The 72,089-nt window shown below is 40.7% G+C and overlaps 2 protein-coding genes and 1 long non-coding RNA gene across 4 annotated transcripts in view; 1 reads left to right on the forward strand and 2 right to left on the reverse strand.

The window, feature by feature from the left end:
- Positions 1-16,708: 16,708 nt before the first annotated feature.
- On the reverse strand, positions 16,709-25,870 carry LOC118584883. 2 transcript variants are annotated; one of them, XR_004945070.1, is made up of 3 exons: positions 25,810-25,870; positions 17,390-18,223; positions 16,709-16,735 (listed from the first exon to the last, which is right to left on the reverse strand). It is a non-coding gene; the product is annotated as an uncharacterized LOC118584883 (long non-coding RNA). The 2 variants fall into 2 exon arrangements; XR_004945069.1 differs by lacking the exon at positions 16,709-16,735 and having other exon boundaries at positions 17,223-17,487; positions 18,077-18,223.
- A 5,672-nt stretch (positions 25,871-31,542) lies between these two features.
- Positions 31,543-59,201, reverse strand: Epdr1 (ependymin related 1). The gene is made up of 3 exons (XM_036188350.1): positions 58,678-59,201; positions 34,293-34,501; positions 31,543-33,197 (listed from the first exon to the last, which is right to left on the reverse strand). Exons 1-3 carry the CDS (start codon positions 58,953-58,955, stop codon positions 33,001-33,003), a joined length of 684 nt encoding a protein of 227 aa, XP_036044243.1. The 5' UTR covers positions 58,956-59,201; the 3' UTR covers positions 31,543-33,000.
- Positions 59,202-62,766: 3,565 nt separating this feature from the next.
- The window catches only part of Sfrp4 (secreted frizzled related protein 4), a 10,092-nt gene continuing 769 nt past the window's right edge, over positions 62,767-72,089 (forward strand). Inside the window, exons 1-6 of the mRNA XM_036188349.1 lie at positions 62,767-63,458; positions 64,496-64,576; positions 64,661-64,726; positions 66,682-66,880; positions 69,590-69,653; positions 71,976-72,089. The exon at positions 71,976-72,089 is cut by the window's right edge and continues 769 nt beyond it. Of these exons, the coding sequence (XP_036044242.1) occupies positions 63,014-63,458; positions 64,496-64,576; positions 64,661-64,726; positions 66,682-66,880; positions 69,590-69,653; positions 71,976-72,089 (969 nt within the window). The 5' untranslated portion in view covers positions 62,767-63,013. The remainder of the gene's footprint in view (positions 63,459-64,495; positions 64,577-64,660; positions 64,727-66,681; positions 66,881-69,589; positions 69,654-71,975) is intronic.

Raw genomic sequence — 72,089 nt, forward strand, 5'->3', positions numbered from 1 at the left:
CTCTCCCTGCATCAAGGCTGTGCAAGGTGTCCCATCATAGGCAATGGGCTCCAAAAAGCCACTTCATGCACCAGGAATAGCTCCTATTCCCACTGTCAGGGGCCCCTCAAACAGACCAAGCTACATAACTGCCTTGCCCATGCAGAGGGCCCAGTCCAGTCCCATGCGGGCTCCACAGCTGTCGGCCCAAAGTTCATGACTTCCCAATAGCTTGGGTCAGCTGTATTTGTAAGTTTCCCCATCATGGTCTTGATGCCCCTTGCTCACAGAATCCCTCTTCCCTCTCTTCAACTGGACTTCCAGAGCTTGGCATGGTACTTGGCCATGGCTCTGTGCATCTGTTTCCATCAGTTACTGGATGAAGGCTCTATGATGACAGTTAGGGCATTCACCGATCTGATCACCAGGGTAGGCCAGCTCAGGCACCCCCTCCACCACTGCTAGTAGTCTAATCTGGGATCATCCCCTCACAACAGGCTTCCATCTATTTCCATGATGACTCACTCTATCAAGATATCTCCCTCATTGCTCTACCACTCTACCCTGTTCCAATCTGACCACCCCATTTCCCCATGCTCACATCCCCCCATCCCCTACCCTCCATTACCCCCCACTATTCCCAATTTACTCGGGACATATCATCTATTTCCCCTTCCCAGGGCGATCCCTCTTAGAGGGTCCTCCTTGTTGGCTAGCATCTCTGGACCTGTGTGGGTTGTACTCTGGTTGTCCTTTGCTTTACTTCTAGTATCCACTTATGAGTGAGTACATATCATGTTTGTCTTTCTGAGTCTATGTTACCTCATTCAGGATGATTTTTTTTCTAGTTTCATCCATTTGCCTGCAAATTTCATGATGTCATTGTTTTTTACTGCTCAGTAGTACTCCATTGTTTGTATGTACCACATTTTCTTAATCCATTCTTCAGTTGATGGACATATAGGTTGTTTTCAGGTTCTGGCTATTACAAATAATACTGCTATGAACATAGTTGAGCAAATTTTTTATGACATTATTGAGAATTCCTTGGGTATATGTCCAAGAATGGTATCATTGGGTCTTGAGTTAGATTGATTCCCAATTTTATGAGATGTTACTATACTGGTTTCCAAATTGGCTATTCAAGTTTGTATTCCCACCAACAGTGAAGGAGTGTTTTCTTCATTCCACATCCTCTCCAACATAAGCTGTTATCAATGTTTTTGGTCTTATCCATTCTGACAGGTGTAAGATGGTATCTCAGAGTCATTTTGATTTGCATTTCCCTGATGACTAAGGATGTTGAGCAATTCCTTAAATGTCTTTGGCCATTTGAGATTCTTCTTTTGAGAATTCTCTGTTTAGTTCTATAGCCCATTTTTAAATTGGATTGTTTGTTATTTTGATGTCTAGTTTTTTGAGCTCTTTGTATATTTTTTTAGATCAGCCCTCTGTGAGATGATTGGTTGGTAAAAGTCTTTTCCCATTCTGTAGGCTGTTGTTTTGTCTTATTTACCATGTCCTTTGTCATACAGAAGCTTCTCAGTTTCAGGAGGTCACATTTATTAATTGTTGCTCTCAGTGTCTGTGCTGCTAGTGTTATATTTAGGAAGTGGTCTCCTGTGCCAATGCATTCAAGCTACTTCCTGTTTTCTCTTCTATCAGGTTCACTATAACTCAATTTATATTGAGGTCTTTCATCCACTTGGACTTGACTTTTATGCATGTTGATCGATGTGGATCTATTTGTAGTCTTTTACATTTTGATGTCCAGTTATGCCAGCATCATTGTTGAAGATGCTTTCTTTTTTCCATTGTATGGTCTTGGCTTCTTTGTTAACAATCAGGTGTTTATAGGTATACTGATTAATGCCAGGATCTTCTATTTGATTCCATTGGTCCACATGTCTGTTTTTATGTCAATACCAAGCTATTTTTATTAATATAGTAGGTCAGGGATGGTAATGCCTCCAGAGCTTGCATTATTGTACAGGATTATTTTGGATATCCTGAGTTTTTTGTTTTTCCATGTGAAGTTGAATATTGTTCTTTTGAGATCCGTGAAGAATTGTGTTGGTATTTTGATGGGGATTGCATTGAATCTGTAGATTGCTTTTGTGAAGATTGTCATATTTATTATGTTGATTCTACCTATTCATGAGCATGGCAGATCTTTGCATTTTCTGATATCTTCTTCAATTTCTTTCTTTACAGACTTAAAGTTCTCGTCATACAAGTCTTTCACTTGCTTAGAGTTATGCTGTGGGATGTTCTGTATGGTAAATGTGTTGCTCTGATTGGTTAATAAATAAAATACTGATTGGCCAGTAGCCAGGCAGGAAGTATAGGCAGGACAAGGAGAGAAGAGAATTCTGGGAACAGGAAGACTGAGTCAGGAGACGCTACCAGCTGCCATGATGAGAAGCAGATGTTAAGATACTGGTAAGCCACGGACCATGTGGCAACTTATAGATTAATAGAAATGGGCTGATTTAAGATATAAGAACAGTTAGCAAGAAGCCTGCCATGGCCATACAGTTTATAAGAAATATAAGTCTCTGTGTGTTTACTTGGTTTGGTCTGAGCAGCTGCGGGATTGGTGGGTGAGAGAGATTTGTCCTGACTGTGGGTCAGGCAGGACCAGGAAAACTCTAGCTACAGAATTACCCCAAGGTACTTTATATTATTTGTGGCTATTTGTAAAGAGTAATGTTTCTCTGATTTCTTTCTCAGTCAGTTCATCATTTGTATATGAAGAAGTACTGATTTTTTTAAAGTTATTCTTGTATCATGCCACATTGCTGAAGGTGTTTATCAGCTGTAGGTAGAATTTTTGGGGTTTCTTATGTATACTATCATATCATCTGCAAATATGGAAAGTTTGACTTCTTCCTTTCCAATTTGTATTTGCTTGATCTCCTTTTGTTGTCTTATTGCTCTAGGTAGAACTTTAAGTACTATATTGAATAAATATGGGGAAATTGTTCCTGATTTCAGTGGAATCACTTTGAGTTTATTTCCATTTAATTTGATGTTAGCTGTTGGCTTGCTGTAAATTGCCTTTATTATGTTTAGGCATATTCCTTGTATTCTCTCTGAGACCTTTATCATGAAGGGGTGTTGGATTTTGTCAAAGGCTTTTTTAGCATCTAATGAGATGACCATTTTTTTTTCTTTCACTTTGTTTATAAGGTGTATTATATTGGTAGATTTTCACATTGATAGATTATCACATGTTGAACCATTGATGCATCTCTGGAATGAAGCCTACTTGATTATGATGGATGATTTTTTTAATGTGTTCTTGGATTCGGTTTGCCAGTATTTTATATTTGAGTATGTTTGCATCAATGTTCATGAGGGAGATTGGTTTGTAATTCTCTTTCTTTATTACATTTTTGTGTGGTTTGTGTCTCAGAATAACTGTAGCCTCATAAAAAAAAGTTTGGCAGTGTTCTGTTTCGATTATGCAGAAGAGTTTGAAGAGTATTGGTATTAGCTCTTCTTCGACATTCTGGTAGAATTCTGTGCTGAAACTATCTGGTCCTGGGCTTTTTTTTGTTGGATTTTTAATGACAGTTTCTATTTCCTTAGGGCTTATAAGTCTATGACATTTGTTTGTCTAGTCTTGATTTGATTTTGGTATGTGGTACCTATCCAGAAAATTGTCTATTTCTTTTAGATTTTTCAATTTTGTGGAGTACAGGGTTTTTGAAATATGACCTGATGATTCTCTGGATTTCCTTGTTATCTGTTGTTATGTCTCCCTTTTCATTTCTGATTTTGTTAATTTGGATGCTCTCTTTTTGTCTTTGGGTTAGTTTGGATAAGGGCTTGTCCATCTTCTTGATTTTCTCAAAGAACCAACTCTTTGTTTCATTGATTCTTTGTATTGTTCTTTTTGTTTATATTTTATTGATTTCAGCTCTCAATTTGATTATATCCTGGCATCTATTTCTCCTGAGTAAGTTTGCTTCTTTTTATTCTAGATCTTTAAGGCATGCTGTTAAATTGCTAGTGTGAGATTTCTCCAACTTCTTTATGTGGGCATTTAGTGCTTTTAAGTTTCCTCTTAGTGCTGCTTTCATAGTGCCTCATAAGTTTGGGCATGTGGTACATTCATTTTCAGTAATATTTAGGAAGTCTTTAATTTCTTTCTATTTCTTCCTTGACCCATTGGTGATTCAGTTGAGCATTATTCAGTTCCCATGAGATTGTAGGGTTTCCATAATTTTTGTTGTTGTTGAAATCTGAATTTAAGGAGGGTGGTCTGATAAAATATAGAATGTTATTCCATCTTTTTTTTGTATCTGATGAAATTTGCTTTGTGACAGAGAATATAGTTGATTTTAGAGGAAGTTCCATGGGGTGCTGAGAAGAAGGCATATTTTTTGTTAGGGTGGAATGTTCTGTAGATATTTATTAAGTCCATTTGAGTCATAACATTTGTTATATCCCCTATTTCTCTTAAGTTTCTGTCTGGCAGATCTGTCCATTGGTAAGAATGGAGTGTTGATGTGTGATTTGAACTTTAGTAATGTTTCTTTTACATGTGTGGGTGCCCTTGTATTTGGGGCATAAATGTTCAGAACTGAGATGTCATCTTGGTGGATTTTTCCTGTGATGAATATGTAATGTCCTTCCCGATCTCTTTTGATTGATTTTAGTTTGAATTCTATTTTGTTAGATATTAGGATAGGTACATTAGCTTGCGTTTTAAATCCATTTGATTGGAAATTCTTTTCCCAGCCTTTTCCTCTGAGATAGTGTCTGTCTTTGAAGTTGAGGTGTGTTTCTTGTATGCAGCAGAAGGATGGGTCCTGTTTTCATATCCATTCTGTTAGCCAGTGTCTTTTTATCGGCAAATTGAGTCCAATGATTATAAGGGATATTAGTAACCAGTGATGGTTAATTTTTATTATCTTTTGGTGGTAGTGTGTATGTTTCCCTTCTTTGGCATTTGCTGCTGTGGGGTTACCTAATGCCTGTGTTTTTGTGGATGCATCTAACTTCCTTATGTTGAAGTTTTCTTTCTAGTGCTTTCTGTAAGGCTGGATTTGTGCATAGGTATATTTAAATCTGGTTTTGTCTTGGAATGTATTGTTCACCCCATCTGTGGTAATTGAAAGTTTTTCTGGGTATAGTAGTCTGGGCTGGCACCTGTGGTCTCTTAGTGTTTCTATTATGTCTATACAGAACTTGTGGCTTTCAGAGTCTCCTTTGAGAAGTTTGGTGTTATTCTGATGAGTCTGCCTTTATAAGTCACTTGGCATTTTTCCTTTGCTGCTCTTAATATTCTGTCTTTATTCTGTATGTTTAGTCATTTAATTATTGTGTGGCAAGGGGACATTTTGTGGGGCATAGTCTATTTTATATTCTGTAAGCCTCTTGTATCTTCATAGGTATTTCCTTCTTTAAGTTGGGAAAGTTTTCTTCTATTATTTTGTTGAATATATTTTCTGTGCCTTTGAGTTGGTATTCTTCATCTTCTATCCCCATTATTCATAGGTTTGGTCTTTTCATGGTATCCCAGATTTCCTGGACATTTTGTGTTACAACAATTTTGGCTTTGGTGTTTTCTTTGACTGATGTATCTATTTCCTCTGTTGTATCCTCCATGCCAGAGATTCTCTTTTCTATCTCTTGTATTCTGTTGGTTATACTTGCATCTATGTTTCCTGTTCATTTACTCAGATTTTCTATTTCCAGCATTCCCTTGGTTTGTGTCTTCTTCATTGTTTCTATTTCAATTTTCAGGTCTTGGACTGTTTCCTTCACCTATTTAATTGCTTTTTTCTTATTTTTCTTGGCTGTCTTTAAGGGATTTATGGATTTCTTCCAATTTTTTTGTTTGTCTTTTCCTCAATTTCTTTAAGGGAATTTTTCATTTCCTCTTTAAAGGTCTCTATTATCTTCATAAAGTTATTTTTAAGGTCACTTTCTTCTGTTTCTTCTACATTGTCATGTTCAGGTCTTGCTGTTGTAGAACCACTGGGTTCTGGTGGTGCCATATTGCTCTTTATGTTGTTGTATGTATTTTTGCACTGGTATCTACCCATCTCTTCCTCCAATAGGTACAAGAGATGTCTGTGTCTGAGGGAGCTGCTCTTGTTCTTCTCTGTGACGGTTCTATCTGTGTCTCAGGGGCCACTCTTGGTCCAATCAGGGTTGGTGGATTCTGTGTCTCAGGGGGCCCCTCTCTTGGTCCTATCAGAGCTCTTGGTGCCCTTGTAATCAGATCTCTTCGTCCAATCAGAGCTGGTGGAGTCTGTCTCAGGGAGCCACTGAGGTCTCAGGGTGATGGGTGGGTTTGGGGCAGGAAGTGGGTCTTGTAGATTGCAGGGTCAAGTCCGATGTTGGGTGTTGGTGGGGATACCAGCTGGCAGGAGCTTTCCCTGTTGGCCTGCACCTGGGGCAGCTATGGGCAGGGGAAAGGGACAAGCATTTGGCACCCAGGGCCTGGATCCTAGAGACAGGACTCTTGGGCTAGGAGAGGAGACACTCATCTCTAGTCCATTCAGAGCAGGCAGATTCTGTGTCTCAGGGAGCCACTGAAGGCACAGCAGAATTGGTGGGTTTGGGGCAGGGAATGGGTCTTGTGATTGCAAGATCCAGTTCCATGGTGGGTGTTGGTGGGGGATATCTGCCTGCAAGAGTCTTGCTGGCCTGCATATGGGGCAGTGAGGGGTGTGGGAGGTAGGTCACAGGTTTTGCCCTTGGGGCCTGAGTCTTAGAGCAAGTTTTTTGTTTGTTTGTTTGTTTTTTTTACATTGACAACACTGCACCATATATACATGTATTCAGAAATTATTTATTGATTAAAAATTCTTCCAAACACATTTTAAAACAAGTTTTTGTAGGAAGTTAAACTCCATGAAAATGCAACATTTTATGTCTATGAGAATACATATTTATTACACAAATTTATATTGCTTATAGAAAGTTTAGGAAACAGCCATACACAAAATAAGAAAATGTGAATCAGCCAGGCTGTGTGGTAGTGCATACCTTTAATCCTAGCACTTGGGAGGCAGAGGCAGGTGGATCTCTGTGAGTTCAAGGCCACCCTGATTTACACAGTGGGTTCCAGGACAGACTACCCAGAGAAATCTTGTCTCAAAAAACAAACAAACAAACAAAGGCAAAAAAAATGTGAATTAAAAAAAAAAAAACCAACAAAGGCCAGCCACTGTAGATATTTTGGCTTATACAGCTCTAGATACTTTTTGTACACATTCAAATAAATGAATACATTTAAATATTATAGAGATCATCTTATTGTTAATATTTAATAGCCTAGCTTAATTCTCAAATTTTCATGAATATTTATAATTTTGTCATCTTTAGTGTGGAGTTAAAGGGGTAAAAATACTACTTAGTTAGGACATATTGGTGTGTAATTTGATTATAGATTGGTATGCTGATGTCTTATTTACTAATATCTATTTGCATTTTAATAAACATCACAGGTTTCTTTCATGGACTGTCAGATTTTTATCTCAGGAACCTGCTGATTTTACAGATAGGTTTTTTTGGCTGTTTTTCTCTGCTTCCCAACAGTGTTTTAGGTAATCTGTGGTGAGAGCTTTCACCTTACTTTTCAAACTTTCATGTATCACACCTTTTATTAGTATAATAATTAAGAATAAACTAGAAGGGCAAATGATTAAAGTAGAGGCTCGATTTTGTTATGCCTGGGTTCAACAGACATAAAGTTCTTCAAAGTTGACATAAACGTTCTGAAATGCTGATGCCTGGTTGTGTTTACTACAAATAGATTGCTCCACATTACATGGATCACACTTGAGCATCCCTGCATAACAGACAAAAGGGTTAATATTTTTGGTGAAACACATTCTTCAACAAATAAATGATACTGGAATAGAATGACAATATACTTACTTATAAGTTATGTTTATAATCAAATTATTTTTATAAATTTCCAGATGTTTGGTGTTTAAATGCTGTCCATCTCAATTTCATTCTTAACAAACAGCACAAAATATGCTTAAAGAAGTTTATTACCGGTAATATGTATGGATCCTTGTTTTCCAGTAATATTTGAAGGCTGAAAACTATTTGGGCCAATTTTCTCTCATCTTAGAAGATCATCCTTGGTTTTGACCCACATTATGACTGATGCAGCCTTGTCTTTGCACTCTGAACAGGAAAGTGACATTATACATGGGACACCTTCTTCAGGGTGTGGCTCCTGCTCAGGAAAGTCATCAGGGTGCTTCCCATTGGGGACCTGTCACTGATCATGAAATGAAGTAGCCTAGGGAGACTGCAGTGCATGGTGTCATGGAAAACACAGCAGTAAGCGGATAAGGTGCTACCAGATATTCCACAAAAACATGTACTATGTCACATGTGTGACTTGGATAACATGATGCACACCACTAAAGTGATAAGTCTTCCTTTTCTTAGGAAAAAAACAACAACAACATGTCCATAACAGTCTCATTTTTCCTTTATAGCCTATAGGTTTTTCTTTTAAACATCATAGCTTAAGGACCATGACTCTGATACAGTCTTCCCAGACAACAGCATGGCTCACCAAATATCAGTTTATTTTGTATTCAGAACTCTGGGTCCTATCATATAATAAGTACATAAGGTCACAAAGAGAAAGGAGATGATAAGTTTAGTAAACTCCCAAGTGATTCTTGATTCTGTTACTGGCTAGGGATCCTAATCAGGTTCCTTTCCCTTTCAATTAGAGTTACAAGGCAGAGAAAAATCTGAGACGCAGAAGGCAGCAACAAATAACAAATTCTATCACAAAGGAAGAAGCACACACACCAGAGAGACAGACAGACAGACAGACAGACAGACAGACAGACACACACACACACACACACACACACACACACACACAGAAAGAGACAGAGACAGAGATAGAGACAGAAACAGAGATAGAGACAGAAACAGAGAGACAGAGAGAGAGAGATTGTGGACAAGGCACACAGAGACTCCCTTCAGAGCAGAAGGACTGAAATCTGTTTTATCCCCCTGGAGGGCTTCAGGGGATCTTCAGTATTTTTGGTGGTGCAGGATGGGTACCCTTCCCCTCATTTTAGATTGGTCAGCTTAAACAGAAGAAAAGGAGCTGATAGGCCATGGCTTCTAGTAAACATGTTTTTGGTGGTACGGGCAGGTATCCCTGCTTTAATTTTGGGTTAATCAACTTAGCCTAGTGGTTCTCAACCTGTGGGTCACAACCCCTTGGGGGGGGGTCACCTAAGACCATTGGAAAACATATATTTACATTATGATTCATAACAATAGCAAAATTAAAGTTATGAAGTAGCAATGAAAATAATTTTATGATTGGGGTCACATCAGCATGAGGAACTATATTAAAGTGTTGTAGCATTTAGAAGGTTGAGAAGCACTTAGACAAATAAGGAAGAGCTGAGTGAGAGGAATTTAGAAATAATGTTGGATATATATATGTCTTGTTAAATAAGAAATACAGAGCCAAGTGCAGAGTTAAAAGCCAAGAGGTCAGAGCAATAGCTGAGAGCTGAAAACCTTACCCTTCACTGCTGCTCTGTCTTTTCCTCTCCACAGGAGAGCTACTTCCTGTGTCCTGTCTTTTATATAGACTTTCTGTTCTGCCTTCTCATTGGTTGTAAACCCAGCCACATGACCTCCTCGTCACTGCCTGTCTGTACAGACCTCCAGGTCTTCTATGGTTGGTATTGAGATTAAAGGCATGTGTCGCCATGCTGGCTGTATCCTTGAACTCACAGAGATCTTGCCTAGCTCTGCTTCCCAAGTGCTGGGATTAAAGGCTTGCACCACCACCACCCAGCTTCTGTTATGGCTTGTTCTGACCCCAAGGCAACTTTATTAATATACAAATAAAATCACATTTCAATACAAATAAAATATCACCATATATATATATAATTATATTGTTGAATATATATATATAATTAGCTGTAGTCCTGTTCTTTCTCTAATTCCTGTCTTTTCTCTAGGTTGTCAAAGACTTGTTTTTCCATGCCCTATGATCCTTCAGGTGCATCTTTCTTTCGTGGACTTAGAAAAAATAATTTGTTTTTTTTATTTGGCAACTATGACTTTAGAAGGAACATAAAAGTCCAGTGCCATGTGTGGCATAACTCCCCTCAAGTTGTTGGTCAGGATGATCTCAGATATTATCAAAATAATACAGGCTATTGCTATTACTCTTGGTTGCCCTCCAGAACTTGACCCTATTGATAAATACACTCTGTATTTTGGTCATCAGTCTTGGAAAAATGAAGCTAGTACTGGTCTGGAAGCTTCCTCCCTGCTAACTAGCTTTCATAGTATTAGACAGTGTTTTACAAAATGCTTGGGAAGAAGAGTCATAGTCTTACTCAGATATCAATGCTATGAGCTACAATCAAGACTGGTCTGGAAAGATATGCTCATGGGTGGAACAGAGGAATGAGTGTTCGGGAGGTAACCAATCCCTTTCTGATTGGATTTCTGACCCTCTCCACAGAGCACGTGCCTGGCACTATAAATCTAGAGAAAACCCATGGCTGGAGAGCTCATGTGTCCTAGGGGTGAACCTTCTACTATTATTTCTCTAAATGGGCTTAGTAGCAAATTATCTTCTAAATATGGCTATTTCTAAACCCATAGTTTACTGCAATTCTCAGTCTGCATCAGAGAAGTGTCTTTGTGCATTGGATGATGGCTAATGCACAAATTCACAAACGGCCAAAGTTCAGAGAATAAGTATCTTTGGAGTGCTCATCCATAAAGGAGACATCTGTATCCACAGCCCCTAGCACTAAGGCTTAGGACAGCAGTGGGAGAGGAGGCAGAATAATTGTAAGAGCTGGAGGTTGAGGAGAACTTGAATGAAACAATGTCTTGGACATTGCAAGAATACAGATCTCATGAACTCACAGAAGCTGTTGGGTCCCTTCACAAGATCAAGCCAATCAACATTCAAGTGTGGAATGGGATGGGTTCATGAGTCCCCATCACTAATTGAGAAGCTATGGAAGGTTGATAACTTTTGAGGGACAGAAAGCCAGTTTGCTTTAAGGCTATTGTCCCTGGTAGTTTGACCACACACTTCAGTGGGTTGTTCCACATCCACATATACATGAATAAAGCTAACTGGACTCAATGAGCTACTTTAAGAAGAAATAAAGGATGTTAATTTGGGAAGTAAATGTGGATGAGGAATCTAGAAGATATGGGAGGCAAGGACATGTGTGAATATTACTGAAATGCATTATATGAATATATAAAATTCTCACATAATAAATTAAAAATTAAAGTTATTTGTTTTGTCTTCTATTACTGAGTGGCTTCATTCAGAATCATGGCCAAGTGTCTCTGAATCTCTCTTGTCATGATTTGACTGTGTACTGTCTCCACACTGGGTAGAAGCACATTGAAAATGGTAGCTTCCTTCTACTGGGTCCTTTCCTGTCAGGCTCTCCAAGCACAGGTCTGCAATGCCCTGTGGACAGGGAACCCTATAAGTGTTAGCTTGGACATGGTGGGCCAAAGAACAACAACAGCCAAACCATAAAGCTGAAATGTGCCTTCTTCCTGCACAACATCCTACACTCTTTCACTGCTTTGATTCACCTGAGTTGGGACTTGGGACTTTATTTTTCCTTGTACAACACTTCATTTGTTCTGAGCAACTATACAAGATTGATAAAATAGTTTTCTTCTATCAGGTTTAAAATTTTTTAATTTACTATCCAAGGAATATTCTTCTTCTTCCAGCTGAATTCTTAGTGTCATTTATTACTGTGCTTTTATTTTCCTCATCCAAGTTATAAATAACAGTTCTGGACAGAGTTTTGTATATGACATTTATCTTAACCTCCCTGGGACTAAACTTGTTTTCTCAACTGAATTGTGAAGTCCTCAAGACAGACATCATGTATCACTCATGCTCTTTTTATAATCCCTTAATCTCCCTTTGTTCATTAAATACTGGGAAAAGTACTGTCATCCCAGATAGTGGCAGCAGGAAGCTAGTTTGGAATCCACATGTCTAGGATCAAATTGCCACTCCCTACAGTGGGGTCAGTTGAGTTGAATTTTTTAATTCAAGCATATATAGAACATTTTCTCACAAAACAAAGTGTACTTCTACCATGAAATTAGTTACCTTTGCATTGCTACAACCAAAAATCATAAATGAGCAACATCAGTAAAGATTTATTTTGGCACACTGTTTCACAGGGTTGGTCCATGTTTGTTTGATCATATGTACCTGAGAAGAATGTCATAGCAGCAGGAGGATTGTGGCAAAGCTATTCCCTTCAAGACTGACCATGTAACAGAGTAGGCAACAGAAAGCAGCTAGGGACAACATGCCTGCTCCAAGTGATCTATCTCCTCTTTTTAGGCCAACCTCTACAAACCTTCAGCACTACCCAGAACGGAGCTACCAATTGAGGACAAACTATTCATTTCATGAGACAGGGGCATGCATGCACACACGCCCACATGCACACTCACACACACAAACACAGGTACACGCACTTGCATACATACACATGCTCTCACACACACATACTCGTGTGTCCCTGGTGTTTCAGATTCAAACTATTACAACCATAGAACTATCTTAAGAAAATGAAACAGATAGTATATATAGACTACTTAACAGAGTAACTATGTAATGCTTTTGAGGAATACTATATTACAAATACTATCTAAATGAAGGGAAGGGTGAAAGAAATATCAAAGTCATAAAATCTTCTGATATATCAATACTATATAGTTTTCTATGACTACTACAAGAAATACCAAAGTCTGGGTAGCTTAAATATTAGAAATTTACTTTCTCGCAATTCTCAAGGCCAAGTAAACATCCAAGTGTTTTGAGAGTTGGTTTCATTTCTGGCCCTTCTCCTTTGTCTATAATGACTACTTTCCCCCTGTGTCTCTTTTCTACTGTACCTATATCCTAACAGCTTTTTCCTATGAGGATACTAATATATTACATTAGTGCCCACCCTATTAAATTAATTTAAAGTTAGTAACCTCCCTGATACCCTGTTTTGAAATATGTCACCTTTATAGGCACTAGGAGGTATTATGTCAAACGTGAATTAGTATCTGGGGGAATGCAGTTTGGTCAATAAGAATCAGTAATAGGCATCACAGATATTATAAACAATATGTCATGGAAAACGGGAGAACCACCAAATCACTTTATGAGGTCTAGTTGAGATACACACTTTCTGTTGTCTGGTGTGTTTGTTAAATTGTTGGGTTCTAGTTTCCCTGATATGGTGTGCTGTTACAGTTTCAGTTCTCTCTGATAAACTTACAGGGTGGCTCCCTATCTACTCCCAGGAAGTGGTCAGTTATCTGTCTACTATGGGTGGTGCCTGGAAGATGGTGTATTTTCTGAGTCTGAAGAGAGGCTGCAACCTTTTGCCTCAAAACAGAGTCAGAAGCTCCTTGGAAAATGAGTCTTCTAGGGCAAGGCACAGCCTGAAAAATCACTGTTACATATGATGTGAAGAATAGGACATAGCTTGTTCTCAAAATCTGCCACAAGAGCAGTATGTTTAAAATATATATCTTGGAGGAATCTTTGAGTGTGAGAAGGCAGCTAAAACAGAAGTTGGCACAGAGAAAGAAGTGTGGCACAAAAATACATCTATTTTTACTAGTATATTTCAATAAAAAGGACATTTTCGCATTAAAAAAAACAAGGCTGCCATTTGCCATCCAGCATGGTGCCCAGAGTGCAGGTTGCTGGGGCAGAGCTGCCTGTCTCAGGAGCAGCTGCTGGTATGTAAATGTGAGCAAGTGATCCTCTTGTAACTCACTGGGATTTGACAATATTGTTTCATGCTGCACAGAAGACATTTGCTATAATGGTTTCCCAGCAGCAGATGCTTATGCAAACATAGTGTTTCCCCTTACAACAGGCAAAGGAACTCAGTATGCCAATGGACACTGTTAACATGTTCATTAGGATAAAAAACTTAATGCAATATTTTTACTGCCTTTACCATTTTGTCTACAAACATGCTGGCTTCCTGTATGATAGAAATTTATCCTGGATATAAAGGAGTGTTGTTTTTCGTATCCTTGTCTTTCTCCATGTAGAAAGAACTCCTACAGCCATTTGGAGAGGGTGACAATAAACACAGAAAACTAGAGCTGCCTGCCCTCACATGGCAAACAGGAAGTCTCCCAGCAACAGTTCTCCATTCACACCAGGATTGAGTTCACCAAAACATGCTAGATTAATAATTCAATTTAAAACCATTCTTCCCTACCCTGCTATCTCTCGGTTATTAAGTGGAATTGATAAATGAGTCAGGCTATTTATAGTAAGTCAAATTTGGGCTGTAGAAAGGAAGAAGGGTATGTAAAGCTGATCATGCAGCTGGAGCAAAGAGCCAGAAAGTAATCTGAGAACAGAACCTGTTGAAGAGGGTTATCGGACAAGGTAGATGAATGTGTGTAGATACCATTGTTAGCACCTTAGATGGAGAGTTTGACACTGCAGCCAGACCTCCAGATTAGGAGCCAAGAACAACTCACAACACAACAGGCAAAACCTTTCAATTTTATGAATCACAAGTTTATGTGTTCACAGTTGCGTAGTAGTTAGGAAAGCAGATGTTTTAAGCAGGCAGCTTTATGCTGCACTCTGTTCAACTTCAGAGCAACAATTACCCTGTGCCAGCCTTAGTTGCCTCTTCTGTCATCATCATCCTTACATTGAGATCATTGCAAGCAAGTATCTACAAAATTCTTGGTAAAATATCTGAGTCCAAAACAAAGCTAGAAGAAATGACTTTTAGTAAAAATGGCTACCAGCAGCTCTCAGAAATGAAAGCTTAGTCATATATCTCTATAGAGGGTTGACCACAAGCATCCTTAATCCTCTTCTGACATGGGAGACTTATTAAGTATGTGTCTACAACCAATCTCCAATGGATAGTGGCATCTCAGAGGCTGCTGCAGACTAAACAGAGGCCTTGCTACTGTGACTCAGTTTAGGTCTGTCACCAATAGGATGGAGGTCAAACGGCTCACAGGTAGTAGAGGTGACCAGAGCAGATGCAACTGTGGCACAAGGATGAAGGGAAATGTGCCTGGCGAATTCTCCTGATGTTTCTGGAAGAACAGCCCTCTAGGTGGATGTGAAGGTTTGGGGAGACCTTAAAAGAATCCAGGGGTGCAGCAGTGCGGCAGTACAAGCAGTGGCCAAGGTGGTTCCCTTTGGGAATGCTGTTTTCCTTTATTGAGCTACAACCTTACTCTTTTGGGTGTGTTTGGGAGCTGGAATCGTTCTTCCTTGAATTAACCCTGTGGTTAGATAGTAGTTCCTCTCTACTTATGTGTATTGGAAGGATTTTGAAGAAAGGAAAGAGTGGAGGAAATAAAAACTAAGAGGATAAAAACACAAGTTGATATTTTTCTCTTAAAAACAATTCCTAGTTAATTGCAGACGGAGCAGTGATTGATCTTTAAAACTGTGAGGCTGTGCTGTGAAGACACGGACAGTGCAATGTATTGGAAATGAAAAGTGCCAATATTTAATCATTTTTATTTTTTCACTACAATACATGAGCACAGTCTTGATGAACAGTGGGCATCAAGTTTTATATCTTTTGCTATAAGATATGTCCAGAAAAGGTGATGTTAACAAAATACATTAGATAAATACTGTCTTGACTATAGTGGTTATAATTGTTATGGACAAATTAAATTATCATGTTTGCATGACTGGAATATATGACTGCCTTAGTAACAACAAATGTTTCCATGTCCTGGTAAAATTATCGTATTAGATGACAACTTTTATGAATTAGAAAATGTCCAGACAATGAGCTTGGGTTAGCAGCTGAGTCACTAAGCACTGGCTAACAAGGACATGAACTAAAAGAAAACTGAACTGCCATCAGCAAGAACAAGATGAAAAGCACAAGAATTCGAGCACCAAGGACAGGAGAAGAATAAGGAGGCTGTGGAAGATGGTGGTTAAGCAGTAGGAGACAGAATCCAAGGACTCTTTGTTGCATGGTATTTGATCACACTGTGAATCCTGAGATTGCATTATTGACTAGAAAAACCCATTTCTAGTTGTGGTGTGGCTCAGCTCTAGGACACACCTTTAATCTAAGAGCTTTCTGCTTGAATATTGTAATCAGGATTAAATAAAGTTAACCATAGGTAAAGCAAGAGAGCAAGCAACCAGCTGATAGGAAGTAAGAGGGTCAGGCAGATGGATAGTGAGATGCACAAGAAGTAGAAGGGAGGGATATTCAGTTTGGCAATCCTTTTGGTTTGAGATGACGTAAGGAAAAGCTCTTTTTCTGGGACATCAGTGGAAAAGGAAAGTCAACGAGGTGCTTTCTCTGCCTATCTGAGCTAGCAGGCTTTCACCCTAGCATCTGGCACCTGAGTCTTTATTGGTAAAATAGAATGACTGAGATTTAGTTAAAAACAACAAGTCAACAACTGGACTCCTGGAGCTCCACCTGGGGCCTGGCTGAGGATCTCTGCGTCCACTTCCATCAGTTATTCGATGAGAATTCCAGCACGACTGTTAGGGTGTTTGGCCATCTGATCACCAGACTAGGTCAGATCAGGCTTTCTCTCGACCATTGCCGGCAGTCTACAGAGGATGTATCATTGTGTATTTCTGGGGACCTCTCGAGCACTCTGCCTATTCCTGTTCTCATGTGGTCTTCATTTATCATGGTGGAGCTCCAGGAGTCCAATTGTCAAGAAAGAGGAGGGACTGTAAGAACATGAATTGTTGAGACCAAGATTGGAGAGGCACAGGGACAAATAGCCAAATGAATGGAAGCACATGAATTATGAACTAAAGGCTGTGGAGCCCCCCACTGGAGCAGGCCCTCTGGATAAGTGAGACCACTGAATAGCTTGAACTGTTTGGCAGGCATCCAGGCTGTGGGACCGGGACCTGTCCTTAGTGCATGAGCTGGCTGTTTGGAACCTTGGGCTTACACAGGGACACTTTACTCAGCCTGGAAAGAAGGGACTGGACCTGCCTGTACTGAATCCATCAGGTTTAAATGAATCCCCAGGGGAGTCTTGGCCCTGGAGGAGATGGGAATGGAAGGGAGAGGATGGGGGGAGGTGGGGGTGGGGGTAGGAGGGGGAGGACAGGGGAACCCATGGCTGATGTGTAAAATTAAAACACAAATATAATAAAAAAAAAACTTAAACAACAACAACAACTCTTTAGAAGCTCTCCTGTGGCTCTTAGATGGCAGTCTGGGCTGTCTGTTAAGCCTTTCTGTCTTCTTAAAACTGTAGTAAGGACCTTGAATAATTTTGCTTTTTTTGACTGAGTGTAGAAATAATGCACTTGAGTCCATGTGTCAATCAGCCTCAGCTATGAACACTGGGAAGAACATTTTATACATACCAGGATATCATCAACAGTCTTTGAAAGTTGTGGCTGGAGATATCTGAGAATATAAGCCCCTTGTAGAATTCAGTGTTGAAGTTAATGCAGGCAAAATTCTGAGCATGGGAAGAAAAAGATATCAGAAATAGAAATATATACACACATTGGAACTGCAAGGCAGTTCTCACTTTGGAGAGAACTGTCTACCAATGGAAGTTTGAACAAAGTCTTCTGCCATCCCCAATAATGGAATGACTGAGTGAGTTGAACAGAAAGGAATTCACCCTACATACTACAGCTTAGTTGAATGAGAACATCCTCTAAAAAGTACAATAATGACTTTCCTCTGCACAGCAATCTGTAAAAATCTCCTTGACTTCAGAGAGGCGTGTATGAGGGACCCATCTAACGAGACAGGTGTGAGAACTTTGCTTTCAGGTAGAGTCATGAAACACGGTAGAATGTGAAAGTCCAGTAAGAAGGAGAGGGTACTCAGCGGGGAAAGGCAGGCAAAGAAAAGTCCAAATACAAAAGACTGTGAGCCAAGCCAGACCAAGAGGGAGAAGCTAGAGTAGAAGTCAGGGATACTGGTGAGACAAAGTAGAAAGCTGACACTGGAGCAGAGGGCATTGGCTTACTGGGCTGGTGGCACCCAGGCCGGCAGGTGCTCACTGCCAGCCAGGTGAGTGGGGTTCCTGGGCTAACCTGGTTTCTAATGCATAGGCCTGGTGTCTGAAGGAACAGTCCCAGAGATCAGCAGAGTCTCCTTCAGGATGGCAGAACCTGTATCACTCCAGATTCCCGTGAATTCACCACATCAATATCCAAGGTTTTCTGGAAGATTTGGAGGACCTAAAATAGAAAAGAAAAATTGAATTTGAACTTGTCTAAGAAATTACTGTTGTTCTTTTTTTTAGTTTCAGGAAGTCCTTTTGTGGTTTGTAGTCTATACAAACAGATAAAAATACCCATGCCATCAAGCTATGTGTGAGGGTGCCTTAGTTAGGGTTACTATTCCTGTGGTGAAATACTATGAACAAAGCAATTTGAGGAAAAAGGAGTTTATTTCAGCTTACACTTCCAGGTTACAGTCCATCTTCAAAGGAAGTCAAGACAGGAACTCAAACAGTTCAGAAACCTGGAGGCAGGAGCTGATGAAGAAGCCATGGAAGGGTGCCACTTGCTGGCTTGCTCACATGGCTTGCTCAGCCTGCTTTCCTGTAGAGCTCAGGACCACCAGTCCAGGGATGGCACCACCCACAATGGGCTGGGGCTGGGCCCTTCCCCATCAATCACTAATTAAGAAAATGCCCTACAGCCAGATCTTATGGAGGCATTTTCTCAACTGAGTTTCCTTCCTTTCAGATACTCTAGCTTGTGTCAAGTTAACAAAAAACTATCCAGCACAGAGGTAAAAATAAACTACATCTGTAAAGTGTAGCACTGTGGTCAGTATTTGCCACCACAGCCTTCAAAGAAGTCATATTTTCAGAGCTCAGGTTGACCTTACCATAGTGACCTCCAGATGCATTAAGTTTCTGGCTTCTTCCTACACTATCTCAAGAAGGGTGATGCCCCTTGCCCACAAGAACGTAAGCAGAGAGGATTGTAAGCCTGAGTCAGGGTTCCTTGGGGAAGATGAGTGGAAACCTCATAAAACAAACTCCAAGCATGTGTTTTACATAATAGTGGCAATCAGAAGGCAGATAGTCAGCTGTTTCCACAGATGGCTGGGTTCATTAGCCCACCATTGTTCAAGACCTTTTACAGATGACTCATTCTCCTTTCCCCTATAGAAAGTCTGTGTCAAACATAAAGATGATATGGATTTGCAACAACCTCTTCAAAACAGTCTGGGAGGTTCATGTAGCTATTCATCTGACAAAAGCATGCATAATTTATTTTACAAGCAAACAGAAAAAGGCAACCGTAGTGCAAGAAGGTATCTGTATAAGCTTGGTAACTGTAACCACACAGAATTATGAGTTTAAACAAGGCAGTAGACTGGAAATCTGGGAAGATCTCTTAGAGAGAGAGAATGGAAAGCAACAGGTAAGGAGAACGTGGCATTGAAAGGAAATGGGAAGAGGGGAAAGAAATAGTGTTTTTCACAAATCACCACCATGAACCTGAAGAATTCAGAGAGAGCAGGGGCTCTCAGGATGAGCTGACATCAATGTGGAGGAGATAGAGAAGTCTCCCATGGTTTCCATTTTCCCAACCCTAAGATCATATCTGTCACAGTGCCAAGTGGCTTGCAGCCAAGCCTCATCTCATTCTATTTTGTTGTTGTTCTCTGACATGCAACTCTGGCTTTCTTTATGTTCCTGTAACACCAGGCTACTTCTCCTACCACAAGACCTTTGTGCCTATGTCCCTCTGCATGGAATACTCTTTACCTTAAGTTCACTTTATTCACGTTTCTAATTGTAGGGTAAAGCACCATATCCAAGCCTCACCTCAGTGATCTAGACCAGATCAGCATCCTTGTGTGTAAGCTTCTTTACAATTTTATTCTGTCTTAATATTAATCTCAATTTGTTTTTTTTCTATTCAAGAATTTATTTTAATGGTAAATTATTTTTTTTTTATGATGGCAAAGCAATCTGATGTGCAATCTTCTACGCCAGAGCCTCCATCTACCTTTAAAACACTAAGGTGTCTTGCAGGTTTGCTGCTGCCACAGAAGATCGTGAAATTCAGAATGAAGGATGGATCTTCGTTTAAAGTTTGCACAGTGCACTCACTCAAGGGGACCCATGGCACCTTTGTTGAAAGGTTAACAATTTGGACTTTAAAAAGCCATCCAGATGATTCAAATTCCATTTAAAAATTTAGAGACTTTTTTTAGAGCAGTCAAAAGACAGATTTTGCCCCACCAAAATCAGTTTGTAATTATATATTCATTGTGTTATCTGGTAAGAATGTCTCAGTCACAGGAATGTAAAATTTATGAGAGTAGGATTCAAGTACTTTTTAGCACAGCTGTTTGGATTTCAACTTTAGTTTGTGACAAGTTGACCAAAAACTAGCCAGTACACAGACCATGAATGGTACTTTTCAGTTTAACGTTTTTGTTTGTTTTTTTGAGACAGCATCTCATGTAGATCAGGAAGGCCTTGAACTCCTAAACCTCTTGTTGCCAACACTCAAGTCTTGGGATTGCACACATGAACCACCACATTCAGTTTAACCTTCTGTGGAAATCCTATTCCTGTGTAGACAATACCCAAGTGATTTTGAAACTGTTCTGTTACATCTTATTCTTCCTACATTGCTTCACCTTTGCTGTTTAGTTATGAGAACACTGTATAGATTGGGCCAATGGGCAGGAAGGAGTGGAAAGCTTCTGTCATATAACTTATAGTTCAGGTAACCTAAGAATGGTAGTCTATCACGTTTGCTGCATCTTTCCCACCTGGGGTCTCTGAACCCTGGTAAGGGAATGAAGAAAGGACAGACACACAGACACACATACATTGAAAATGGACTCATGAGGCCTCTAACCTCTTAGGGCTCCACACAAACAAGGAACGTCAGCCTGTTTATTAGGCGGAGCACAGAGGGAGGTGTTAGCTCCTCTTGGCAGGAGATCTCTGCAGGTGAGCCTTCTCAGGATATAATATCCCTAAGAAGGAAGCTGCAGTGGCTAGGCTTTGCACACACACACACACACACACACTGATCATGTTCATAAACATGCATGCTGGAACCCCCAAGGAAAGCATTGCCATTCCTCTTGAGCCTAGCCCACGTGGCTAACAGCTTTGCCAATTTACCATGGGCCTGTTCTCAACAGGCCTTGCTTACGTCAAAATACATATCACTCAGGCTTTCACTGAATCAACAATTCCTCTGCTTTCTACAGATATTTGCAACAAATACAGATTCTTGCCATGAATGACAATCAATATAAGCAGTCTGTTCAAAAGTAATTTTGTTTAAAAAACTTAGGGGAAAAAGAACTTTTCCATTTGTCTCTAGAAGAATGTTCAATACAAGTTTACTTAGTAAAGACAGAAATGAATGGTATAGATTTAAATAGTTGACATTTTGAAATAATACAAAATTCTTTTATTGAAAGCATAAGAGCTGTATCTAATGAATGGATAATTTAGATCAGTAAACCATAGAATAAGAAGAGAAGATCTGAAAGTGCAGGGCTAACAACTTGGAATAGTATAAAGCAAGAATACCACTGGAGTGTGGTCTCCTGGAGACTCAGACAGATGGGGACTGATGCAGAAGGATCCTGAAGTGGCATCACTTTGCCTGAAGACAAGTTTTATCAGATGAAGACTGATTTACATAGGGTTTACTTAAAGAGTCTGAAACCCAGGATTTGACAGTGCTGATCTAACTGTATCCAGGAGAGAGAAATATGGAGTCTGGCAGCCATAGAGAGGACATTGGAGACAGATATGATTAAAGTCACATATTGTTATGTTGGTCACAATTCAAGGAATATCCAGACTCTACTTCATTCTTTCTGTCAAAGATACATAGAAGAATAAGTTTTATAAGGACAAGCCAAGCAACACATTTCCATTGCTTGCTAGAACTTTGGCTCCGGATAGTTCTGTAGAACACTGGGGCTAGACTGAGTAGAGGAGGGAAGGGCCAGAGCAGCCTGCCTGCCAGAGCAGGCTAAATCACCAAGTCTGTCCATTTCACCCCCCCAACTCAAGTGACTCATCTCAGAAATAGTCTACTCGTAACACTGAGTAGATCCACGGACAGCTGAGGAAAAAGAGATGGGGCAGTTGAGAAAGCTTTTGACTTGGTGCCTAATGCTGCATCTCCCAGATCCTGGCTAATTCAGAGCCATAGCCACCTGCAGGAAGAGGAACACCCCAAACAGAAAATATTTGGCTAGGACTATGGGTCAGATGGAATTCAGTAACCTCAGAATTATCTCTCTGGCCTGTGGACACCCTCCAAGGCAGGAATATCCATTGGCTCATTTCAATCTGCCAGCTGACCTGCTCCTGGGAATCTGAGTTCCTCAGCCTGTCCTCCATTGCTCCCATCTGTATCCATAAAAGTGTGTCCACCCTAATCACATATACGCATCATCACTCTCATGGGCCCTGCTACTTTTTTTTTTACAATACATATTAAAGACAGGAAAAATAAATTAGTTTCAGCTTCAATCTTGGCAGCCATCAATGAGCACTTGTTTGTGTGAATTTCTGTACTTTTGTTTTATGATAGTTATTTTATGTAATCTCAACAACTACCTATAAAACAGATACTATCATTATCATGCCCATCTTGTAGAAGACTGAAATATGCATCAAATGTTCTGATTTATAACACAATTGAAAGTTTTCAACTATGATTTTTTATTTACTAGGTATACATTATTAGTGTATAATTTAGAAATCACATATACTAGATGAAGAAAACACTGAATGAATACATCAAAACATAGTTATCTACAGCTGATTTTAAATGAGTTGAAAATAATACTGGGTTCTTCAATTTCACCTGTTTGATTGTCAGATGTGCCAGCAGATTTCTGTTACAGTAACATTTTCTTATATTTCTCAAACGTCACCATCAAATATCCATTAAATCACAGTGAAGTATAAAGCCATAAGGAAATAGTCCATAGGTCCATCATAAGTAGAGTTTTCTGCAGTATCCTTCAGCAATTTACCAACCTGTGTAAGAGTTATCTCTAGGTGGCATCATGGAGCCAAACTCAGCAAAGTCATAATCATTTCATTCCCAGGCTTTGCAAAGCAACAAGATAAGCAGGACAAAGGTAGAGAGATATTGCCTTTCCACTATTACCACTTCCATCAGAAGCCAGAGATTGTCTTCCTTACTGGGAGAGAGTTGCATTTAGGAGCAATGTGAAATCCTCCTGTTTCATCCCTCAATAGTACCTGTCTTTCTGAATCAACTCATGGTAAACAGTTTCTAGCAGCTGTCAAGAATGGAATAAAAGAGCTTCTGGGAAGTCTCCAAACAAGGATAGTTTTCAGGCCAAATAAGTATTCATTCACTAAGCATTACTGACCCCTCTGAGTTCAGTCATTATGTGTTTCTCTGAAAAATAGCAGAGGCTAACAATTACCGAAGCTCAGGAGCATGGTGCCTGCATTCTAATAAGGGTATTACTGGAATTTTGTGATGTGGCAGAGAAGCAGAAAGGAAACAGTCAAGTGCAGAAGAAGCCAAATGAATGAGAGGATACTGCTTTGCAACAATCTGTTCTAGCAAGAGTTGGTTCAGTCTCTGAAGTCAGCTTTAGCCATTTCCAAAGATGTTTCTCTATAACCTAGCTGCTTTCATGGGGTCTTACCTTTTAACTGTTCCATACCTCAATGCTGATGCATGGAGAAACAAACTTCCATCACAAGTGACCATTTGGTGGACACATTCAAACTGTATCTAAGCCATATATATTATTTCTAAGTTCAAGGCTGTCTTCTTGAAAGAGGGGATACAATCACAGAAGCGTTCCTGGTCTCACAAAGCCAGCGTTATGGTGAGGAAAGAAAGGAGATAATGCATATAGCCTTTAAAAAGCCAGAGTGGCAAAATCTACCTGGAGAATGAAAAGAAAGTAATGGAGTAGACCGAGCAATTAGACCTTTAGATAGGGTGGTCAAGAAAGGCCTCTCTGAAGAGAAGCCATTGAAATTGAGGCCAGGCAGAAGATCCAGCAAGCAACATTCAATGCAGAGGGAAAAGTCACAGCTAAAGCTTTGATTGCAATGAGTTCATCCTATTTGAGAAACTATATATGCCTAAATAGAAAAGCTTATAGTGACATCTTCAGTCTTTGGGTCCAGAAGGACAATGTGGCCAGGTCTCATAGCAGTAGAAGCAATGGGTATAGACTTCACTTTAAGGCCCACCTGAAGTAGAACGTGTTCTGCAGAAAACTCACAAAATCTGACTTACATTTTAGTAGTGTATTACATTTTGTATTTAGTAGTTCTATTACATTTAGAAATAGATGATAGGAGAGTAAGGAGAAAAGCAAGATAGGAAGAAGACTGTTACTGAGGCCCAGGGGGCCAATGGCCACTTGCACAGGTAGCCACAGTGGAGTGGGAGAAAAACATTAAATATGATTAAGTAGTCAGCAAGACATGTTGATGGACATGCTAGAGAAAGTAAAGGGGCAAAACAGTTCAAAGAAAGCCACCATAGGTTTAGTTACAATACATTTATCTCATATTCAAAGAACCAGATAACAATAAACGGATACAATCTTCTCTGTATATATCTATCAGATGTGTGTGTGTGTGTGTGTGTGTGTGTGTGTGTGTGTGTGTGTGTGTGTGTATGTGTGTATTTACTGCTACGGGTGCAAAATGAAGTTATGATACAGTGAATAACTTTCGCTACCATTTCAGTTAGTGTGTGAGAGGTCATTTGGTATCATTCTAATTCCTCAGCTAATCTAACAGTTATTTACTAGTTCTAATGCATGTCAGGTCATAGTCTCTAAGACAGACTTGATTTTCTTCAAGGATATATCCCCTTTCTTTAGTGTTTCTTCAATTTCTCGTTGCTATTTTTACAGGTGAGTAATGGATAAAGACTTGCTAGTTGAATGGAATGAGCAAAACCAGCATACTCTAAAAAAGAAAGAGCACAAGGAAATGCTGGGGGCTAATAAGGAGGGTTGAGTTTTGGACTAGTGTTTGGTCTGGTTGAGGAATGTCACCAAATCCCCACCCCCTCCGCCTCCTTCCTTGATTCCAGTTATAGCTGGGAATAAGCTGACTAAACTCGAATGTTGAAGATTTCTGTTACTGATGGCAAAGCTCATCTAATGTGTCTGGATGGACTCTGCCCCTGGGTGGTGGAAATAAGGGTGAGAAATCACAGGGTAAACATGGTATAATTTAGGTCATCTGGGTCCTCTGGGAGCTGTGAGGAAACCAGAGAGGGGTGAAAGCAAAAGTAAAGGAATTAGGTCTTATTGGAAAACACTTAAGAAAACCATTTCTCATGTATTTGCATCAGATGTTTCTCTTGGTGAATTTTTACAATGCACTGTTGATGTTAAGTGTTGACAATTCTTGTTCTGATGACTTTTAGAGCATTTTCTTAGTTAGTGGTATACAGCTATCTTGTCCCAGTGACTTGAAAAGTGTCCCATTTTTCTCTGAGGCAGTTGAGGCTTTACTCCTATTTCCAGTATAATAATAATGCTAGATAACTTGTATACAGCCCTTACTAATCACCAGGTGCAAGTATTCATTCAGTCCAAGAGTCTTATTAGGCATAGGGTGCCCATTCATAGTAAAGAACTATCAAGTGAGATGAAGTCTCCTGTTCAGTGTCACTGAGCCAGGAAGACAGCCATTCTCACAGTTCAGGCTATATTGACTCCTGAGAGACCCAAAGACTTTGGGTCTTACCTGGTGATGATGAAAGTTGAAACAAAGTGTGTAAGAAAGCTTGCTCACCCTTCTATGGTCTGGAAGAGTTCTGCTGGGGGTACCACTGCTCCACTGGTCACTGGGAACAATCCTAAGGAGAGGAAATGAGACAAAGGCATAACTTTGAGTACCGCACAGGCCTCCAGTAGGCCACTGTGTTCTGGTCACAGTGACAGCTCTGCTGTTTCCTGATCTTCTGTTCTGAGAGCACTGTGCTAAATGACTCATTTATTCTTCACAGTGGCCCTAATTATCTCTTCTTATAAGACCACTGAGACTCAGAAAGATTTACAGACTTGCTCAATTCCCACAGCCGGTAATACCTTCCACTGAACTCACTCTGTCTGCAAATCATTATTGGCTTCCTCTGCTCTCAAGAGGACACCAGTCCCTAACATGCAGGAGTCTGCTTTCTTCCTGCCTGTTAATAACTTATGCAGAATGGTGCTTATGGCTTCAGAGGGATTGCACTTTGTCACCTCAGAAATTTGCCATGGACTCTCTGCCCAAATCTCATTTCCTACTTCCCATTCAGAGTAGCCATTACTCAAAATTTGGTGTCTCCTGAGGAGCAGTGACTGTTACCCCATAATTTGTTCTTACAGTACAGAGTTCCCAAATTGTTTTACCATTTCATTTTACAGCCTTGTCCAGTGAAGCATTTGGTCTCACCCTCTACACTGGAAGCTCCATGCTGTTAACTTCTGACAGAGCATGAAACCTGGCTCCAGGTGGGTGATCAACAGTGTTGCAGGAGGAATGAAACATTAAATTTTTCTTTACATATTTTTTTCCCATTCTTGTCACTATTCCCATAGTTAAGCCTGAAAATTCTGAAGTTTCTGCTCATAACACCATCAGCCTGATTTAATTCTATTTGACTAACACAGTTTTTCTCTATCATTTCCTAGCAAGAAAGGACTTGCCTGTGTGTTGAAATCCTTGGTGACTACAAGATTCGATGCTGCCATGGAATGAAAGAAAAAGCAGAGAAGACAGAGATGTCTTTCTACGATCCTTCTTAATTTTATTCTACTGTTTTCTCAGAAGCACCTGAAACGTCTTTAAACATGGTCCCTCTTCAGTCCCTTGGCCTGGGAAGCTGCGCATCATGTGCTAGGGATCTGAAAGATCACACAAGCTCTGATCTCTTTCAAAAATTGAAAAGGCCTGCCATCAGAGTAAAATAAATGCAGGTCCTGCCCCCAGCACAGCTATGCTCTAGATGTGGGCATTTGTCCATGGCACTAAATCCTGTAGAGTCTAAAATGAGGATGCATCATTTATTGTATGGATTATTATTGTTTTTGAAGATTTAGTCAAGAAACAAATATTAAGTGAATAGCCAAGGGCCTGATTGGTGGAAGCAGTCACGGGTGCCAATCCTCTTCTTCCCTTTGCCTTTATCATGGGGAATTTTGAAAGAGGCAGGCTTCAGAGGATCCTTCAACTCCTGGAAATTACATCTAAGTTGGTTATATCCACGAGGGATCTCATTTTTAGAGAACGTATCTATATATATTTCATGGGATTGTCTTAACTAAGCACCAAGCATCTAACCATCAGTAACGGACTAACTTACATTTCAGGAGGTTGAGCCTCTAACATTAAGGTGTTGGCAGGGCTGGTTTCTTATATGTACTCAGATGGGAAATCTATTTTAAGCTTCTTTCATAGACTCTAGTAAAAGACTAGATGGGATTCTCCATGTGACTTTTCTGTACATGTCTACCTCTTCATCCAACTTTCCTCTTTATAGATCAATTCTACTGGATCAGGGTCCACCATGATGATTTCATCTGAATCACCTAAAAATACTTTATTTCTAAAGAAGTTCTCATTTACACAATTCTGGGATCAGAACTTTAACAGCACTTCTGTGGGTAAATAATTCAAGTCATAACATATCCATAGGTATTAGATTTTTTAAAAAAGGAATCTATAGTAGCTATAAATTTTCTTAATGGCTTATCTTACCTACAACCTAAGCCATCAAGTCTGAAGGTTTTGAGATATGCCAGGGTATGTCTTGACTGTCAAATTGTGGAGATGTCCCACAGTAATTCTGATGACTTTATTTACAGGTTGATTATATCTTACCCAATATGCTTGGTACAAAAATTTTATTAATTTTAGATTTTTGTTTCCTGGTTTTAGGATGTGTAAATACACATTATAACATATTTTAGAAATGTGACTCAAGTCAAAACATATATTTTATATACCTTTCATATATTGGTTAAAGATAATCATTTACATTGTTAGTACATTTATATCTTGGATATGACCTGCTACACGAGAGCAGTATGAAATTTTCTATTTGCATTGTGCTCAAAAATGTCAGATTTGGGGCACTTTAGATTTAGGGTTTTTATATTAGGAATGCTCAACTATATCAGAGAAGAAAGCACAGAAAGCCTTTTTCTACTCCATAGTCTACCCTGCTGGGGCATTTCCTTGAGAAATGATGGATGAGGTAGGGCCCAACCTAAGATGGGCAGTGCCACCCCTGTGAAAGTGGTCTTGGGAAGTAAAGAATGACAACTTCATGTGAGCCTGGAGAACAGGCCCCAAAGCAGCACTCCTCTTAGATCTCTGCCCGAGTTCCTGCCCTGACTTCCACCAGGATGAATGGTGGTGTGCAAGTGTGAGCAAAGTGAACCCTTTCCTCCCCAGGTTGTTTTTGACTATAGCGTTTATAGCAGCATCAGAAAGAAAAATAGGACACTTTGATTCCTACATATTGAAAACAACATAAAAACAACTTTAGTGGTTACAATAGATAATATAAAAGTCATTTTAAAATTAGTGGCCTGAAAGTGTGGGAGCATGATTCCAGGAACCTATGTGATTTTTCTTAAAGCTTTTTCCTTCTTCAATAAAAAACAACCTACACTGTGATATATGGTCCTTAGACATGAAAATGATTCTGAACTGCTAGCAAAAGAAGCATGTGGATCGTGGTTTAGGGAAGACCTTTCAGTTTGACTTTTCTATGGCACCATACCTTAAAAGAGGGGTACCTGAATTGAAATTTTCTAATGTGCTACTTTCCTAGGATCTGTGCTATCCTTATGTCTGTCCATCAATGTGCACAACTCCTCTGGACTGAGAATTTATGATGCCAAATAGAATGTGCCCTTCTTCATCTCCTTTAGATTTCTTTGCTGTTTTTGCTGTTTGGGACGTAGATAGTTTGGGTTGTAATCAAAGACTTAAGTTCACATCAGGACTTCTATACTCATACTGTTGGCTCTGTTGAGTTGAGCAAAGCCACTAATGCAACTGATATCAGAAGTGATGGGGTCCACCTGAATTCCTCTGCAGACCTATAGTTCATTTGTCATGTGGTATGAGTTTGTGGTAGGTATGTCCTAGCTGATTTTATGTCGACTTGGTATAAGCTAGAGTCATTTTGGAGTAGAGAACCTCAATTGGGCAAGACTGTGGTTTATTTTCGTGATTGATAGTTGATGTGGAAAGGCTCAGTCACTATAGGTAATGCCACTCCTGGGCTAGTGGCATTGGAGATGTAAGAAATGGGACTGAGCAAGCCATGAGAAGCAAGCCAATAAGCACTCCAGGTTCACACCTCGAGTTCCTGTCCTGAATTCTCTTAATGATGCACTGTGATGTGGAATTGTAAACTGAAGGAAACCCTTTCCTCCCCAAGTTGCTTTTGATCATGGTGTTTTATTACAGCAACAGAAACACTAACTAATGCATAGTAAGGGAATGGGGAGAAGACAGTAGAAACTGGTAACTGGATATTTTACCTGTAAGAAACTGAATAGAGCACATACCTATGTTGGGCTTGAGCTGGTTTTCTGATTGCTTCCACAATGTTAATGTGTATAGTCACTGACATTTCCAACAAGCATATAAATCAAAATACACACACACACACACACACACACACACACACACACACACACATACACGCACACACACACATACACACACACACACACACACACACACACACACACACACACACACAGATGCCTTGCACAGAACACAGGTGCATATACTCAGATGGCTTGAATGCTACAGTGTATTGCATTCACTGTAAATTATGCTTTAATTGATGGTACTAATTTACATCTTGCAACATTAAGTATGAAATAACTTGAAAGTCATGTGTCAATGTTTGCCCAAATAAAAACAATACATATTTAAAATTAAACCATTATAGAAATAAGCATTATTCTTCATGCATGTAACCCACAATGAGTTATTTGCCCTGTATTTTTCTGCACATGGTAGCTGAGTTCATAATTCCACCTTAAAGCAAATAAAAATACATTTCTACTATTACTACCCTAGCAATGTTTGTAAAAAAGATGGTTATTGATGCCAGGACGTCTATAAAATTCAATTTGATTTTAAAGTGGCATTTAAAAATTATTCACAAATCTTTGGCTGAAGGGACTCATTCTCTCATCCGACTGAAACTGTGGAATTATTTTGACTAGAAATGAATGACAGAGCCGGGCGTTGGTGGCACATGCCTTTAATCCCAGCACTCGGGAGGCAGAGGCAGGCAGATCTCTGTGAGTTAGAGGCCAGCCTGGTCTACAGAGTGAGTTCCAGGAAAGGCGCAAAGCTACACAGAGAAACCCTGTCTTGAAAAACAAAACAAAACAAAACAAAAGAATGACAGGTGCCTTGTTTCTTCAGTTGAGGTACTTCTGTGGTTGAAGGAAGGCTAGATCTATGCATCTGGAGAAGCTGAAAACAGCGTGGGTGGTATGGGCAATACAGACAGGCACAGGACCTGGAAGGAATCACAGGAGTGCTGAGAGTGGACGTGGTGGAAGAATCCGGCAAGAGCTGAACGGGAGCTTTTGAGTGACGTGAACTTAGTGGAGTAGGGAACTGTGGGTACCTCATGGAGCATTTCTACAAGGACACAACTTTTGGCCCTCTTTAAATATTTGAATAATTTTTAGGTGTGCTCAGGTTCCAGTTTTAAGAAGTCACATGCAGCAAAGTTTCCAATAAGGAAGTCATCTTCATAAGAGAATGAGTGAAACCAAAATGTCCAGGCAGATACCAGAATGTCCAGGCAGGTACCTTGATTCCCATACCCCAGTGCAGAAAGCAGGTGATGGCTCCATGTTAGGGCTTTTTTTTATTAGTTTCTGTGAAGGGGTTTAATTACTAGAATGGGTCAAATGAAAAAGGAAAACACATTCACTTTCTGTGTCCATTAATAAGATAGGTTTTACTTCCTACTTTGATTATAGCTATGGCCTGGGATATGCCCAGAGTCTTAGGGCTGAGCAGACTTTTGTGGTTTGGACTGGACAAAGGTTATTCTGTGGGTGGGGATATGGGAAGTGGGCAAACACTGCCACAAATTCTTTGTAAGCTGGAACTCTTGGAATGTGGCTGTGCCATTCTTCATGGTCATTGGCTGGCCTTCAATCTCCCTTGTGATGCCAGGAATCAGCACAACTACTGTAGAGGGCAGGTGCTTGGTATTGGTATATAATTATGAATACATTACAGATAATGAGAACAGGCTAGTAAACACTCCTCCCAAAACCAAGGATGTCAAGAACTCAGACTTAGTGGTAGCTGAGGAGATGGATACAAGTGGTAGGTGTAAGAAGTACACTCTGATGTTAGTTGGGGTCCTGATTAGTGATGAGGACTGAGGGAGAAAAACAGATCAAGACTGGCTTTGAAGCTTCCTTCTGACCCACACAACTGAAAACTGGACTTTACGGAAGATGAAACTTAGCAGGCTCTGAAGAGAGGATAACGAATCTGGTTTTTATTATGGGAAGTATTTTATTTACTTATTACAGAAGAGTGTTAACTTCCTTATAATTGAGTTCATCCATATTTATTACTGAAACAAACACATCAAAGAATTTATGAGATGTCATTAAATTTGTTTAAATGTATAGATAAATTATAATATAGATTTTTTTTCAGCCTAAAGCAAGCATCACACATTTCTCTTGATAAATAAAGATGATACATGGCCAAATGAAACACGGACATGGTGATAGAAGACTCTATAACAACAAGTTGTATTAATGGAAGTCTCCATAGCAATCAGAAAACCCAACCCTGCTTAATAGATGAGGAAACTGGACACCAACAGAGCTGGTGAGCTCCACTCTACAAATATTGAGGGCACTGATTACGCGCCAGGCACTTGCTTGGTGCTGGAGATACTACAGTAAACAGAACATGGTACCCGTACTAAAGGGACTCTTAGCCAGGACAGTGGAGGGCAGAAACCCTCACACAGCATAATGAGTCTTGTGAGCCAGGCATGCCAAGCTGCAAGGTGCAATGAATGCAGGTGTGGGAGCAGTTTGCAGAGGTCACATATGAGCTGACCTTAGAAGCGTGTGCAAAAGTCATATTGACACAGCTGTAGTGAAATAGAGTTCCAGGGAAGTCAAGGCAAAGGCTAGCCTAGTGCATTTAATACTTAAAGGAGTTAAGAGTAGAAGAGAATTCTAGTCCTGACTTAGGGGCCTCCCAATTCAGTGCTGTTTTAGAAGCTTGTCTGCCCGCTAGAAAATGCAGGAAGGGTCATCTCCCTAATCAATACTCTAGCACAGAAAGCAGCACACACAAGGCTCTCACTTCATCTCACACGTAAACACTAAGATGGTCTGAGCCTCCTACTTAAAACTTGCTTTTCCCTTCAGAGGAATCATTACTTCCTATTATAAACTTCCACTTCCTCGCAGAATATCCATTGGGCCATGCCACCAAATTCAGGTCTGGAAGGAATCTTAAAGGGTCATTTTGCAGTAGCTAAAGGCAGGAGTGGGGCCTGTGGGAACTGTTGCCACTCTGGTGCAGACAAGCAAGGAGAGAACTGAACTAAATCATTCTTCATTTTATTATCACCTTCAGTTCTTAATGGCAATAATAAAATGTCCTTCCCTGCAGGGGCACACTCCTTGTACCCACCCTCACCCCTTCCTACTCCACATGGACTACACACCTGCACACAGAAAGGACGGCCCCAAACAGGCATTAGAAGTGTGCAGAGTCCCTACCAGCCAGTTGAGGCTGACACGAGTTCTCCGTTGAAAACAGAGCTGAGCAGCCAGAGTCAGATGTACAAGAAAACCCACATCAGGGTTTATCCTCCTAAAATTATTTTTATTTCCACTGAAGAGCTGCATCGATTTCCAGACAGGGTCACTAAGGGCCAAGATGGTCGCTTCTTTCCTGGCAAGTTCACCAGGAGCAGTCTTCACTCATCTTCTCTGGCTGTGCTGTCTGGCATGTACTCGGTGGGGTGAACACAGAGGGGTCCTTAATGCCTAGCTGCACATCAAAAAACCGTGTGGACAGGACCATGGTGTAATTCCTGATGAAAGTCTCCTGGACTGGATAACAATCCTTGGCTGTATAAACACCGATCCAGGTTTCATCTAGAGAGGAAAAAAGTTGACCTTTTCAGAGAGAAGATAGGCAAAATTCCTGTACATTTTTTTTGTGTGTGTGGTAAAATATAACTGGCATGAAAGGTACCATTTAACTTTGTAAGGATGCATTTTGGAGGCATTCACATTGTTTTACAATTATCACCACTTTGCAACTTTCCCAAACTAAAAACTCTTACATGTTCAATGGTTTCCCATCTTCCTCTCCTCCAATGCCTTGCATCTAGCATGCTCTTGACTGTCTGATAGATAGATTTGGGTACTTCATACACATGATATTTATCATTTGTGACTGGATTATTTCCTTTAACATAATGGCCTCAAGATTTATTTGTTTTACTACCGATGCCAGAATTCAGACCCCTTCCTTTCAAAGGATGAAAATTACTCTACTGTAGTGATACATCACATTTTGTTTATCCACTTATCTGCTGATGGTATCTGGGTTATTTTCAACAGTTTGATGCCAGGAATGAAGCCACTATAAATAGAGGTGCACAAATAACTGAGTCTCTGTAAACATTCTTTTGAGTATGTATTCAGAGTTGTATGTCTGGACCATATGACAATTTCATGCTTAATGTTTTGGTTAAATTCAATACAGTTTCTCACAGACTAAATGTCTACTCTTCATGTTGTAAAACAAGCTCAGAATTAAAAGGAATAGTTTTATATCAAAGCAGACCTGTTTGCATTTAGAATAATAGAGCGGGTCTGGACACTGTCGTGTTAGAAAGTGATGGAGGAAGGAAATGTTGGCACCTAATTCAGGAGCATTCTTGGAAAGAATTCCTTTCAGGTCACAGTCCTCATGGAGATCATAAAAAGTCTACAGTAAAGGGTGAGTCCATAAGATCCAAAGTGACAGAGACATGCAAGTGACACTGGGAGATGGATGTGTTTCAAGACCCACTAAGATAGCAGTTATACATAGTTGCAAAATACACAAGGGTGCTTACATGGGCTTTAAGATTCATCTAAGCATGTAAGTTTCCCTAACAACTCCCTTCCCTAAGGGGCTTAAAGACAATATTCCCCAGCATACACCCTGAGATGCAACACATGAATCCTCTCCATCCTTACAGGATCTGGCTGTCTTTCTGTCGGACCACTCCTGGACAGTGATCTGCTCCTGAGGTCCCCCAATGGAGTACTGATCTTCAAAGGTAGAATTCTGGGGAATGTCGAGAGGGTCCCATGGTTCTGTCAAGGAGATCTTTGCACACTGTTTGGTAGCTTGTTCAATCTGAAACATTACTCCATCCTTATAGAGCAAAATGTATTCAAATAATCTGAAATGTGGATTAAAAGAAAATAGTTAAGAGCTTTTACGTTAAAATCATCATGTCTTTCATCAGCATAGAGCCCAAAGACCTTTGATAAAAGTTATCATGTAAATTACTTTAAAATTGTTGAAAATCATTTGTTCTTTACAGGAGACTTTATTCACACCAAACAACCCAACCATGGAAAAAATAAAATTTAGAATTAAACTTGACTGTTCATGAGGTGAATCCTTATCAGTGAACAACTAAATGCTAGACCCCAGGCTTAGGGTACTGACATGAGGAGGATATGTGGGTTTCACAGCTGGCTTAAGATAATTTGTTAAGAGGGACAAAGGTAGACTTCCCTTTGTTTGGGATCCTGTAGCATTAAATTAAGGAATTACAGAAGTATCCGTAAAGACAGAACTCACAGCAGACATGGAGACAGAGCACTTGCACCCTACTGCCTGGGTAACCTTCTTGAGCGATTTGCTCTGTTGACAGAAGGCACTCTGTGTGTAGCCTGAAGAGCCTAGGACAGCAAGGACAAAAGGCGAGGAACCTCCAGAGTAAATGACTCATAAAGCAAGCTTGCCAACATGGATTCGCAATCTCCTTTAATGACGTCATGCACTGGAGGTGCATGGTGAAATGAAGGTATCCTGAGTCTAACATCTATGTCCGAGCCAGAAGTCTCTTGGGATACTGTATTGAACTTCTTAAGGCTAAGCAAGCTTGGTACTTCATAAAGCCTCTGGACCACGATCAGTTCAAAACTCAGGCCACTGGTGCTACTGGGGCAGAATGGGAAGTGAAGCCACAACCTTAAAGAATGCTTTTCAAAAGTGAAAAGAGATTGCCAGCTATGGGCTGGGAGTAGAACTAAGTGGCAGCGTACATGCCTGACATGGGTTCAGTCCCAGCACCACAAGGAAAATGGGCAGCCAACCAATGATCTCTGCTGAATGAGCCCGAGGCTCTGCAAAACATGCTCATATAGGATGCATGCTCTCTATGCAAAGTCTGTATATAAAACTCTTTTCTACACAATAAAGCATTATCAATAATGACATCTATTTTTTCAAAACAGGGTCACTATTAGTATTACACTTTGAGTTTCTATGGAGTGGTATAGAAATAGCATCATGATTTCATTTTATATATTTACAAATATCCTGCTGATTCTGGGCCACATGTATCCCAGAAAAGCTATGAGCCAGCTTACAAAGGTAAAACAAACAATGAATGAAAAGATTACATGCATTTAAAGGTAGGAGTCAATGTGGGAAGAAAATATGCATTTATAAGATTCTGTTTATAAAGAGAGCCAATGCTGAGCTAGAGAGATGGTTCAGTGGTCAAAGTGTTTGTTATATAAGCATGAGGACTGGGTTTTGGACGTCCAGCATACAAATAAAGATGGGCACGATGATGGATTCCTGAAACTCCAGCACTGCGTGATGTAGACAAGAGAGGTGGCTCTCTGAAACTCATTGGCCAGCCAGCATAGCCAAGTCAACCAGGTTCAGGTTCAGGTCAGTGACAAGACCTGGTCTCAAAACTACGTGAAAAGTGGCTAAAGAAAGGCACCCAGGGTCTACCTCTGGCCTCTACATGTATGAACACACCCACCCACATGCACACATGCACATACTTACACTAACAAATACATACACCACATATTTACCTCATACCATACACATAAACATTGTTTTAAAATGGAGCTAATCTCTTATGATAACATAGAATGGTTAGCTTTTTGAAGTGTGGGGTTGAAATGCCAGTATTATTTCACAATCAGTTAAGTCTCCAACACAATAGAGCCTGAACATTCATTGAATAAATTTAGAAACATCAACAACAATTTTGAGAGCACAGTCCATGACTAAATCCAAGAACCTTTGCCCATAAGCAAATCCTAATCTATGGTGCTTTTAATGACAAGTTGGCCACCCAAGAAACACTCTGCTGTGCACCCTCAGAGATATACAACTGAATTATTTTTCCCAACTGTTAGCATCATTCCATGCTTTTCCCAGGTCTGTAGTGTTCATGCAGTGGCAACTTATATCCATTTTGGGAGGGATGCCTTCTTAAGACCTCTGCCAGCAACCCCCAAATCCACCGTAGCATCTATATTTCCCATGGAAACCTTGCCACCCTCGCCAGGCTTACTGGCCCACATGAGAACATGTATCTAGTGTGCCATATTCAGACTGCTCCGGAAGTGTAGAATGGGGACTGGATGCCTACTGGTCAGTGTCTCTGTGTAACTGATCTGTCATGTGAGGTGACTTCCACCATGTGAGACAAGAAAGATTGAAGAATAAAGCTTCCCCAAAGAGAGAGACCTTCTTCCTGTGTGACTTGTGTTTTATTCTTTCCTGTTCTGCCTTCTCATTGGCTCTAAGCCCAGCCACATGACTTCCTCATCACTGCCTGTCTATACAGACCTCCAGGTCTCTATGGGTGGTACTGAGATTAAAGGCTCGGGTCACCAGTCTTGGCTGTGTCCTTGAACACACAGAGACTCTGCCAGCCATGTGATCAGATTAAGGGTAAGGGCATGTGCTACCACCGCCAGACTTCTGGTTAATGGCTCACTTTTACCTCTGATCTCCAGGCAAATTTATTTATTAATATACAAATAAAATCACATTTCAGCACAAATAAAATATCACCATAAGCTAGGTAGTTAGTTAGTTAGTTAGTTAGTTAGTTAGTTAGTTTGTAAGTACAAGTCCAAGTTCCTACAGAAGTCAGCGGACAACTTGCTGGAATTGGTTCTCTCCTCCACCTTTTTAGGTTCAAGTGTGAAAAAGCCAAGTGATCAGGCCTGGTGGCAAATGCCTTTACCTGTTGTTATATCTGGGTAGCCTTCACCAGCAATTTTAAATAAAATCATTCCCCAAATCAACTATTTTTTTATGGGTTGGTATAAGACTAACAGCAGGATAAATGACACCTGCCTGTGTTGTCTAATCTGTGCAGGACAGCACTGCTCTCAAGGCTCCGTATACTAAGTGTACATGTACTGTCTCCTGCTTAGCTGATGAGATAAGAATTCCTTCCAGCCAGTGTCTGCTCACACTGACCCCATCCACCTTTGAATGCTTGATGACTTTCTGAGGTAGCAGGGATCCCAGGCTCACTGTGGGCTCTCCTGGTCAGACTTGCTGCGAAGCAATCTAAAAATCAGTGTGGGGCAATAAATGCCATTGCTGGGGTGGCCTTTCAGGTATTAGAGCTTCTTATATTTATAAAATCATAAATACATATTGCTCATTCCAGTTGAAATTTAAAATTGTAGATTTTCATTATTACTTTTACATTTATCTATATTTAAATAAAAAATCATGTTTCCAAAATTATTAAGAAAACCATTTTAAGAATAAAAATGTGGGATAAAGTTGAAATGTCAACACAGGAATTTTGTCCTTGGACTGGAGGTTTTAGGGGCTTGAAATCAATACTGTGCTAAAATGTGCACATAGAATAAGCCGACTCCCTGTGTGGTTACGCTTTCAGATTAATAATCATTAGTTTCCTTTGTCCTAAACTTAGGAACTCTACACTCTTCTCCTTTGGTTTCATTTTATTATTTAAACTTGATAAAATGTCATGTTTTGAAACTGAAAATGCTTTAGAGAAGCATACTGAGGGGAATCTCTCCGCTTCTCCGGTCTCTCCGCTTCTCATCCCTTACGGATAACACTTTTCATCAGCTTCCATCTTATTTTTCTGGTTCATTCCCATTCTTACATGGACAAATCACCACAACAAATAACTTCGTTTTCTGCTGTTTAGGTGATGCAACGTCATCTGAAAGAGAACATTCGGGTCAGCAGGAAAGACCATCTGTGGTTGTTTTAAACAGATTTCTCTCCCGTAGACTGCGCTGTTCTATACTTTCAGCAGTAACACATGAGTGCCTGCTTTCTTTACAGTCTTGCCAGCAGAGGATGCTGCCAGACTTGTATTTGTGCCCATCTGATAAGTCAGTTAGGGAATCAGAATCCCAAGGCTATGCTTTAAGAATTTTTGTTTGTTTGTTTGTTTAAGATTTATTATGTATACAGTGTTCTGTCTGCAGGCCAGAAGAAGGCACCAGATCTCATTACAGATGGCCGTGAGCCACCACGTAGTTGCTGGGAATTGAACTCAGGACCTCAGGAAGAGCAGCCAGTGCTCTTAACCGCTGAGCCATCTCTCCAACCCCCAAGGCTATGCCTTAGACCTTAAAAAAAAGTATAATGTCCTTACAAAAGATGACACAACCTTAAGTGTAATGCTTGAGAAAACTTACACAGTTCATGTTCTAGGAGCTCATACCCAGATCAAGGCCTCACACTACAGAAGGCAGGCTCCTCATCTTCCCAGGCTCTGCCCTTCTGATGAGTGGGTTGGTTTTAATTCGTGCAGAGCAGTTAAACAAATTTACACCTGCCAAAGCAACATCTCAATTTATTTTCTTGTGAAAAACAGCTATCTACTATCAAGTTTGGGGATGTTTTATCTCCAGTTTTCTGTTTGTCTGTTTATTTATTTGCCTTCTATGTCTAAGTTATAGATATTATTGCCTATAGTTTTACAATGGAAAGAATTTTTACAATTAAAATTAAATTTCTTTTATTGCTTCTGAATTTTTTCCATGCCTAAAAAACTATCCCTGACCTCATGTTTATAAAGGGATGACTCCATGCTGTTTTTACTTCAAACCAAATTGCAGTTTATTTTTATACATGATATAATATCTAAAAAACTAATTTTATTATATTATAGCTGCTCCAACAGCACTGTTGAACAGTCCATCTTTCCTTAGTGATGTGAGACTGACCAGCATGTACTCAGTCTGTACCTGGATCCATTCAGGACTCTTCTATACGGCTGGATTGCATGTCTGTTCACCAGAACCACATTGGTTTATTTAGAAAAACTCACAGTAGGTGTCAGCTACTGTTTTCTTCTTTGTCAGAGTTTTACTGGATATTTGGGATCTAACATTTTTTCCCAAATGAAGTCAAGAATTAAATGTTAGCTAATATCAACCAACCCTGAGCTTCTGGCATGTTTATCTTGCATGAGTTAAATGTATAGCTTATTGTTAAAAGAATAATATCCTTACCATGCAAAGTCACTCTATCCTTCCAAATATGTATTCCCACTTTTGAATTTTATGATTTAGTAATATTAAATTTTTTTTCCTAACAAGTTTCTCACATTTCTTTTAATTCCTTTTTATCTTCTGTTTCTAGAATAATAAATGGTATCTTCCCTTGCCTATTAGTTTATAGCAGATCATATATATATGAAGATTACAGGTGTTTTTGTTTGTTTTTTCAAGACAGGGTTTCTCTGTGTAACAGTTCTGGCTTCCTGAAACTCACTCTGTAGATCAGACTGGCCTTGAACTCACAGAGATTCACCTGCCTCTGCCTCCCGAGTGTGGGAGATTAAAGACATATGCAACCACTGCCCTACTAAGATTACAAGTTTTTATTGTTAAGTTTATACTCAGCCATCTTACTGAATTCTCTTATTGCTTGAATTCAGTTTTGATTTTTATTTTCAAAGCTGACTGCATCCATTTCCTTGAAAAATATGTTTCTTCATTTCTCTTTCCTAATGCTCATCCTCCAAGCATTTTCTCTGGTTATACTGGCTATAAAGCAACATCATTAAATAGAGTAGAAGTATCCTTCCTTGTCCTAGCTAAGTGGGAGAAAGATTACAGCCCCCCAAATACATGAGTTTTATTCATCATAGTAAGAAAGTGTCATTATTTCCTACAAAATATTTTCTATCAATCATGTTTATTGAACTTAATCAACTGCCTTTCCACCAGATTAATAATATTTTTATGTGCATCTTGCCTTAAATGTGTTGAGATTTCCAAAAAAGAAACTATTTTTGCATCTCTCTGATAAATGTCTCTTGATTATGCTTTATTTTTTATGTACTATTGGGCTCTATTTGCTAGTTAGGAATTTTTATCAACAGTAATACAATATTCATAATGAAAATCACAATACTTTTAACAGATTCCCATTTTTCTTGTGTATATGTGTCATGAGCTGGTTCTCAATTCACTGTCATTTGAATGATTGCCATAGTTCTGTTGATATCAATGTTGCTAGCTACACTTTGGAGGTTATTATTTGTTTTACCTTCTTGTATTAAATACCTCTAATGTAAATGTACAGGGATTGCTCGATCATAGAAACATCCCCTTTTATGGGATATTATTGCTTCCTCCAAATAGGTCTTAGAGTTTTGAACTGGATGTGGAGGCTTATAGATGTCTCTGCACCCAAGTGTGTGTTACAAGGTTACCCTATTATGAGGAGGGAGAAAACTCGCTAATGTTTTACTTTGGTGTAAAGCTTTTGAACAAAGACCCAGCATTTACTAGCCCTGGGTTGTCTGGTTACAATTTTAGTCTCTTCATTTCTAATATCTGAGCGTTCCAAAAATTTGAATTTCCAAGTGCTTTTATGAAGATATTGGAAACGATGGGTATTAAATGGTTGTACAATTGTGAGCCATCATTGCTCTGATGGGAAAATATCGTCAGATTTGTGTATACTGTCACCAGCTAATATCCAACAAGGAAATCATTATCTAACCTGTACAGGTAAAATAACTTATAATGTGGCAAAAAGGGGGTTTAATTGGCGTAGGTGAAATGGAGAGATGGAAAAACCACTCTTGACTGCTACAGCAAATAACTTCATAAGAACTACAATAAGCATTTCTCCTTCCCCTCATCTTCCTCTCAAACCAGAAGCCGAGGGAATCATATAACTTATTTGTAGATGCCTTTTGGGTTCTGGCCTTGCAGACACTAGGGAAAGTCTACAGAGAAAGGAATACTGGCTATTTCTCTCAGGAAAAAAAAAATAGGAGAGTGCTTTCCTATTCTACTTTATGTACATCTTATCTTTGTATGTAGTTGGATACAGACCTGGTGCTTGTAAATCAATGTGCCAGCTGGCAACTCTGAGACAACATTCTAGAAGGGGCATAGCAACAGACAGGAAAGCTTAGGGCTTTGAAGAACCTTTTGCATGAAACCTAGAAACATGTGTCACAAATACATCTCAGGCGTTCTGAACTGCAAATCTCTCTTGGTGTCAGCTTTCCTGAAACCTGCTTATCATCACTATTGGGGTAGTTAAAAACCCTGTATCACAAACACTGTATATGGACCCTTACAAAAGTTGTATGAGAGTCTTCCCTTGCAGAATAAGCAAGGCCCAAGGACTTAGATAATCTTAGAATCTAAAATATTGAAGTCCAGCCTGAGAGGGAGTTAATCTAACTAGCTACTGCTTGAATATATAAAAAGGAAATTATGTTCTGGCTTCATTTGGGGTATTCAGGAGAAATAGAAAAGGCCTCAAGTGGAGCCTACAGATTGGCAAGTTCAGCTGACTGACTGTCACTAGCATTTTTATCTTTAAAAACATATTAAAATATGTGTCTTTCAGTAGCTGCTCCCATCAGCTGCTGGAGAAAGCCTCTCTGACAATGATTGGGCTAGACCCTGATCTTATGAGTATGGCAGAATATCATTAAGAATGATTTCACTGACTTTTTTATTTTGTCAGTTGTGTTTGGTTCTTCCCTAGGTCTCCGAGCCATCCAGCTTCCAGATCCTGGCCATCTAGGCAGTATCAGGTATGGTCTCCTTCTTGTGGTACAGGCCTCAGGTGAGACCAGTTGAACACTTCCACAAACTCTGAGCCAGCAGTACATCTTGCAGGCAGGGTAGGTTGTGGGTCATAGATTTTGTTGCTGGGTTGGTGTTCCATTCCCATTACTGGAAGTCTAGCCTGGTTACAGAAGAAGGCTTGGTTCAGGCTCTTTATTCTCTATTACTAGAAGTCCTCACCAGGGCCAACCTCATAGGTTCCAAGATGTTTCCACTGCACTAGATTTCCTAAATGCCCACCTATTTAATTTGTTTCTCCCTGTACTATCTCCCTCCCTCCCCAACCTGATATCTCCTGTTCTTATTCCCTCTGTACCCAGTCTATCCACAAAATAATCTGTAGAAAATCTATTCTATTTCCCGTTCCTATGGAGATATATGCATCCAACCTAAATCTCTCCTCTTTCTAATTTCTCTGGCCCTACAGCCAAACATTAGGCAGCATTCAAGGAGCCCTACAAAAGTTGGAAAGGATGGATTGTAGAAGCAAGAGGTTTTGAGGACACCAGAAGATCATGGCCCACAGAATCAACTAAGCAGGGCTCACAGGGGCTCACAGAGACTAAAGTGGCAACCACAGAGCCTACATGGGTCTGCACTAGGTCCTGTTGTGGGATATTTGTACACTGTGTGAAGATATACTGCTGTGATTGGTTTAATAAAGAGCTGAAAGGTCAATAGCTAGGCAAGAGGTATAGGTGAGACCTCCAAGCATAGAAAGGAAATAGGAGGAGTTAACTGAGGTGCAGAGGAGATGCCAACAAGACATGAAGGGAGTTGGACATACAGAATGAAAGGTTAAAAAACTACAGGGTTTTCAGAAAGGGGTTAATTTAAATTAAAAGAGTTAGTTAGGAACAAGCTTAAGATATAGGCCAACCTTTCATAATTAACAATAAGTCTCTATGTCATTATTTGGGAGCTGGCTGGTGGGACAGAAAGACCCCTTTCAAGGTCCTCTGCATACATGCTGTGGTTTAGCTTGGGCATTTTTGTTGGACTCCTTCTAATGGGAGTGGGAATGTCTCTGACTCTTTTGCCTGCTTATGAAATTTTTTCCCTCCTACTGGCTTGCCTTATTGAGCCTTAATATGAGGGTCTGTGCCTAGTCTTATCGCATCTTATTATGCCAAGTTTGGCTGTCATCACTGGGGGCTCTGTTCATTTCTGAAGGGAAATTGGAGAGCCATGGATCTTGGGGAGAGGGGATGTCAAAGGGAACTCAGAGAAGGGGAGGCTGTGGTCAGGATGTATTGTATGAGAGAAGAATAAGTAAACAAACAAACAAACAAAATTTTTAAATGTGAGTTTTAGATTAAAACTTAGTAGCGGTAAAACAAAGATGACTAGACTGCTACTCACAACTCCAGGGAGGCTACCTAGAAAACAGAACCCTAAGAAAGACACAGGGATTGCCCAATGACAGAGAAATGGATGAGATTTACATGAACAACCTGGACGTGAGTGGGGGTAATGAAGGGCAAGAGAGCTTAGGGGAGCAAGAGATCCCAGCAGATCAAGAACAGAGAGGGAGAAGAAGGAATAACAGACCACAATAAATGAAGACCACATGAGAACAGGAAGAAGCAAAATGCTAGAGAGCTCCCCAGAAATCTACAGTGATACTTCCACTGTAGACTACTGGCAATGGTCGAGAGAAAGCCCAAACTGACCTACTCTGGTGATAGGATGGCCAAACACCCTAACTGTCATGCTAGAAATCTCATCCAATGACTGATGGGATCAGATACAGAGATCCTCGGCCAGGCCCCAGGTGGAGCTCCAGGAGTCCAATTGTCGAGAAAGAGAAGGGATTGTATGAGAGAGAATTGCTGAGACCAAGATTGGAAAAAGCACAGGGACAAATAGCCAAATGAATGGAAGCACATGAACTATGAACCAAAGGCTGTGGAGCCCCCAGCTGGACCAGGCCCTCTGGATAAGTGAGACAATTGAATAGCTTGAACTGTTTGGGAGGCATCCAGGCAGTGGGACCCGGACCTGTCCTTAGTGCATGAGCTGGCTGTTTAGAACCTTGGGCTTACACAGGGACACTTTGCTCAGCCTGGAAGGAGGGGACTGGACCTGCCTGTACTGAATCCACCAGGTTTAAATGAATCCCCAGGGGAGTCTTGGTCCTGGAGGAGATGGGAATGGAAGGAAGGGAATGGTGGGGAAGGCGGGGGCGGGAGGGGGGAGGACGGGAACCCATGGCTGATATGTAAAATTAAAACACAAATATCTGTATGAAAAATAAAATTTGAAATAAAATTAAAAAAAACAAAATAACAACAACAACAAAAACCAAAACCAACCAAACAAAAAAAAAATTAGTAGAGAATACCAAAATCAGGATTAGACTCAAAGTCTGCTCATCTTTCAGACTTACTCTCATCCTCTAATGCTATGCCCCACTCTAGCCTCCACAAGGGAAGCAGTGATTCCTCATCTACCCAGAAGGATGTGACCCTCTCAGACACACTACATTATAGACAGGGGAGTGCATTGATATTATATTTTAATTACAAAAGGACTTTGGCTTTTATGGAAGACATTGGTCAAATCTTGGATATGTTTAACTTGCAATACAATAGATTAGTAATCTGACTCTCAGGAGGAAAGTCTGAGCTACGGCCATTTGCATTCTGGCATACACGAAGTGTGAGTCACAGCCTACAGTAATTACGAGATACAAAAGAGAAAACACTTGCAAAATTCACTGTGGACTCTCGGCCAACCACGTATAAATATAACTAAAAGAAAATCAGATTACTTAAGAATGCAGTCTGAGGTAAAGTTAAATCAAAGTATAATTTATGTGTGTAATGTAAGAATCCATAGGTGACAGACCTTCAGTTCTTGGATGCTAGTTCAAAAGAGAAAAAAAAAATGCTCAAGAAATGGAAGCGATTTCTCTTCCAGAATTTTAGCTTGATGGATACTGGCAACACGTATGACTATTCTTTCATCTGGTGGGAGACAAGGCATTTTTTTCCTTGAGGCAATAGTTCAAGCTAGTTACAGACACTCAGAGGAATGGCCTCATTAGTACTGAGAAGCCTACACTGCCATGAGGCATGGTGTTTTCTATAGTTATGGCCTGAGGTGGAGTAGGAAAGAGTTTGAGGCTAGGCGTGCAGTCAGCCCTGCACTTTTAAGTCGGTAAGTGACCTTTCCCATCAGGCTGAAGTAGAAAATCACACACAAACTTTAATAGAACGTTTAATGAAACACTTTTTCAAAAAAAGTCAAGATAAAAATGCAGTGGTGTGAGTGTAAACCAATCCAGAGAAGAGGAAGAAGAAGCAAAAGATGATTATGATGATGATGATGATGATGAGGAGGAGGAGGAGGAGGAGAAGGAGGAGGAGGATAATGAGGACATTTAGAGAGTATTGTTTAGGTAACAGAAATTTAAAAATGAATAAATGGATGAAAACGTTGAAGACAAAATAATAAACTTTAAAATGCATGCAAGAGAATCAAAATATAAGTAGAGAGACTATTCAAGGAACAGGAGGGAAACAAGATTAGACCTCTAGAAATAGTAGATTGAGAGACAGGGAGGGTAGCTCACTGTCTCTCATACTCAAGTACTTGGGTTCAATCAAGAAAACTGCAAAAATTTTAATTTGAAAGAGAAATGAGATTTAAAATTTTTATAGTGGTAGATATAACCTAGACATCAAATTCAAGAATAAAGTGGTAGATATAACCTAGACATCAAATTCAAGAATAAAGTGGTAGATATAACCTAGACATCAAATTCAAGAATGAAGGGGAAAAAAACAAAATGTGGGAAGAGGAAAACATTAAACTAAACTCTGGGCTAGAGAGATGGCTCAGTTGGTGAAATGTTTGCTGGGCAAGAATGAGGACCAGGGTTTAATTCCCAGCCCCTGCCCTAAAAACCTGAGACCAACAGAGTGTTTGTAATCCCAATGCTGGGGAACATAGGGGGATCCCTAAAACTTTCCAGGCAGGCAACCTAGGTATAGTGGAGAGATCCAGGTACAATGGCAAATGGACACTGCCTCAAAAATAAGGAATAAGAAAGGAAGGAAGGAAGGAAGGGAGAGAGGGAGGGAGTAAGGCAGGCGAGAGATCAAGGAAAAATCCCAATGTTGACCTCTACCTAGCCTCTATGTGTGTCCATCCACAAGCATACACATACACACACACACACACACACACACACACACACACACACACACACACCACAAAACTGGACTAAAATTAATTTGGTATAAGACTTTGCTTCTAGAGCTGCATATGCCATAAAAATATTTTAGCAAAAATATCTATATGTAACAGCTTTCCTGAAAGTCAATTTAATAAATTGTTGAAAACTTTACAAATGTGCAAGTCCATTCCTATTGTTTTCATATACAGGAACTTCCCAATATAAAATTTAAAATAGTTAATATATATTGCATGAAAATGTAAGGTTACATATTTTACTGTCAATTATAATAGTTAAAAACAGAAGGTAAGGAAATGTGGTGGTTCCATGATAAGGAATTACCTAAGTAAATTATTTTCTGTCTTTAGCTAGTGGTTGATTATCATTTTGTAGCACTGGAAACATGAATAATGACTTTTTAAATTCAAAAATTGCACTGCATATTTTCATTTTACTTTTTTGTAACAGAGCTGGGGATTGAACATATGTAATATAGACTTTCTAAACTGAAGTAGACCTTACCCTACATTTTCACTTTTAAAATGTGAATACAAGAAAAGAAAAAACTGGGAAGCACATGTGTCAGGGTTGTGAATTCTGATTGAAGTATTATGAATGAATGAACCTCATTTTATTTGTTTTCACTGTTGTCTAGATTTTTTCTGTCATGAATACATATAATGCAATAATACAAAAGTCATAAAACGGTACATATCATGTATATATTATTATCACATTTGTACTTGGCACATATTTATTGAAACTTACTCTTTGTCCAGAACTTCTTAGTGCAAGGGACCCAATACTATATCAGACCAAACATGTACCCTCTCACTTCAGAGAAGACAGATATCACAAAGGCCAGGCACTTAACTGACAAGACAATTACAGAGCAGAACAGTAGCCTGAGGAAAGAAGCATGTGATGTGATGGAGAGGGTCTGGTGGGGAGGGTTGTGATGGGCGATTACAGAAGGCCTCGGTGAGCATATGACTGTCTGAATTCTGAAACAAGGAGGAGCGAGAACCTCCAAGATGACAGAATCGTACTAGCCGGCTTCAGTGAGCTTGTACATGTACTACAACTGAAAAGCAGCCAATGGTGACATATTATGCAATACAGGATGAATCCTGTGTGTGTTGTAAAAATCTCCTCAGATATTCAGGTGGCACAGTAGTAAATGTGCTACATGAGAAATATTGGACAATTTTCATTATTGTCTTTCTATTCATCTGTTTTAGATATCCTTCTATCATGAGCATATAGAGTTACTATCACCCATTTCCTCACTGACTGGTTCAAATGATTTTAGTCCGGTTCTACTTAAAACTCTAGAGACATAGCAGAATGATGCAGAAATCCAGGACCTTCAGCTGAGACAAGGCTGATGAGGTAACAACAAAAATAATAAACAGTATTTTAGGTAATGGCAAATACCTTGACTGTGTAAGGCACTGAGGTGGGTATATGAGGATGCTGAGAAAGGAGGCAAAACATTGGAGAGTGGAGTCATTCTGGAGGGAAAAGACTTTCTAGGTAAGTGTGAATGACCAATACAAGTTCCAAACAGATTAACCCACTGAGGCCATGGGCTGGCAATGAAAGCAAAGAGATAAGATGTGGAAGGTCAAGGAGTAGATCCCACATAGACACCTGTGAATAGGGGCATTGAATCTAAGGCAGATGGGGTTGCCCAACACAGCATTTATCTGAACACAATCACTTAGGTTACGATGCTTGAAAATAGACCAAAGAGGCCAGAGCAAAAGTATGGGTATAACATGATGGTATTACAAAAAACAGGTAAGAGACAGGAATGGTTGAGACTAGGATAATAGAGAAGGTGTGATCAGATTTTGGGTATCTTTTGAAATAATAATCAGTTGGATTTATAACATGTCCCTTTGGCAAGTAGGTGAGATTGAAGAAAAGGATGACTGTGTGGCTTTACGCTGACCAGCCAGAGCTGCTGTGCCTAAGACAGAGGGAGAACTTTAGTTTATATGTGTTTCTTTTGTTTAGATTTGGTTTTGGTTAGTTTGATTATATGCAGAGGAAACACTCATCTTAGAGATGCTGAGTTCAGAAAGACATAGATTTCAGAGGCAGACATCAACTAGGTAGCTGGATCCATGAGTAGAGAGATTGGGGGAGATCTCTGGACAGGAACTAAAAACTTGGGCAACCCTTATGAAGAGGTGACAATTAAAACCATGGCTTACATGGCATCCCCAAGACACTTCAGAAAAAAGGAAAGGGATGGAATGTCCACCCTTCCATCTCTAACAGTACAGACAGCAAGAAGAGCAGAGCAGACTAAGGAGGTGAAAAGGGGCAGAGGAGGAGGCAGAGTCTGGGGAGATGGCTGGGTAGGAAAAGTGTTCACCCTGCAAGCATGAGAACCTGGGTTTGGGTCTGAACACCCACATAAAATCTGGCCATGGTGTCATACTGGGCACACAATGTGTTGAAGAGGCACATCTAAGAGGCAGGTGGGTGCTAAGTAGGAGACTCAGGGCTGATGAAAGAAGAGGTGAAAGGGGTTTCCTGCCCAGCGCATTCTCCATGGAGCTGTGTGACAACAGTTTGATTGCAATGGTCTGAGAGAGCCTAGTAGGACAGAGATTGGACTTCGTATGAGATGTGCTCTAAAGAGAAGGGGGAGGGGAGGTTTTAACTGTTATTCTTCAAGAGACTTTTTTTTTACCTTGAAGATAAGTAAAATAAAAATTTGCAAAGGGAGGAAAGGGGGGCTTATAATGAATTCGGAAAACTTTTCCAGGAAAAATAAACTGCTAATTGATGGCATATTTTCAGATCTTTGGAAATGTGGCCCTTGACCACCTTCTTTGTGGTCAGAATTATGAAGGAACAGCTCACGGTTGTTGGAAAGATGTTTTCAGAACAGCATGGTGACCACCTCTGACTTCCATTCGTAAGTTAGTCCTGATTTAGAGTCTCCTTTGCCTGACTATTCCTTTTACTCACTGCATATTTCTATTTCTCCATCTTTGAACTCTAAGGTCTCTAGACCCTCTTGAAGCAAACTTCAGTTCTTTTAAGAAAGTATCTTTTTAAAAAAAAAAAACATCAACATTGGAAATCTACACGGTTTATACTGTGAGACTCAAGAAGCCACAAGCAGTCCTTTTTCCTGAGTCAACAAAACAAAACACCATCTGTAGCCATCAGAGATAAAGAGGTGGAGCACAGGCCAAGAGAGGTCATACCCAAGCCTTAAAGTCAAGTCAAGACTTCTTAAAATGCATGTTGAACAAGGTTCATGTCAGTCTACCTCCCTAAGACAGACACTCTCTGTGGGCCTGCAATTATCATGGCAGGTTGATAAATTTAAGAGAAAACAAATATCCAGGGAAAATGTAATTTGCCTTTCTTTTTCCTCTGCTTGGACAATACAGACTAATACCTTTGAAGAGGAGGTCCAAGAGTAGATTTCTGCAAGGATGTTGTGAGGGATTGGGCCTCAATTTGGAGAGGGAACACCCTAGCTGCACAATTAGTCTTCAATGCATCTGAGGATGAGGTCTTCTTCATTCACCATGTAGGAAGGGAGCCACAAACTGTGTTGAATTGGAAATGGAAAGGGCCCATTGATGTACCTTCATGGATAAGGACTGGAAATTTAGAGACAACGATTTAAATAAGAGCATATCTGCAGATGAGTGCATGAGAGTGTGACTGTGCATGTGTGTGTTTATGTGAGGTGTGTATGTATGTGTGAGTATGTTAAGACTCGTTTGTTTGTTTTTTTTTTCCACTGAGCAAGCCTGGTAGCCGTACTACCTGAGAGCAACGAGAACAACTAGATTACAGATTTGGACTTCTAAGTATTTTTCTCCAGGATCAGTAACCAGGACTTCTTGAGAACAGTTTATTCCAGGGAAAATACAGATGACTGTGGAATATCTTACTGTGCCTCAAAAGAATCAAAAATGTTCTAAAGAATATCAAAGCCAACTGGAAGAGGCTCCTCTGGCAAACTGGGAAAGCAAAACAAACAGGGAATACAATGAGGTCTTTGAGTCTTACTGAAAGAAATAGTAAGTTTAGAGTTTGATGAAGAATTATAATGAACAAGATGCAAAAGCATCTTCCCATAAAGTCACTCATCAATTATAAAGCAAAAAAGGTGTCACTTCATGATGATGCAATGTGACAGGCAACATTATGCAATTAGAGTGATCACACAGGTGCAGTATAAACAGTGTTAGTTTTGAGACACTGAGTAACTTGAATATAAATATGAGGCAACATAGGAACAGTGAACAAAACACCAGGACAGTCATCTTTAAACATACCAGCTTTGAGGAAGACCGTGGGGGATTGTTCTAGACGGAAAGGGATCAGAGACTCAGTCCCTCGATACTATGCTGAAACTTAAACTGTATTATTTTGCTGTAAATAGTACATAAAAGTTAACCAACAAAACCTGGAGATACCTGGGTTTCAGATGGTAAAATTGAGCTAGTGTTGACTTTCTGGTGGTTGTATTGAAGATACAGAGAAGGTACTTGCCTGTGGGAAACATACAGTGGAGTGTCTAAAGATTATGAGCATATTTGGTTGCCAATGAACTCCCCAATAGTTTAGGGATTAAAAGAAAAACCTTTCTGTACAATAAATATAAGTAGGAGATAATTTCAAAGTAAAGTGAGATGATGTGTTTGGGAAAAAATCAGTATCTTCATTCTCAAACACACAAGAATTGATCTTGAAGGAGCTTTCCTATAGGTGATACTGTTCAATTCTTATGACAATGGAGTAGCAGTGCAAAGAAGAGGCTTCTGAGCTCAGTGCCAAAGGACTGAATGCCCGCCTTTTCTTTTGTTCATGAGGACAAGCTTAAGTGAAAAGAAGGAGGAGAGAAAGAAGCTTAAATTTGCACAAAAGGACAGGGTGTAGAAAATCTTTAGAATCTATACAAGTTTTCCACAACATGGTAGAAGCAGTCAACTTGATGTAACAGAAACATCAATATGCTTTCATGATATTGGCAATCCTACATCTTCTAAACAAAAATACTTAGAAACTAGCCATTATTGAAATTAAATGATTCACACTTCATGGCTGTCTAACATCATTCCCCCATAGATTCTAATACATCCAGTTAGTGTCATTTTACAACAGAGACGATAAAGGCTATTCTGTTCTCCAGGAACAATTAAGACAGACAGACATAAATCAATCACAACTTGAATGAGAATCCATTTGCTACCCCATCTGTGACTTACTGACATACTTTTCATCACTTATAAATAAAAATTTCTGATGGAACATATTAGATCAATCCCTGAACAGTCTATTAAAATATGGTATCTATGCATGTTCATTCATTGCCTCTCTGCCCTCCATGTGTATGTAGCTTCATTAATCCCAACACTGAAGCCACTGTTGTAAGCAACAGTATTTTATTGATGCCCTGCAAGATTCATTCATGTCTACTTTGCTTCTTCTACCTAAAGATTGCCATATTGACTGAATTACAAAAATAGCCTGTTTTTCTTTCAGCCTTTCCACGATAATCCCCATGAGTTTAATCCACTAATCAGAAGAAAAAGTTGGAACCAGAAAACAAAATAGTATCAATTACTAATATTTCCCATTCTTGGTTCAGGCTTGTCTTATCTGAAGCTCATAAAGTATTTTAATCTTTTCCATCATCTCAAGGAACAGAGATCCTGGAAAATCCTAGTCATTCCCCGGTAACTATCACTGTGATTTTCCATAACTATCTGGATGGGGAAGAAGGCTCTTAAGAAGTTGATCCAATTCTAAATTTATGTCTCAACCTACTAGTAAATACAAGGAGACAACCATCCATATTTTCTTCAAATAACATCTGGTTGCTTGGCTATAATGTTGTTATTCAAAACCATTTTGAGTTTGTACCAACAAATCTACATTTAATGAATCTAAAATGTATTTATGCATTAAACATTCTTTTCTGCACCTGACTTAGCCCTTAGAGATATGACTGTGAGAGAGAACTCAGCCAAAAACTTGGGAAGAAATAGAATGCAACTGCCTCCTGCAAGCCATATTGTGAAACCACTGTGCATGGTGGTATAAAGACAGAGAAATGGGGATATATGATGAGGACCTGAAATCTAGGCCAGCAAGACTGGGCTGTGGCCTACAAGTACAGTGTACTTCTGAAATCCACTAACTAGTTATGAAGTTATGAAGGAAAGAGACTTCCTGACTCGGGCTTAAATGGTGTCAATCTGTGTTCTGTTCATGGTGGAAGGAGTCCAGACTGGCAGGAGGGGTAACAGAGAGAACCAAGGAGGCATCACAACTGTGAAAATAAATGCACTGTTTCCCTGTCAACCTCATCCGTATCTTAGTTGGAATTTGAGCTGCTAAGATAAAACACCATGACCAAATGCAAGATGAGGAGGCAAGGATTTATTCCAGCTTACTGCTTGTAGTCCATCATCCAGGGAAGTGAGGGCAGGAACTCAGGGCAGGAACATGGGAGCAAGAAGTGGAGCAGAGACCATGGAATGAATGCTGCTTAGAGGCTTGCACCCCTGTGGCTTGCTCAGTCTGCTGTCTTGTTCCACCCAGGACTGCCTGCCCAGGGGTAGGCTGAGTCCTCCTCTATCAATGATTAAATTGAGAGAATGTCCCACAGACTTCCCCACAGGCCAATTTGGGGGGGCATTTTATTAACTGGGTTTTCCTCTTCTCAAATGACTTTAGCTTGGGTCAAGTTGAGAAAACTACAACTGACCTTTGTTAACCTGACACACCAACACACCACTATTCAACTACAACCTTACTCATTTGTCCCCAAGATGTCAATAAGCTTAACATCATAATATAAAATATTCCATTCCAAATTTTAAAAGTCCCATAGGCTTCAAAAATGCATGCAATTAAGAAGGTTGGTCTCCTTAAAATATTTAAAAACTCAAAGTTCCAAGCCTTTCTAAAAATACCTTGCCTCTAAAATTCCAAACTCTCTTGACTATGGGCTCCTTTAAAAAAAAAAAAAAAAAAAAGGATGTGGGGGACTTATTTCAGAAAGGAGAAGCCAGGGCACAGTTACAGGAGATTAAAGCAAAACCAAAGTCCAATAGCATAAAAAGTTCCTTGTGAACATGATTTCCTGGGCTCTTCCAAGGGCTCCATATCTCCACCTCTGCCATTGTCAGCCTGCACAGCCTATCTCATAGATTCAGGCTACCTTCACTCAACAGCTGCTGCTGTTGCTGGAGGCCACCCCCATGGTACTTATATCTCTAAAATACTGCTGCAAGTGGGCTGCACCTTCACCAAGAGAACCTCTTCAAGGACTCTGACCTTGCCGCATGGTGACAAGCCTCAATTTTTCTCCGTGATCCCTCTAATCCTAGAGATTCTACTATAACTGGGGCTGAACCTTCAGCAGTGGCTTCTTCTGACCTTTCACAGTGCTGGGACTTAATGAACTGCTCTCCATGACCTCTTTATGCCTTCACAACTGGTAAAACCTGAGAAACTTTATACATTACCAAGTTAGGCGGCCAGCATGAGATAAAACCTTGGCCTCCCCCTGGACCACTGCTTCTGTGTGCAGAACTCAAGGAAACACTTTCCAGGAAAATTTACCTCAAAGATGCCAGTCTCTTCTTAATTATAGCTGATTCTTCAGCCTCAGCTGACCAGAATCAATTGTACCAGCAAAACAAAGGTTTCACTTCAGTTGTTACTAATTCAAAATACTCAACAGCCATAGAGTCTTTAAGGGACTCTCAAACTTTCCTCTAAAACATGCACAAGCCAGGCCTCCATTGTCTATACCCTTCTCCACATTATGTTCTCAGTTCCCACAGTAGCTCATTAAGCTCCAACCATCTGATAGTTCTTCTATCCCAAAGTTCAAATACCGCCATAACCCTCCCAAAAACAGATGGTCAGGTTTGTCCCAGCAATACCTACCTCCTAGTATACATTTCTATCTTAGTTAAGGTTTCTCTTGCTGCTATAAAACAGCATGACCAAAAGCAACTTGAGGAGGAAAGGACTGTTTGATCTTACATTTCCATCATCAAAGTCAGGGTAAGAACTCAAGGAAGAGACCTGAAAGCAGGAACTCACGCAGCAGACATGAAAGAGATTGATTATTGGCTTGCTCCCCACGGTTTTCTCAACCCAACTTATTACACCACCCAAGATCACCTGCCCAGGCATGGTACTGCCCCCAGGGAGTTTGGACACTCCCACATCAATCATCAGTCAAGGGAAGGATGCCTCACAGGTCAGTTGGGTGGGGGAATGTTCCCTGTTGAGTTTCCCTCTTCCCAAATGATATCAGCTTGTTTCAAGTGGACAAAAAACTAGCCCACATGACCTGATAATTGTTAAATATTATTCTGGGATGAAACATTTATTTGTGGTGAAAAACTCACTGTTGTGCATAAAAACTGAGCCTAGAACAATCACCAGGCTTTTGTTCATTTATTTGATCCAACTCTGCTCACCACTTCCTGATCATAATTCGGCTCCTCTCATGGTTCTGAATACAAGGAGAGAATGATCTAGTCTGTCTCTGTGGATTTGAAACGACTGGTCTTCGTGCCAGCTATAAAACTTATTGAAATACAGTTTAGCAATTGAGTCTGTGTACTGAGTCAGTTCCCAGAGGGAGGATGCTTGTTTGTGCTGCTAAATCAAATGTATAAGTTCAGAAGGGCTGGCAGTGAGTCTCTAGCATATGGAGAATTAAATTCACCAAGATGATGACAGCGGGTGGTGAGCAAACCAACTATGATCACTTACTACACACCTTCTCAGTGCTATGAAATGAGACAATGTACTATGTGTTTTATATATTTTAGCTCATTGAATAATCACAGCCCTCTAATAAATTAGTTGCCATAAGTGTCTCCATTTTGTAAAAGAATAAACTGAGTCCCATAAAGCTACAGTAATTTACAAAAGCTCACTTATGGAAACCAGATTCAGGCCTAGGGCTATCTGACTACATAGCCAAATTTCTTAAAGAGTGAAAAACACTCCTTGAGTAAGAATGAATGTGGTGGTATTGTGCACTCTAATACACTTATGTGGGGTCAGAGGCAGAACAGCCACAATATTAAACATAGACAATAGGCAGTGATAGCACACACCTTTAATCCTAGCATTCCAGAGGCAGAAATCCCTCTGGATCTCTGTGAATTCAAGGCCACACTGCAAACAGCCGGGTATGGTGACACACACCTTTAATCCGAAGAAGAGAGCCTTTAATCCCAGGGAGTGATGGTAGAAAGGAAAGATATATAAGGCGTGAAGACAAGAAACTAGAAGCATTTGGCTGGTTAAGCTTTTAGGCTTTGGAGCAGCAGTTCAGCTGAGATTCATTTGGATGAGGACACAGAGGCTTCCAGTCTGAAGAAACAGGGTCAGCTGAGGAACTGGCTTGTTCTGCTTCTTTGATCTTCCAGCATTCACCCCAATACCTGGCTCTGAGTTTGATTTTATTAATAAGACTCTTTAAGATTCCTGCTACAAATGAACCCTCATCTTCTCCTGGTCACACTGCTTAGCATCAGCAGTGAACTCTGCCCATTCCAGCCCATGTTCATCATGTCTACTCACCAACAGACAACCATTGCACAGTCTCCATAAATACACTTAAAGAGTAGCGTCCCACCCTCACTCTGTGTGGAGAGAGCAATCCCTGTTCCGTGCCGCCAGTACAGTTGGTTCCAGGTGCCAATAGTGGCAGCTTGCCTGACTCCTCCCTTTTCCTTCACACCCTGCAGTACCTCTTATGTCTTAGATATCACCCCCTCTTTAACACTTCCCTAATGCAGCCACTTGTCCAGTGTTCCCTATGTCTGAAGCCACTATGAAACTCTTGAGTTTTTGCTTCCACACTCACTCACTGTTACTCTAGTGTTTGTGAACCTCCTCAGGATGAATCTCTTTCACACATTCAGTGATCTTTATGCCACCTATGATGACATTCCGTTGTTCAAACTCCTTCAGCATGACCTCTCCCCACACCTCTTGCCTTCATCTCTCAGAGTGATTAGGCTGCTAGCCTCAAAATATACTTAGCCCTGCTTGTAAACTCTCAGAGAACAACATACATATTAAGCCCAGAGTATACATATATTTGTGGCCCCTGACAAAATAGTTTCTGTATGTCACCCTGGTGGATTTACTTACGTTTTGGGGGACCATTAAACTGGAATATCACTTTCTCCAGGAAGCCCTGGTTACATGCCATCATAGCTGTATTCATCAAACCTCTGCTAATCAGTCCTTCATCTTACCACACAAAGATAATTTATGAGACTCTACCCTCAGACTATTACCTCCTTTAAAATCAAGACCCATTCCATTGATAACTGACACAGTGTCTGCCATGAACAAAAGCTTACTGGATGAAGAGTGGATGAAGGAATATGAACCTAGTAAGTTGTAGATGTCAGAATCCATGCAGCTGTCTTAAGCCTGGATTGTGAGACAGAAGGAAAGTCTGTCAAGCTCCCTAGGTCTTAGTGTCTCTATGTGAAATGGAAATCATAAAATCTACCCTGTGATGTTGGGACGTCTAAACATATAAAACATGCCAAGTTTCAGCACTAGTACATGATATAACACACTCAAATGATGGATATCATTATGTCCCTCAAGACCCAATAAAAAACATTCATTGTTCTTGAAAGTCTTTGCACATGCTCTGAATCTTCCACAAAGACACTGATGTGTCAGGCCTTCCGGGCACTGATGTAAAGCTGAGGAGGACTGGATCTAGAGTCTCTGTGGATAGCAAAATCCATGGATGTTCCTGTCCTTGATTAAAAAAAAAAATGCATGCAGCTTACAAATACCCTTTCAGATATTCTTGGTTGTTTATAATAATGAATATAATACAAATGTTACACAAGTCAGTCTCAAATTGTTTAAAGAACAATGATAAGGAAAATAGTATGTATATGCTCAGTACACATAATAGGATTTCACATATATTTTGTCCACAATTGATTGAATCCTCAAAAGTAGAATCCAAGAGTAAGGTGGGTCTCCTTCCTGCATTTGGTAATATGTTCTTGTACTCTAAGTAGACAGTCTGGAAGGTTTTGCCTTTTCCATACTTTAGCCAAGAAGCCCAACACTTCAGTGGCAAATGCTTCTTGGTGAAATGGTTTTACCAACCTTTGTTTTGTGCTAGACACTAATGGTTCCCATTTACCACCAATGTTGCTGCCCACTGCAGCCTTACACCGTGACCATTCATCATACTTCCCTGTGGCACACATGCCATGAAGAGACGCCAGCATGACCACATGAAGCACACTGGGAGATGGCCGAGGCCAGGGGCAGGGAGACAGGTGGTGATCCTAAATTAGAAACCGGGTCTTAAAGGGTACCAGAAAGAAGGTGGCACCCCTGAAAAAGTGTATCCTCTGTCATCACAAAATGGAAAGCTACACTGACTACCATGTGTTTGTTTGTGTGCATGTGTACATGTGTGTATGTGAGCATGTGTATGAGCATGTGTGTGATAACATGCCCTCCCATTTTGCAAGTGGTGTGGTCATTAAAAATAGGGAACAACTAAAAAAACTGACAGGAGAAGAGGATAGGTAACAGGAGGATTCAGGTGACAATACTAACATGAGTTCCAAGGTGGCGGTACATGTACGTTAGTGGAAGCTTTAAGGTCACATTACACGTGCTCTAGTAGGAGTTTTAACCAGTTTTCCAAAAGAAAAAAATCTTCAAGGTTAAAAAAAACATGTTAATATTATAATGAAGTAATGAGTTTTTGTGTGACTTTTAAAAATCATTTCCACACTCCTTTTACAGTGTTGTCCTACGAGCCACATGGACAGGAAGCAGAGAACTGACTTGGTAAGTTGTCCTCTGGCCTCCACCACACACACACACACACACACACACACACACACTTACTTTTTTTTTTAAATTGTAAACAAAATTGTTGGAGAATATTTTGAGTCTCTCTTGTAGGTGACTTCTAGAAGAAAAACACGCCCTAGGCTGCAGGGGGCTCCAGGTGCCAGGAGCCTGACTCAGCAGTGACAACTTGGGGCTAACTTGGACTCAGGTTATTCTATCTTGCCCTTGGTGAGTCCTTTCTTTGCCTGCCTCTGCCTTGCTGGGCAGACCACGCCGCCCCCAAGAGCCCCTGTAAAGTTCTTAGGAGTGGGGGTGGGGGTGGGGGTGGGGAGGGGCCAGGAGCGGCTGGAGGTCTAGCTGGGGTGCCAAGCACCTTGGCCTGGCGTTCCCCTGGCCGCCTTCATGCCCTTCCGTGCCGCCTACCTCTTGCAGGGGATCAGCGCCTTCCTCTCGTCCAGCACCCGCACGCGCTGGTTGAGCCCATCATAGGACAGCAGGGCGCGGCTGTTGTGCCCGCTGCTCTGCTGGTACAGAACCTGGCGTCCCTCCCACTGCTGGGGCGCCTGGCATGGCTGCGGGGTCCCCGGTGAGCCCGCTGTCCCCAGGCCGCACAGGCCGCACAGAGCCCAAACCCAGAGGCCACCCAGCATCCAGGCGCCCCGAGGCCCCCTGACCACCCGGCGGGGAGCATGCGCGTGCATTGCGATACGCCGCCGGGGATCAGCCGAGCCCAAGAGGGTGCCGAGGCCGGGCGTGGGCGCGCAGCGCGTTCTCTCCACCCTGGGCCGAAGGTGAGCTCCCAAACCCCCCGAAGCTCCGACGCTTTGGCCACTCCCGCTTTTCCCTTCTAGGGGCTCGGGACGCGGGCCTGGGAGAGCCGGGTGAATCGCCCAGGAGCGCTTTCTGCCCTAGCGGCTGCTTACTAAAGCTTATTTTCACTGCTCTCTGCTGCCAACAGGAAACGCAGCGGCAGTGATGCCACTAGCATCCTGAAGGGCAGGGCATCTCGATTTAAAGAGTTTGGGGCGGAGAAGCAGGAATGTGCTGAGAAGTGACACATTTCTCCAAGATGTGCAGCATTCAACCCACAACCCCTCAGTAGGGCGGTTTTAAGGGGTCCAGCGGGGAAGCAAAGGTGCAATAGTTTCTCTGGCTGCTGTGACTTGTTTCTTGGCAAAATTGTGACCTTGTTTTTTTTATGTTTTGTTTTGTTTTCAAACAAATTTAAAGTGTCATAATGGGTCCTGAGGAAATGACACTAATTACTGTTGTGGACACTGGATAATTCCCAGTCTCAGGCCTTTACAAAGCCTCGAAGCCACAATTCAGTGAGACTTCTCTCTCTGCCCCTACATGGCAAAGCTTCAAGTCTAGAGGTTTGTGTATCTCGGGATTTACATCTGTGTGAACAAATTGGGGTTGTGTGTAAGTAATGATAGGATTAATATTATACAATCAAGACAAGATGGGGAAATTTTCTTTTAAAGACCCTTGCTATTAATATTATACAATCAAGACAAGATGGGGAAATTTTCTTTTAAAGACCCTTGCTTTAGAATTTGATTTACATTTGCACTTAATAGCAAAATATGAGGAAGAGTGGGGCAGTAGGAAGTGGTTGGAGGCGTTCCTAAGTGAGGGCAAGAGAACGGTGGGTCCAGTATTGGAGTTCAAGCATTAGAAGGGCATTCTGGAGCCAGGTCACTCAGGGCCTTAAAAGCTGGTAAGTGTTTTGTTATTAATATTGAGGACTGTGGGAGCCACCGGCCTGGCCCGTAAAAAGCCAGAGAGGAGCCTCATAAGGAATGTGCATTAAAAAGCTTGCTCCTCCCTCCCGTGGCACAGAGAGAATATGCAGGTCCAGACACGGTGTCAGGGTGTCAGGAAAGAAGCTGCTATGCATAATACAGGCCAGAGAACCTGGCTGAGTCAAGGAAATGGGGATGGATAGCGTGAAATGGAGCTTGGAAATAAAGAGCAAGATTTCTGTTTGAGGCAGAGGTTTCTGATTGGGGCAAATGGGCATTCAGTTGGAGAAAGGAAGGAAGCTAAATTCTAGCTAGCTTAGTTGGCTTTGAGATGACTGTGGGATATCCATGTAGAGATAACCAAAGACAGTTCTGTATAACATGAGAATGTGGTACCAATTTTAAATTTGGAAGCCCAGAGCATACAAGTAGTCACTGAACCCAGAAAGGAGGAGGGGGTTCATGGGATTTGAGGTGGCTGGGTAGATAGATGGTTCCTGCCTCTCTCTCTCTCCAGGGGACATTCACCAAGAAACTCTCCAGTCCTAAGTTTCAAAAGTGCCAAGGTTGAGGAACCTGGAGCAGAGTGGAGAGAGAGTTGGGAGTCAGGAGAGGTCTGAGGCCACAGTCCTGGAGAGCAGCAGGCAGTTAGGAGGAAAGAGAAGTAAGCACAGGGGGACCAAAAGGGAGTCACTCCAGAGAAGGACTCATCTAGAGGACAATGGCTTTAGAGCTAACGCTAGAGTCACAGCCTTTTTGAAGGGCAGGGAGAGGAAGAACATTGGACTGTCACCCGAGTCCCTCCACTGCTGTCTGTATAGCAGTCTATAGAACACCGGGGACAGACAGTAGGCCTGCTAGGGTTACAAACAGCGTGGAAGACAGCTGCCCCCAGGCTGAGGGTGAACTTGGGGTGCGCTCATCAATGAGCTCTAGCTCTACCCCTCTGCCCCCCCAATACTTTTTCCTTCTTTTCATGTTTTCTTTCAGTGTTGGGATGAACCTAGGGCCTCACCCATGCTAGGTAAGTGCTCTACCTCTGGACTACATTCCTAGCCCTCTCTTTCTTAAAGACTAGGCAATCAGAGAATATCAGGGAAGGCCCACGAAACTTTGAGATGAGGTGGTGAGGGGACTGACGGCATAGTTAAATATGAAACAAGTTTAAATTGGCTACCTAAGCATGAGCCCTTTCCAAGTGGCACACTTGGAAAGGGTGCCATTCCCTAACAGCTCAGAGGAACGTGGTGGGAAGTTCTGTTCGCTCCCATTAGAAAGTTAGTCTGAAAATCTTTGTTGCCCAGTGAGGGGCTTAGACTTGGGATTTCACTACTGGAAAAGGCTTGAGATGTCATTTGGACCACACCCTCTGCTTGATATTTTCCTAGCTTGGTTTGGCATTGGAACTTAGATCTATTCTGTAGGAAACCAGAATACCTATTTCAATTGGCCTGGAGGCACTCTGGGCAGCTTCCAAATAATATCAGAACTCATATGTGAATTAATGTCTTGAAAGTGCTTGTCCCCATACCTTACCCAATAAAGAGGACAAAAGCAGTTGTGTTTTATTTTGTTCTGTTCCATTTTTGTCCAGCTGTTTTAATCCTCAGCTGGATTCACAACTAAGCTAACTTGTGTGTCTCAGCTTTGGAGAGGCAAAAGAATTTCTTTAGTTCAACCATAACTTTTAAGATTAACATTCAGAGAACATGTTTTCTTATCGTTAATGATGACAGCAAATTTACAACAGAAGCCTTGCTATCTGACTGCCAGACATTTGATATGAACTTGCATCAATAACACCTTTTTTTTCTGGGAATAGTGAGGCCAGTGTTGATTTTGCTGCCTCTTTCTAATGCAAAGAAGAGGAACAGTAAGCATCTATCCTTGCCTTCCAAATCTACTGGATTCTTACTCAAGAAAAATAGTCTGTAATTTATCAAAGACCAGACTGTTGGATTGGGGGAAAAAAATCGTTCAGAATGTGGTGTCTCAAGTTGTCTTTGTTTTCCCCTGGCTTCCACTTACGTTGGGCTCAGGAATTAATGTTTAGAGAAAGGAAGCGATCAGAAAAACTCTAACCCAAAAATCTCTTGCACCCCTGAGCAGTTCTGAGTTCCTGGAGCAGGCACAAACCAAACGCCTGGTAAAACTGGAGCCAGAACTAAGCCCAGTGGCCACAAAACAACATCAGAAGCAACAACAGCAACAACAAACCCCACACAACCGGGGGCGGGTTGGGGGAGGCTTATATAAATTGTCCGTTGGTGCTGGTTCCAACACCTACTTTGCTGGGCTTTCTGGGCTCCACACTCCGCTCACTACTTGGCACCTCTCTCGCCCCCTACCGGAACGAAAAAGCAAATGTTTGTAAATTAGAGGGCGCAGTCGGGTCCTGTTGCTCCAACTCTGTACTTAAGGAAACTATAAGGCATACTGAGCAAAGAGTACTGTGTTCTCTCTCTTCAAACTCTTCCATGCACTGCCTTGTATCGAAGTCCCAAATGACTGAATGCAAGGTGTTCCTTTTGTTGATCTGAAGAAAAAAGGACTAGCAACCCTAAAAAGGGAGAGATCTTGGGGGAATGCAAGATTGCAGCCCTTGACTGCCCAACAGCAGAGATGATGTCACCGCTTCTGCACAAGAAGCTGGGGGTGGAGCAGCGGAGCGGGGAGCCGACTCTGCGCTTGCAGCTGCCAAGGCTGCTGAGCCCACGTCAGGGGACGAGTCTGGATAAATAGGGTCCCGCAATGGCCGTGTCCGGCTGCGCTCCGAGCTGCAGAGTCGGAGACTGGAGCTTCCTGCGCGGGTCGGTGCTCTGGAGGCTAAGTGCTGGCGCTGCTGGTGCTTCCAGCGCCCAGGGGCGATCTGCGCCCAGACCCCAGAACTCTCCATCAGTGCGGTCCGGCAGGAAAGTTCACCCGCTGCACCTAGGTGAAGAGATAGCGAGAGCAGGTGGGCTGGAAGAGAAGGGTCCTTCCTGCCAGCTGCAGCGGGGGAGGACAGTGCCATGCTCCTCTCCATCCTGGTGGCTTTGTGCCTGTGGCTGCGCCTGGCGCTGGGCGTGCGCGGCGCGCCCTGCGAGGCTGTGCGCATCCCCATGTGCCGGCACATGCCCTGGAACATCACCCGGATGCCCAACCACCTGCACCACAGCACGCAGGAGAACGCCATCCTGGCCATTGAGCAGTATGAGGAGCTGGTGGATGTGAACTGCAGCTCTGTGCTGCGCTTCTTCCTCTGTGCCATGTACGCACCCATCTGTACCCTGGAGTTCTTGCACGACCCCATCAAGCCCTGCAAGTCTGTGTGCCAGCGCGCACGCGACGACTGCGAGCCTCTCATGAAGATGTACAACCACAGCTGGCCAGAGAGTCTGGCCTGCGATGAGCTGCCCGTCTATGACCGTGGAGTATGCATCTCTCCCGAGGCCATAGTCACTGACCTTCCGGAAGGTAAGGCAAGGGAGGTATCTCGGGAGGCCAAGAGAGTCTAGGGGCTAACACAATCACTTGAGGTGGCCTCACGTACAGCTGACCAGCTCCTGTCCCATCACAGTTCACTGAGCCTTGAGGAAGGTGAAAGACAGGGAAGATTCTTCACAGGGATTTCTCAAGGTAGGGAGGGAATAAGGTTGCTTGAGGGTAAACCATTTAAGTGTTTTTATTTAAGGTAGATAGCAGAAACAATAGCCTTGGCAAACAGATATTACTGTGTGTGTGGGTCGGTGTCAAGCCTGCATCCTTCACCTTACCTAATGCTTCACTGAGCCCAGTACTGTGGCATGTTGACTAATCTGATCACTGTGTTACTTCTTGCTTTTCTCTTTCCTGCTATTTTACTGGTTTTGTTAGAAGGAGCACTCTGAATTCACTTCTTGAAATGAAACCTGAGAACAGTGTTGCATTATTTTACCGAGGTTTCTCCTAAGTCAGATCATCTGCTGTTTAAGAGACCGGGTCCAGGATGTGATTCAAAGGGGCTGCTGTGATTTATGAGTCTTGCTTTAAACTCCTCTCTTATTAAGAATATTAGAAAAAAAAAGTGTAAATTAGACAATTCTTTCTTTAAATCTCATAAATGCCTCGAAGTTATGCTTAGTTTTGGTAATGCAACTTCTCACTCTTTGTGCAGGGCAGTTAGAGGAGGCAATGTGGAAATAGTTTGGTTGTTCTGATCGGATAACTGTTAACTTGTTAACTTGCAGCAACAGTATCAAGATGGCTGGGGTGGGGGTGGGGATGAGATTGATCCAGATTGGTGTCAAGGGTGTTCCTTCAGGTCAAGTTCTGTTTGAGTAAGCAAATTCTTGGCTCACAGACTTCTTTCTGGGGCGTTGTGAGAAAAGTAGGTGACAATTGCCAGGCTATTTCTGCAGTGGTAATATTGTGTTGGATGTTTGTGTTGGCTTGTAGCCTCTGATGATTCCTTATTCAATCTGGATGAGGGACACAGTCATTGACTACACCCCGTGGTCCTGTTTGTGTTCCAGATGTAAAGTGGATAGACATCACACCAGATATGATGATGCAGGAAAGACCCTTTGATGCTGACTGTAAACGACTGAGCCCTGGTGAGTTCCGTCCTCAGACGCCCCTTGCTTTGTGCCAGAGTGATGTCTCTTGTGCGCTTCCCATGTATTTTGTGTCTTTTTTAGATCGGTGCAAGTGCAAAAAGGTGAAGCCAACTTTGGCAACATACCTGAGCAAAAACTACAGCTACGGTAAGTCTTCCAACAATGGCATTTGCTTTGGGGACTTGGCACAACAAGGCAGGGAAATCGCATCAGCCTGGATGTACCAGTCAAGGAAAGGGGATGATGGATTTTGTTGCTGTTGTTGTTGTTAATTATATGGTTTCTGGAACTCTCAACAACAACTATAAAGCTTCTTGCTTTTCTGGATAAATCAAAGAAAAAACAAAATAGTTCACACGTGTAGAAATGGACTCAGTAAAAACTGCTGTGCACGAAGTGGCAGGACCACTGTTCTCTTCCTCAGTTGTCTCACTACAGGAAGGGTGAGGGTTCAGATCAGGATTTGATTATCTGAAGACCAGAGGATGAAGACCTGACCATGTCTCTTTTTCCTCATCAACAGCTACAGATGCACATGCTTAACCTTCCTCTCTTTTACTTGAACAAACCATTTAGTATTTTCTCCAAAGGAAAAACAAACCAGTCATGGTATTTTAAAAGTTTTAAGTATTTTTATTTCTAATGTCATCATTTGGAATTAAATATAATTGTGTTCTTTTAAAGTATGTACTGAGATCTGAGGCAATTCAATTGCTTGCACCAGCATGTACATGTACCCACCCACATGTCACACACACACACACACACACACACACACACACACACCACATACACACACACTATGCACACATATTACATGAAAAAATAAAAACAAGTCAAGTGTCTATTTGGGCTATTTAATATTTTGTTGCATTTCTTAAATTATTTCTCCTAAAGTAACAAGGACAAAAAAGTAACAGGAAAAGTGTAGTTTTTTTTATCAGCTTGGTTTTCGTATTTTACCTGAAATTGTGTATTGGGAAGAAGCTTTAGATTATTTACCACATAAGAAAGTAGAGAGATACAGAACTCTGGAAAAATAGCCTGCAGTTTAGCTCTCAGGTTCGAGAGTCACAAATAACCAATGTGGGCACTTCAACAACAGAAAATTTCATTTTCTCCTGAGTAGCTTTTGTTTCTCTTCGAAACGTGTTCCATGCAGAAGTTGTCTTAATCTTGTCTGTTTTGTTCCTTGTCTGCCAAGATCCAGCCTGTGGGTCTAACCAGAGGCTATCTAATTCTACCATTATCTCTGGAGTGCCGTGATTTGGAGCCACCTTGGCAATTAACTGCTCAGTTGATATACATACTTTTGGCTCTTCCTCAAGCCAGCTTCCTAGGGTGGAATCCAAAACAGACCTGTGTTGGGCTGATCAGCAACTCCACCAGAAGTACTAAATAGCCAGGATCCAAGACTCTGAAACTTAAAACTTGACCAGAGGTGGGACTTGAACATCCCCCTGTAATAGCAATCTCATTTCCACTCACCCTGGGCCTTCTCTGTCAGTTTGTGAAATTGATGAACTGAGAACAGCAGCTTTCAGAGATTTCTTGCAGTTGGAAAATATTAATGTTAGGTCTCAGGCTGTCTAAATATTCAGAAATGAGTTCAGCTTGGACTGTAGGAGGATTTTTGGTGGTGAGATAAACGCCAGCATTCTGTGGGACCTGGCAGTTATGACTAATGATTTTTTCTGGAAAAAGAAATTCAAACTCAAGATGGGTGGCTGAAGGAATACAAGCTTTACCTTAACTTCCAAATCTGATCCTATGACCATCCTCCAACTCATAAGAGGGAAAGTAGAAACAGATAAAAATGTTTATGTGAAAGTTTGGGGGACCTGTAAAATGCTGGCCTTCTAATTCCCTTTTTCATTTTTCATTTTGCGATGTGGTTCATGAATTTTTCAGACAATGATGACAAAATGGGATGCTTTGCATTTATCGGTGTGGGCTTTCTGACTGCACCAGGGCTGCATGGACATGGCCATAATTACAGGAGTTACACTCTAAGAGAGGCTCTGGATCTGACCTTAAAACACTGTCTCTAGTTTCCCCCCAGGGGCTTCGATAACAACAGTTACTTGAGTTTTAAATTGCAGTTATCCATGCCAAAATAAAAGCCATCCAGAGGAGTGGCTGCAATGAAGTAACAACAGTCGTGGACGTAAAGGAGATCTTCAAGTCTTCCTCGCCCATACCTCGAACCCAGGTCCCCCTCATCACGAATTCCTCCTGCCAGTGTCCACACATCCTGCCCCATCAAGATGTCCTCATCATGTGTTATGAGTGGCGTTCAAGGTGGGTTCCAGGGAGCGGAGGAACTGCATGAGGCGCGTGAAGCTCATTAGCAGTCATGGTTTTAAAGAACAAAGAAATACTAGTTGTCATCATAAAAATGTTTTAGTATATGTCTCTTCTGGGATGCTGCATTTCCTAAATAGTTTATTCATTATCTGAATTCTAAATTCTAAATTTCTAGTTAATAGAATGAGGAAAATTTATAAAAATATTTAAATATAATCTTTAAAAACCTATTTCAGAATCCATTAGGTGATTTAAAATACATCAACAAGTAAAATGTTTTGAGTAAGAGCTGTTATTTTCAAGTCATTGTGTCAGTCTTAGCAGGAAGAGGTCTGAATTTTAAAGTACTGTGAAGTGGCTTAGAGGCTAACTAGTAGCCATCTAAGACTAAAGTTCTATGTGTTTTCCTAATCTATACTTTGAAGTACCTTTCATGGAACATGGCACACACACAAACACATATAGAAACTTTAAGACAGTTTCTGAAACTGAGAATATATAATGTCAAATTAAGTCATTACAAAGCAAATCATAATTGAATAAACACACACATACCTCTAGTGGGGATTGCTCATCTACTCACTTCTTTCCCCAGTCATTTTGTCATACATCAGGACATTTCCTAGAATATAGAATTGAACTTCTCACCTCATTTCCTAGGACGGACCCCCAAACTTGCAGCAATGTTATCTAGGAAAATCACACATTTTTATATAACACCCCCTTTTTTCACTCTCATTCATGCTTATTCCTGATAAAGCCCAAGACTCCATTCCTCTAAACGTAAAAAGCAAATGCATCTTTTGAAAATGCCATCATTTCAATGCCCAGTTTTGTATTCCATCAGTTGTTGATTCCCCTCCCTCCCATAGCTCTGCACGTTCTTAGCTTCTGAATCAGCCTTCTACTTCCCACTGATTCTCTCAAGAAGTGGTCAGTGCTTCTAGACTCATGGATTCATTATGTTTATATGGGCTGTAGCAAAGCAGGGCTCATTTGGGGACATACTAGGTTATTAGTCTTTCAGTTCTTTCTGGGCAGATGAGTGCTTTATAGATTCATCCAGTGCAACTATTTTTTGGATGACTGGGATTTATGTAAAGAAGATTTTGAAAGTAATTAGAGATCTATCTTATGAAGAGACACAAAACTGGCATTAAGCTACTACTGTGTAGTTAAGAACAGATATACAGATAAAACAAAGGAAATGCTTTCCCTTTACTTATCTCCAGTGTTAAAGATTGTTCCTAGGGCCTTGAGCACTCAGTGAGCCAAGCTCTCTATGGCATAATTAAGCCTTCAGCCCTCAGTTTACTTTTTATTTTAAGACAGTGTCATACAGGCAGATCTTGAACTCATTCTGTAGTCCAAGCAGACCTCAGACTTGCAAACTTCCTGCATCAGTCTCTGTTCCAAATAGCAGGAATTATAGTAGGCATGTGAGAAACAGACCCAGATAATGGAAATATTCTTGAAAATAATTTTAACAAATAAAAGAATATTTTATGATGGAAATGTGATAAAACAATAGCATATGAATGTATTAGTTACAAATCTATTTGTTTAGAAAAATAGCCTGTTTTTTTTCACTGTATTAAGAAACAAATTTAAAATGGATTAAGCTGGTGAACATTTTTAAACCATGGTCAAAAAGGACAAAATTAGATGATTAGAAACCTGAAACCTGAAATGCAAAGTGCTTTATAAGCACAAAACCAGTGCAAGAAATTGCAAAGGAAAATGTCAGTGAACATTTTGACTGGATGATATTATGTGCACAACAGTCACAAAAACAAATAGAAAATGGCATGCCTCTGTAATGGATATGATGAACATGGAGACATTATTCTCTAAATACCATTTAAAGTGTTATGAACACAATGCATAAGTGTATGCATAAATCCACATAGAAAGTTTCCATAAGCACAAACAGTAAATAAACATTAAAACTTACCTTTGTATTTCCCAAGCTCAAATAAATAGAACATTTTACTTTTATTTAGTATTTTAATGTTAGTGATCTAGATGAAAATGAGGCTATTTATAAAATGATTGGTACTCTATTAAAAACCCCTTTTTAAAGATTTATTTATTTTTACTTATGTGTGTGGCTGTTTTGCCACATGTATGTCTATGCATCATATGTGTGGCATTCCCATGGAGCACAGAAGAGGGCATTATATCCATTGGAACTGGAGTTAACAGCTGGTTGTTCGCCTCTGTGTTGTGCTAGGAACCAAACTCAGATCCTCTACAAGAGCAGCCAGTTCCCTTAACCATTGCACCACTTCTCAAAACACAAAAACCAGAAAGCCCCTTTTGGCCCAGAACCCGTCTAAAAGAAACAATAGCCCAGTGCACACTATTCTATTCAATGATATTCAACACAGTAAAAGTAATGAGAGTCGAGTATAGATAAGTGGATATCCATAGTTGTACTATACAGAGTTTATAGTTTATTTGTGTCTTCTAATCATCCCAGAAAACAAACATATCAATGAAAAGAAATGTAAAGTATGGTTTATATATGCAGTGTGATCAGAAAAACATATAGGAACAAGAAAAATCCATTTATTATTAATTGTAGATATATAGGTTATGGGGATAAAAGTTATTTGAAAACAAGTATGATCTTCTGTATTGGTAAATGTTTTACTTTTATAATCAAAATTTAATTACCAAGAAAATTGCTTTTTTTTCTAGGATGATGCTTCTTGAAAATTGTTTAGTTGAAAAATGGAGAGATCAACTTAGTAGAAGGTCCATTGTAAGTATAACTAACAAAATGGTGGGCATGGGTAGAAATGACTGTATTGTGTATTTTCCCATAATGTCTTCTCCCCCAAGCTCTCACAAGAGCCAGTAATGGCAAGAACACTTGTCTTTTGAATCTGAGATGAGAATCACATCTAATTTACTTGGAATTGTTATCAGAAACTGTTATCCAACTTTACAGTTGATGCAGTTGTACTCAAATTTAAGGCACCAGTTATTTCTGGGTTAAATTAGGCACTGTTCTTGCTTTATTGTATTACAATTTAGTTAATACAGCAAATGACATAAAAATTCAGTATTCATATAAAGATGAACATATATCTGTAGATATGCAAATACTTCTAAAATGCATACCACAACTAACCATACTATACTGCATTTAAAATAATGTAAGCTCTGTCTCTAAATAATCATAAGCAAAAATAATACGTGGTCAAATGCATAATCTTAATAGTAATATCACTCCCATATTGATAATTATGTTAGAGTTAGAATATTCCCCCCCACCCTAGATGAATATCATCTGCATTTAAAAATGCTAACTGGTTTGGAATTTTTAAGGCACCCTTGCTCCTCAAAATAAATTTAGTCATTGAGGAGAATTTATATTTTAGTTTCAAAACAGAAATCATTCCTGTCCAATTTTTCAATTTGGATGAATAAGAATTAACATAGGGAGAAAACAGCTAAACACTGAGCATGCCTGTAAAACAGAACCAAACACCACTGTGTTAGACCTGTGCTAAAACTCCCATCAGAGACTCTCGAGCTACTCGGCAAGTGTGTTCACTGTAACGAGATATAATATTCTAGCAAAATTGCATTGCTGGTTCCCAAGACAAAAATATAATTGAAAAATCAGTGGAGAAAGGAATTCAACATCTGACCTCCCACACATATGTGTATATACACACCAAAATAAAAAATACATTCATTCATACATACATACATACATACATACATACATACATACATACATACCACAACTTTGCTCTCAGGGAAGCTTGGTTATCCATATGATGACTCATTCCCTAGTGGTCTGGGCACACTTTAGTGAGTTACAGCAGCTCCCCTTTGAAGGGTGATCCTAATTAGTCTTATCAATAAAACCCAAGAGTCAAATATCAGAGTAATAAACTGAAAGATCAGAGAAGCAGAGTAGTGGCCACTAGAGACTTCTTACTTCTATGAATCGTCAGATGGAAAGGGGATCTGTCTCCTGTCTCCACTCACCTTATATTCTTGTCTCCATCTCCCTAGTGCTGGGATTAAAGGCGTGCACCACCACTGCCTGGCTCTGTTTCTCGTTTAGACTGGTTCAATCTCCTGTAGCCCAGAGTGGCCTTGAATGTCTGATCTCCCAGCTTCCTTCTCCCAAGTGCTGGGATTAAAGGTGTGGTGTATGCTACCACTGCCTGGTGGCTAGCTCCACCCTCTGATCTCCAGGCAAGCTTTGTTTGTCAGAACACAAACAAAATATCATACAACACCCTTTATCTGCCTCTCTGTACCTCATGGTTGGTTTTTTGTTTGTTTTTTCCTGCAGTTAATCACAGTTCAAAAAATACAAAACAATACAATAAGACATTTTGAGGGAGACCACATTTATTATAGTAAATGGATACAATAATTTTATTCTTGATACCATTATCTTTTGCTGTGCCTAACATACTAGTTAAACTTTGCCATAGGTACAGATATACAACAAAAGCCACAGCATCTCACAGCACAGTATTGTGCAAGGTCAGCATGATGCATATAGAGTCTTGGAAGATCCATCGAAGAAGAGGAACTACTAGTTTTGTTTTCCTTTGGATGTAATTACTTCAATGTAGTGGATCACTGGCTTTGCAGGGAGACTACATAGATTTCTACTTTTAGTGATGGCAACGTTATGTCAGAATGCTTTGCTGTGTGGAGATACTGTATTCTGAGGCTGGCCATCAGAAGCACACAGGTGAGGGGCTTGCGTTCTAGAAACAGCTAGAAGGACTTTGAATTCTGGCAAGAACTTTTAGTGGCCCTGTGGACCTCTGCAAATACCCTCTATGTACTTGTTTACTGGTTGTGGCAATGGTGCCCAGAAGATCTGTGTGAGCTTCAAGGGAATGAGTTGAGTATTTAGACTTTTGCATAGGGAGCACTTTGCAGTCACAGGAGGCATAAGTGCCCAACATAGGGAATCTATAATCATTGTCGCGATATCACAGTAGAACTGCCCTAATGGGAAACCTTCTGGGTCAGTTCTCTTGTCAGTTGAACGGCATAAAAGGGTGAATGTATCTGATAGTCACATTTACAAATTGCCTCCCAGCAGTGGGAAGAGAGGCTCCGTGAACAGCAGAGAACAGTTCAGGACAAGAAGCGAACAGCCGGCCGCACCAGCCGCAGTAACCCCCCCAAGCCAAAGGGAAAGCCACCCGTCCCC

This window comes from Onychomys torridus, chromosome 5 (genome assembly GCF_903995425.1).
Source record: "Onychomys torridus chromosome 5, mOncTor1.1, whole genome shotgun sequence".
In the NCBI taxonomy this organism is placed as follows: Eukaryota; Metazoa; Chordata; class Mammalia; order Rodentia; family Cricetidae; genus Onychomys; species Onychomys torridus.

What these genes read in the sequence shown, in the direction of transcription:
- Epdr1 (XM_036188350.1), bottom strand. Translation starts at nt 58,955, where the DNA reads ATGCACGCGCATGCTCCCCGCCGGGTGGTCAGGGGGCCTCGGGGCGCC. An exon ending in GCGCTGATCCCCTGCAAGAG is followed by an intron (nt 34,502 to 58,677) that starts GTAGGCGGCACG and finishes TCCACATTTCAG; the next exon opens with ATTATTTGAATACATTTTGC. An exon ending in CAGAAAGACAGCCAGATCCT is followed by an intron (nt 33,198 to 34,292) that starts GTAAGGATGGAG and finishes TTTCCTCTCTAG; the next exon opens with ATGAAACCTGGATCGGTGTT.